Genomic DNA, 70,997 nt, shown 5'->3' with positions numbered 1-70,997 from the left:
GGAACGTGTCCAGAATGTTTGAAAACGTTGGGGTAGCCTATAATCTTGACTTGGTTCTGAAATAGTTCCAGCAGCTTATCTGCTCGGTCCGAAATTACAGATCCGAGTAATGATCGAATTTATATGAAATGAAAGTGCATACATGAAGTCCACAATACTAGGATTAAAATATATATATATTATTTAAAAATTCGGAATGTTACAGTGCTTATAGCGGTCTTGATGCTCTTATTCTTTGAGGACTAAGTTCTAGACTTCGTCTATAATCAGATGTTGAGGCCACAAGACATAAATATGCTATTTACTACCGACCAACGAGAATGAAAAATGGCCTTATAAGTGGAGAACACCAAATCAGGACCAGTATAGCTGAACAGGCCATTTTGGTTCAAAGAGGGCAGCCCACCCCAATTTGAGATCCAGTTTAATTGAAAAAAACGAAAAAATCCAGAGACACAACGATCTTGAAAGTTGAAACTGGCCGGAAACCCCATGCTAACCTTCTTTCACTTTCACTTTCTATTGCGGCAAACATGGACCCCTTGAAATGTTTATTCAATATCCCTCGCTTCTCCTGGAGCTTGCGAAGTCCCATCAAACGCTATCAATAACCAAGCAGTTACATGCTTCGATCACCAGAGCCCACCTCTCACATGACTCGTTTTATGCTACTAAAATTCTAAGATTCTACGGCTTGAACAATGACCTTCGCTCTGCTTGCAACCTGTTCGATAAAACTCCTCAACGCAGCGTATTCCTCTGGAATTCCATGATTCGAGCTTTTGCCCGAGCCCACAAATTTGATGAAGCGCTATCGCTGTATACAAAGATGCTAGGAACCCAAATCAGACCCGATAACTTTACTTATGCGTGTCTTATACGAGCGTGCCATGAAAACTTTGATCTGGATGGTTTGAGACTTGAACATGGAGGAGTAATTGTTTCTGGGTTGGCATTGGATTCTGTTTCCTGTAGTGCACTGGTGACAGCTTATTCAAAGATGGGCCTTGTTAGCGAAGCGAGCAAGGTGTTTTCCGGGGTATCTGAGCCGGATTTAGTTCTGTGGAATTCTATGATTTCTGGCTATAGTTTTTGTGAATTTTGGGCTGAAGGGTTGCGGTTGTTTAATAGGATGCGAGAGAATGGGAAGCAGCAGCCAGATGGTTACACTTTGGTTGGGATCATCTCAGGTTTAATAGATTTTAGTCAGCTGGGAATTGGCCTAGGGATTCATGGGCTGTGCTTGAAAAGTGGTTTTGATTGCAGTGCTTATGTAGGCAGTGCACTTGTAAGCATGTATTCAAGATTCAAATGCATGAATTTAGCATATGGTGTTTTTATCAGCTTATGTCAGCCTGATTTAGTTGCATGGTCTGCTCTGATAACAGGATATTCTTGGTATGGAGATCATAAGAAGGCACTGTTTTTCTATAGGAATCTATCCGTGGAAGGCAAGAAGGCAGATTCCATTTTGATTGCTAGTATATTTGTGGCTGCTGCCCATTTGGCAGATGTAAGGTCTGGTTCTGAGATACATGGTTATGTTCTTCGACATGGATTTGAATCTAACGTCATGGTTTCTTCGGCTCTTATAGATATGTATTTGAAGTGTGGTTTTGTAGGACTTGGGATTCTTGTCTTTGACAATATGTCCAACAGAAATGTTGTGTCCTATAATTCAGTAATTTCAGGTCTTGGTTTGCATGGACTTGCTGTTCAGGCTTTCAAACTATTTGAGGAGATGATAGAGACGGGGATGAAACCTGACGAATCTACATTCTCTTCCCTTCTTTGTGCATGCTGTCATAGTGGCCTTGTCAAAGATGGGCGGGAAGTTTTCAGGAGAATGATGGATGAATTTTGCATCCAACCTAAAACTGAGCATTACGTTCACATTGTAAAACTCCTAGGGATGGTAGGGGAATTGAAAGAGGCATACAATTTTATCTTGCCCTTGAAACAGCCGGTGGATTCTGGAATTTGGGGAGCACTTTTATCATGTTGTCATAGTCATAGGAGTTATGAGTTGGCAGAAATGGTATCCCAGCATCTCTTTGATAACGAGCCCAGAAAAGGTGCCTACAGAGTGATGCTTTCTAATATTTATGCAGGTGATGGGAGGTGGGATGATGTAAAGAAGATGAGAGATGATATGGACAATGTTGGAGTAAGAAAAATTCCTGGTGTCAGTTGGATTGGAGGTAGCTACAGTTAATCAATGAAATGATTGATTGTATCTCAGATTGTCGTCAAATCAGATCATGCACAGGAAGCTTTATCCAGAGGTAATGCCATTGCCCATAAATTCATAATTAATCATCGTATTCTAGGTTCTCTTTCATGCTCTCATATCTTGTTTTACATGCACTGCTCCAGTTAATGATTCGTGACAAAGGCCGCAGATAAATAACATATTCTCTCAGACCAGACTCTAATCGGAGAAAACATGATATTTGTATTTGCAAAGTAGACTCAAAACAAAGATGGTACACCCTTTTCCTTTTCTGCAAGTATGTTCTGTTTAAGTGGGATTACATTTTCCATTGATACATCTCACAGTTGGGAAATATATTTCTAATGTAATTATTTGTCTGAAAAACATAAGCCTGCCACTAGGCCATAACTTTATTGTTCAGATGTCACTTGGGTTTGGCAGCAAGGATGGGAACCTACCATTGAATTCAAAACAGACATGGTGATGAATGATATATTTGGAATGTTTCTGATCTTGTAATTTTCCTCCCCACCATCAGGTTTCAACCTTTCAGCATGTTCATCAAGCAAAGGCAGCAGATCCAACTGCTTCAAGGTAGTGATGTACTGCAAACCTTCAGGGAGCATCCTTAGACGCAAGCAGTTGTGGAAGTGGAGGTACTGTAAGCTTGGCAATGCTCCCTCTTCAAGTTCTGTCCATGCCTCAAGAACATGAGAAGCAATGCTGAGAACCTCAAGCTTTGGAAATCCACCTGCTTTGCAGAATTCTTTCCCCAACTGCTGTGCATCAAAAGCATGCCACAAGGTTAAATTTTCCAAATTGGGTAGAAGCTGTAGAACTGATGTTGGGTTCTCGGATAAATGAGAGAAACCTAGTCTTAGCTTTGTAAGATTTTCCAGTGAGCCAAGCCAGCTAGGTATCTTATCTAGGAAACCTTCAAGGCGAAGTTTCCTAAGAAGAGGTGGAGGCAAGAATGACTCCGAGAGCACAAGGTGGTTCTTGTTGTAAGTATGTTTTGCTTCTAAAGACAGGCAGAGAAGACCTTGCATCTTCATTATGGAGGTGTGTAGCTCACCAGCATTCTCTTCAGCAACGTCCATCACTCCCAGTTTTCTGAGCTGAGTGAGCTTGTCTAATTCCCCTGCGATGCTACCCCCAGCATGCACACCGGTTAGTGTCAAGAGGTTTCTTAATCTACCTATTCCCTCTGGTAGCTTCATCCCACTAACATTTATGTTCTTGAACATTTTGAGATGCCTTAATTTTACGAGACTTAAGACGTTCGGTGATAGTGTTGATAAATTCCCACACCATCTGATATCTAAAGTCTGCAGTGCTCGTAATTTACCAAGTCTTGCTGGAAGGTCATTTATGTTGCTGTGTTTCAAGCCAAGATATGTCAGGTGAATTAGGTCTCCCACTTCATCTGGTAAACTCTGGATTTTGGTGTCTTCTAGATCTAGCACCCGCAAAAACTTTGCCCATGTCAAATCCAGCCAAGTTCCTTCCAAATGATCTTGATTCCCAAACAAGAATAAAGAACGAGGTCGGAGATTGTTTAAACTGTGCCCAGTTTTCATCATGTCTGATGTTAAAACATGGCGTGCTGTATGGGGGATAGTCAAATCTGAATTGGCAAGAGTACTTACAAAATTTTCACCTATGAAATTGCGATATGGAGAAGAAACAGTGAATTTGGTTCCATGCTCCAGGTGTTCATCCTTCACTTTAAGCATTCCCTGTATGACCAGCTCATTTATGTTTTCCTCTGCTATGTCCTCCAACATATGTCCTGTTTTTTCTTGTATCAGACCTTCGGCTACCAACAACCGGATCAATCTCCCCTTGTTTATCCAGTAATTCGCGGGGAATATACAACAATATTTCAAACCAGCTTGAAGGTAGTAAGGTAAATTTCTGTATTTTAAGTTGAATGAAACCAAAGTTGATGTCTGACCTTCTTTCTGCCCGGGAACTTGTTCCCCTTCACCTTCATTCTCTTCCTTCCATCCTTCAATGGTAGTTGAACTGAATTGCATCTGACTTTCTTCCTTTCCATAAGATTGTTCCGTGTTATCTTTTTGCTCTCCAGTATCTTCTTCTGCTATGGCTGATTCTGCCATTCTGCGGATGATTTCAGCAAGTTGAGATTCTATCTTCTGTAGTTCATTACTGAAGCATTGTGTCAATGCCAACCTATCGGATCCGATTTGCTTATCCATCTGAATGATGAACTCATCAACTTGGTCGTCCATGTCATGAACCAAATCTTGAAGTTGGTTGACCCAAGTCGAAAAAGCATCATCATTTCCTCCGCTGCCCCTATCTCCCAAAAATTCCCCAATCTCCCCGAGTGAGCCTTCTATATGTTCGATTTGATCATTAAGGGCAGCGAAGGTCTGAGTCTCTTGAAGCAACAGAGATTCCAATCTCTGTAGGAAGAACTTAACCAGAGCCTCTGCCATTTCTGCTAATTTTAAAGAACAACTGGTTTTCTCAAAGGATAGAAGATAGCGGAGTATTGTGTAAAGGTTTTATACTGAAATGATTTATGGTGATTGGTCAAGGTCTTCCATTGTTCTTTGTGTTCCTTTCTGCGTGAAGTTAAAGCAGTTTCTTAGTTTATGGAGAAGACATCAATGAGCGCTATCGTTGACTTTATGATGGAAACCCCAAAGCATAATGAAACAGTGCCCTGAAGGGTCCACCACTAGGTGCATACTAGAACAAGAATTAGAGTTGCTAGTTTTGACGTAACCAAAAATGAAAAATTATTAGTTTTGAAATAGCATAGCCGAGGCAAGGGTTTTTAGTAATATTTTTAGTAATTTACTCAGACAAAAATGAGGGTTTTTTTTTTTTTTTAATTGCTTGTTATGCGGCATGATGATTGAAGTGTATAACAGATAATTCTGCGTAATTTCTTACACCGCAAGAGCCTATTTGCAGTCCAAAATTATTTTCCAATAGGAGTTTGCTAAGTGGAAAAACACAATTGTTTAAGTTTTTTTTTTTAATGCAATTGATAAAAATTAAATTAGAAACTTCACGATTTTGTAAATAACTCATGTTTACAGAGGATTGTGAAACCCTTGATGACCAATTGAAAAGTTTTGAGCAAAGTTGGTCAATCAATGGCCATACATAGCATACATGTTGGCGTCACATTTGCTCCATAATATATCTCTCATATTCATTCGATAATATATATATATATATATAATAAAATTATTGGATAAATTTTAATAATTGTCAATAAACTTATTATAACACTATAATCTTTTACCTTAAAAATGTAACAAAAAATCTCTTATAACTTTTAAATATAAAATCTCTCTAATATCTAATCATTAGTTTTTCAGCTAATCTGAATAGTTTCAGCGTGGCGTTTAGTTAGCATTTCTCTTTCTTCTCTAAAGTAATGTGTAAATTGAATATTTATCTTCTCTGTAGAGAGAATAATTTTTCACATGTAAAAGGTATAATTTTGCATTTTGCAAGAGAGAGAAAGAGAAATGCTGACTAAGTGTCACGCTAGAGCTGTTTACATAAGCATCTATCTGGAAAATTAAAAATTGAAAGCCAAAGATTTTATTGTGTAAAAATTAAAAGTTGAAGGAGTTTTATTTTACATTTTTAAGTTAAAAAATTATAGTTATAATTATATAAATTTAAGGACAATCATTAAAATTTATCCTAAAATTATTAGATATATTTAGGGTTTATTTGATTGAGTAACTTAGCTAAGAAAGTTTAAGTTTAAAATAATAGCTTTATTTAATTGTCATGATTGTTTAATTTCTCTATAAGTTAGATGGGTTGTACTTTCGTGTAGGGGAATAAATTTCCTTGCCTAACCTGAGAAAAAAAAAATCTCTAGCATCCTTTTGCTTTTAGCTTTACTCCTTTTAATTTTCTCTTTCATGATATTATTTTGTATTCAATATGTATTTATATAAATAAAAAAATTAATTAAATCTAAGAATTTTTATTTTATTTTTTTATAAAAAATTTTATTATATTTTGTTCATTATCATGCCTTAAAAAAATTATATATTGATTAGTATATAAGTAAAGTGTTTAGATAGTATATAATATGCTATATTAAATTAAATATTTTAAATATTATAGTAAGAATATTTATGTTATTTTATTAATAAATTTTTATTAATAAATTTTTATTTATCGAGAATTTAGTATACCAATTAAATAACTTTTTTGAAAATATATTTCTTGAGAAGTAAATTATTTTGAATCAAATAAGATTTTAAAATAATATTTATTCATTATTCACATAAATTTAATATTTATTCATATAACTTAAACAATTTGTATTCCACCCTAATTTGAAATCTTGCTCCATCAATAACAATAGTGAAAAATAAGTTTAAATTCCTTTGCTTCACCTATAATTTATTACTTCACATTTTTCCTTATTTTTCATGCGATATAAAAGTAATCGAGTGTAATATGTATGAATATATTCTTTAAAAAATTTATAAAAATAATAAATAAATAAATATAGCTCATGGCCATTCCTATATTTCGGTGCTAGACTGCTGGCAGCAGTAGTGTAATACTACTTTTCACCGAGGCCAAGCCCCCAAACACAGAGAGATAAACGAGAACACCATGCGGAAGTGACAAGCCGGGAGAGGAGAAGGAAACGAGACTCAAATGGCGGGAAGCGAGCAGCCTCAAAACCCAAACGAAGCAGCTCCTGAACCCATGAATAAAGACCTGTGGCAGATTCACTACTCTTGCTTCTTCAGCTTTCCTTTTTTCCCCTCAACTTGTCACATCCTTAAGCCTCTTACTTCCAGTTGCATCAAGAGAAACCCTTTTGGCAGATGGGTCTCTTATTCATCAATGGCCTTTCTGCATCTCATAAGTGATTACCGCGTTCTTGGGGTCGTCCTTATTGTCTCATTTCACGGGATAGTCTATGTGGGTATTTCTTATTTTGGCGGGCCTCTGTCATTTCATTGCATTTTCTTTTTAGATGTTGAAAATGCTAATTTGAAAATTGCAATTCTGATTACGACTAGTTTCGTGAGTGATGTTTCAAGGTTGGTGGAATTTGTGAACTATGCGTGTGCCATTATTGTGAAAAGAAAATCAAGGCAGGGTATAGTTTGCTTTCTATAAGGGATACCTTGATATTCCTTCTTTCTTCCTTTCTTTCTTTTCAATCTGCTTCTGGGAATGCTACTCAAAACTTTTCCTGATTACATTTCCAGGTTTTCCCAATCTTAATTGTTTCTAAAGGGACAAGAAAGCTAATTAGTCAATGAGATTTTGTGTGTTCCTTTGGTTTATTTTATGTTCATGTTTGAGGCCTTTGGTATTTGCTCTTAGTTTCTATTGCTTCACACTCTGAATAATTGAGAAACTTATGGCATCGTTGTGTCTCTTTTCTCCATTTTTGCCCGTGGATTGATTTTACACTATGAAATTCATGTTTTTTAAAAGATATCCCATGCTCCTCATTGGTATTTGTTAAGTTAGCGCTTTAAATATTTGCACATAATCATTTGAATTAGTTAGTTTTCATAATCTCCTATTAGTTTAGGTGTGAAAGCATTCCATCTTTGATAAATGACTCGGTTTAAGATTGAAGTTGAAATGTGCAACATGGCTCAATCTAAAGTGGTCATTCCAGGTTATGAATTTGGGGAAGTAGGCTGAAATGAAATATATATTTTTTTTTAATTATTTGTTTTATTTTCTGTGTCAGATGTGTTCGCTGGGCAAGTATTGCTGGTATGGGAGTCAGGCCATTTAATTTCTAGCCATGAGCTTGCTGTCTTTATAATTATTTGGATTAGAAGGCCTAAGAGCCAATTGCTAATTGGGAGTATGGTCTTTTCTGTAAGATCTTAAAAAGTTTCTGAGGTTATGACGAATCCTTAGATATGACAAAGAAATCCTTCACTTTGTTACTATAATGGCAATTTTTGGCACAAAGCTTGATTTACTTTATCTTGATTGTGGTGGAGAAGTTATTGGAAATCTACTGATCAGCTTGGTTGTTTTATGAATGTCTGACAGGAAGAACACCAGATTTCCAATCTGGTTTTCTCTTGGCCTCAGGTTTCATGTCTGGAGGAACGCCCAGTTAGAGGTAGCAGAGTTGTATTTTCAAGTTACAGAGATAGCTTAGGGCAGGCAAGCTTCTGAACTGCAATTCAGATTACTTGTGAAGCTAGTTTGATGCATCACTGAAATCTTGGTTTTAAGACTAAACTTTCCACTTTTCCCTAAGTTTATATAGAACACTTCCATATGCACACTAGTATTCACATGTATATATTCAAAGAACAATGAATAGATAATCCTCTGTTCTCTAGTTTTTTGCCATAAGGTGCTCTAACTGACCCCATGAACTGCATCATCCATTAGTGCAACTGGATAAGAAAAGATACTTAAGTTGTAGTTTTTATTTTGCATTTATGTTGAGCATTTATTTTTACTTTGCAGGTTCAAAAGTTTGCCATGCACTTTTCATCATCTTCTGACTCACAAACATTCATAAACTCTTTAAAGGTGTGAGTACATTTACTCATGTTCTACCTAAGTTTCTTAGGGACTGTAATATCTCTGATTTAACTGCATGAATCCTCATAGATTTAGTTGATGATCTTATATATGGAGAATAGGGAAATAAAGGAGGAGTTATCCTCTGTGCTTGTAAATATATTCTTTAAGATGATGAAGTGTTTATTCCATACAAGTACTTAGTAAAATGGGAGGCAATTGCTCTTGCACTCCCATAGTAGGGTTAGGAATGAAAAATCTTGTACTTTTGGGTAAAGCTTTTAGGACGTTGTTATGGAAATTCTTCATACCAATATAGTTTAGTTTTCCATAATGGTATTACAAAGTCGTGGCAGTTTGTATCTAAAGATATCCATGCATGAAATTTTTGCTTGCTTTGTGATGTCTTTTTTTTTGTTTCCACCCCAGGAAGGCTTGAAGGATGTCAGAAATATTGGACTTACAAATAGCAAATTTGGATTAGAAATGACATATTATTCTTCATCTGAGCATATCTTTATGAAGGCCACTCATGAGGGGTGATGAATTATTCATGTCTTTATGCATGATCATTTATTCTTTTACTGTGTCTATAAGATGATCTAAAATCACAAAAGATAACACATTGGAAGATTGTAACTGATGCTTGAAAAAAAAAAGAACTTTGCAGACCTGTTGAGATATTGAGCAATGTGAATCCTAATGGGAATTATGAACCTATAGCACAGCTCATATCAGGTCATGAAAGCATAAAACATATATGTTCCAAGGAGCCAATGCTTGCTCATGGCTTGGATGCCACTTGTGCTTCCTTACCTCCAAGCTTCATAGCTCTTCTCTTTGACTCTTGCACCCAGGCAGAAGAAGGTATGCTGATTATGTGGTTGTGAACATGACAACTCTTGGTTCGCCATATAATACATATACTATTTATAGATTCTTGCCTCAATATTGGCAACCTATATTTGTCTTATTGAATGTGTAAACGTGAAAATGCTGCAGAACCAATTAAACAACCTGATTCATTTTATCTGAACACCCAGTAAGTGCTATTTTCTCCTCTCTGTAATATGTTTGCACTGATGGTTAACCTGTTGGTATGAATCCATTTTATTACTGTCATTTGGAAATCTCTCGAAGGGGATACTTCTAGAATGGCTTTCCTTTAAACTGTTAACATTATTTTTTAGCATCTTTCTGCTAATTATGTCATTTTAGTTTTCCACCAAATATTTGCTGTTGTTTGTGTCTTTTATGTTTCTTTGGTCATATGACAGATTCTTCTTTCAACGGTTAGTTAACTTCTTCTGGTTTCTGATTTTAAACTTAAGCTCATACTTTTTTACATTATTTTTTATTTAATTTCTGAGTAGTTCTTTAATTACAAATTTGATACCTGTTTATGGTTTTGGGAATCTTGTAACATGCAATGGTTAGGAATCAATTCCTGCTATCCTTTTTGTTAGTAAATGATATGCAGTGATCTCATTCTTCGCTTGGGTGGACTGATATTTATGGGCTTTCTAATTTGTGGTCCATTATAAGAGAACTCATTCTCATTTGGAGCAAGTGTACAGAAATGCCATAGTTAATTTTCACTGACCTTGTTTATGGTGAAAATTACTCATGTAAACCAATCCAATACTCCGTCACTAGAAGCCAATGAAGTGTGGGTTAGATGTCTATCTCTAACCTTGCAATTCTGAATTCTGTTCCTGCATTTCTTGTTATCACCAGATATGTTGAGGAAACTAGAGATGGTCATTGGTGAACTGGGAGGAGACTTGGCACTGTGATGACCAATGGTTTTGCAGCAACAGCGGAAGTTAAAACTCTTATCATCTCTCATCCTTGAGCCTGCCACTTAATGTATGAACACCAGTTTTTCCTTAGGTATGGTATATGACTTGCCTTGCTGAAACACTAAACAACAGTGTTACAGCAATTTGAATGGAATACAATTTCTGATTTCGATTTGATCAAAAAATGCAATGTTACAGGTACAGCAATCTTAATAAAATACAGTTTCTCATTTCTATTTGATCATACAATGCAATTCTTGGACGTTAATTTAATTCATAATCAGTATCTGACTTTGTTATTCTTAGATGTAAAGAAATCATCTGATGGATTGATTTTTTTTTTTTTTTTTTTTGGAGAATAATCTGATGGATTTTCATGGCCTAGAGAATTAGAACTCTAGGCGTTTTAATTGGGCAGCTTTTAGGGCCGACTTCTCATGTACAATCCAATTAGTAAAATCATCCCTACTTTCAGAATCAAGGCCAAAATGGTGATGTGGTTCATGAAATATTGCTTATTCTTCTTTTTCATCATAGCTCTAAATCATGAAAAGGCCCTACGCTGTTGCTAATGCTTAATATAGTGGTGGAGCTCCTTTTTCAATAAGAATCAGAATCTTGTTAGTAGAAACACCTAATATTGAGAGCCTAAATTTGTACCTCGTCAACATTATTAGAAATCTGTGGCTGCCAATTGGCGCGGTGGGAGCGCTTTTGAACCTCTGAATTAAGAGATCAAATTGCAAGGTTGAAGTTGAAAAGCCCAAAAAAACTAACCAAAGCATGCTTTAGCCCAGTCTCATGTGATGCCAGTGAAGAGTGAACTTACTCAAGCTCATCCAAACTAGGGACCAGCTGAATCAATTTGTTGATTTCCCCCTTTTTTTGTGCATGATGGATTTGAGGATATCCAATGAGTGCTCCACCATATAATCTAATCTATCAAGATGCAATGATGATGATATAATTATTGGGCTATCAGTAAAATTATGTTCAGAGAAGTGGCTACAAAAATCATTTTATTTTCTTGTCTTGCTGCAAAATTTTGTTTATAGAATAATTGCTAGCTGCAAAATCATGAGGGAATTGTATTTTTTTTTTTCAAAAATAATCGTATGGTTTGTGACTATAATTAATAATATGGTCATATATATATATATATATATATATATATATATATATATATATATATATATATATATATATATATATATATATATGCATGCACTTACAGCACATGGCTTGTGGATTTTTGAGTTTGGTGAAGAGAGATCTAAATCTAATGATTAGGGGCATTGTACTAATTCCGCAAGTATACGTCGTCTCAAGTAATAAAGTGATGAATCAAGTATCGTTCCCACGAGGATTTGCTGTTTGATTACTAAACTATGAATGAAGCGGTTATTTGGGCTAATGATTAATGAATAAATGGTAAATGTAAATAAACAAGGTAAATTGATTAATCTAATTGAAATTAGTAAAGAACAAACAAATAAATTCTAATTCTAGTTCGCAATTAAACTAAAATTAATAATGGGTAATTTAAACGAAAGTCTAATTATGGTAAAAGTGATTCCAGAGTTGGGGGTTTATGCATAAATTAATTGGGATTTGTCTTGGGCATTCCAATTTTTAGGGAAAAATAGAGTTTGAAGGAAATTGATTCTAAATCCCTTTGATATCTTTTTCAAGCAAATCAAAGTGTATTCTAAAATAACCAAACCTACTTTCGTATGTATTTGATTACTTTAAAACTCATTAAGTTTTGTAACCAATAATTAATTCCTCTTAAAGTCCTAGTTTATTTCTAAATCTAGGTGATTTTAAGTTTCAATCCATGATTACCCATCAATGACTTTCACTTTTCGGTCCTTCAATCAAACATTAACACAATACCCAATGGGTACCAACATTAGGCAAGTAAATCAAGCACACAAGGAATAAATCAAAACTCATATTCATATAAAATAAGGAAATACCCAGTCCAAATCCACAAATTAATCTAAGACATATTTCCCAACTCTGAAATCTAAAGAAATTACTCACTCATGATGGTATTTACAAGAAATATAGATGGAAGAATAAAGAAAAACGTGATAAAAGGACTGAAATAGGAAAACCCAGGTGGAAGAACCAAGGTCTCTGGTTTCTAGAGCTCCAAACTCATGCAGCAGCTCCTCTTCCAAGAGAGAATGGCGCCTCCTCTCTCTCTTTCTATTAAATTTTCTTTCCTTTTTTTTTGGTTTTTCCTCCCCTTTCTCTTATGGCAAAAATAAGGAAATGATGAATTTATATGGTCCCTAAAAGTTGCCCTAAAAGTAAATAAAAAACAAGGAGTGGATAGGAAATGAGGTGTAAAATTATCCAAGTCAGCAGCACTATTCACGTTCTGGGCATTCTGCTTAGGGTTCGGCTTAACCCTAAGCAGCTTCTTAGCAAATTTTAGCCTCTGGTAGCACTGTCTGCTTAAGGTTAAGCAGACCTTCAGCAAATCTCGGCAGACTTAGAGTAAAATGGACTTTTCTGCTCATGCTTGACTTGTGCTGCACCTTAAGTACTGCCGCTTTACCCTAAGCATGACCTTAAGCAAAGTCTCAAGCGAATTTCGGCTAGTTTGCTCTTTCAAGGCTTGATTTCTTCAACTTTCCTCCATGCTTAAAGAACTTCAAATCTCTTCAAATTATTTCCTATTGCACTCATTGATCTTCGATTTGCCACAAAATCCTATCAAAAACAACAAAATTACGAAAATCAAATATAAAGTATCTAAAATTAACAAATAAGATAAAATAAAGCTAAAAACATAAAATATACTAAAATATGAGGGCAAAATGGATGCAAAACTACCCTAAAATGCCTATATGAATTGAGTATAATAAATTCCTCCAAACTCAAACCTTTGCTTGTCCTCAAGCAAATTTAAAAACAATTAATGCAATTTTGGGGTACCTTACCTTAAATTTATGAAAATTACTTATCCAAACTCTCAAGCTTACCTTTAGCCACCAACACACCATATACCCACTTTCAAGATGCAAAGAATTCAATCCTTACCAAAGTTATCACCGCTTAGCCTTGGGTCAATTATCCATATCATTAAACCCAAACCAATCAATCACAAAGAATAATCATGCCTAAATAGACTATAGGGTAATCCATAAACTAAAGTGTCTCAAATAATGATGGAAGTAAATGAATGGATTAATAATATCACAACCCATAGGCAATTCTCCTATTCCAATCTCCACTAATGTAGCAAAACACCATCAAAAGATCAAAAGGACTTTCAAGGGTTATAATGGGGCTAAGGGGGTGATAATGTGGCTAACAAAGAAATGATAAAGGTAACAAAATATGAGAATAATCAAATTATTAAAAGATCAAGACACACAATTTTTTTCTTTTTTTTTTCAAATGGGGGAAGGAGCTTTGCAACTATTCACCAATGCTAGCATATAATTTTGAAGCTTTTAGAGGGACTACATAAATAACATTGACTTTGAATTATAATTGTCCCTTTCAATTCACCCCCAAACTCATTTCTTTGTGTACTTGGGTGGTGAATTACTTTACATACCATAATTGAATTTGCTAGCTTTTTTTTTTTTTTGCTTTTTTTTTTTTAAACTTTGAATCACTTCTCCCAACTAATTATTATTATTATTATTATTTTTAAGTGTATCTATCACTCAAAGAATTATTCTCATGGAGGGTAGGTAAGTGTTTGGGTTTATGGCTAGGCATTAATGTGGGTTTCAAAGAAATAAGAGGGATAAATGTAGGCTCAAATTGGTTTCAAAGGAAATTTTAAAGTGAGGTTGGCTAAGGCTAAAATATGGGTTTAAAATTCAAAGAATGCCTAGATCATTTCTTTTTCAAGTGCATGCTATGATTTCGCCTTGAAAGGTTTAGAAAGATTGTTCTAGGATTGGTGAGACATCAATTAGCTACTTCTCACCCTAGAGTTTTCTCTAGGCACTCAAAGTCAACGCAATTGATTGGGTGGCCCTTGGCTAAGAAGATATAAACTAAAGCAAGAATCTAATAACTTTGCACCTATCTAGAACTTTCAATCCATCAAACCCTTCTAAAAGTAAGCTCAATTGCTCTTCAAAGCAATTCTCAATCCTCTAAGGACAAGGTAAAAAATTATTTTTATGATATGCATGATCCTAAAATGAATGCATAAATCAAATTAAAACTAAGTGTAATCTATATGAAAACTATATGCAAATGTATGTGTATGAGTATAGACATGTGTGTGGTATGTAAAAGTGTATGGATTATCTATATATGGATGAATGAAATGCAATAAATGAATGAAAGAAAATTTTAAAGAAAATTTTGCCCTCACCCCCAAACTCAAATGAAACATTGTCCTCAATGTCTAAAATGAATGCAAAGATGGGCAAAATTGTGTAAACTAATCAATTAATGAAATTTATACAATTGGGGATTAAATCAATATAAGGTCAAGAATTCCAAAATTAGCTCAAAGTGATATTAACAATGAAGCTTTAGAGAGAAAAAATGTGAAAAGGTATCCCAAATGTATGAATTGACACTGCTTAAGATGTTGCTTAACCTGCTGCGTAGGGTAAAGCGGAAGCATAAGCATTGGTAACATACCATAAGCTTAAATGGTGTAAGGGAAACTGTTACCTGCAACTGATGTGGAACAGGTGTGGCTCAAAGAAAATTTGTGCAACTCATCAATGTTAGCAAAATTAGGATTGAAGAAAAGATAAAGTGCAAAAATAATGTGCAAGAAAATGGAAAAGTGTAAAGAAATAAAATCTAATAGTTAAATCAAAAATTAAACCAAAAAGCATTCACAGAGTATCTATGTCCATAGCAGAAAATAAAATAAAGTAAACTAAAGGAAATAAGTGCAAGTATAATCATAAAAACTAATTACCAAAGTATTACAACTAGTACCAAAGTTCGAAAACTAAAATAAACAGATTACAAAATAAACTTAAAACAGAAATTAAAGCTGCATCGATCAAGCTCTGCTATCAAGTCTTTGTTGTCGCATCGAGATCCGCTTGTGTTCTGCAAAGAGGTTCATTGTGATCCAAGCTTGAAGGTTTCAAATTTTCTGTGAGGTCTTTCATTTCTTGAAACATGGCTTGGCCCCAATGATATAAGTTGTTGTAGGATTGGGCCAGTTTGTTGTAAAGCTCCAACATTTGAATTTGATGTTGCTTCTGTTTCTTTTTAAGAGATAAAAATCTCTTTTTAAGTTTCTTTTCTAGCTTCTTCTTTTGGTTAACCTGCTGCTGACCCATGGTTTCAATTTTGATTTCTAAGTTTTTTAAGGTAGCAAGAATTTCTGTGTTGTCAGGTGAGGGAACAGATGGTTGGACAGTGAAACTTGTTAATTTGGATTCCAAGGATCTTAAGAGGGATAAAATGTCTGCTGAAAACTGTGGGGTAGTGGTTGGTTGTGGTTCTGCTGGTGTAAAGGTAGTGGGATCTGTAGTACCAGTGGTATCAGGATCTCTTTGTAACAGAGTATAGGTATGGCCTATTTTCTCACAAACATCCATATGCAAAGAACATTGTCTTGTCTATATATGATTCCCAAACCGCAAAGCAATTTATATAGACTAGCATCAAAGCTAAATGAGTTTGCTATAGTAGTTATATACCCCCCAAAAACTATACTAACTTTAGTATGCTTTGTGACAATTTGGTGCCAATGAGTGGCTATGAAATGGGCTGTGCTTACTTGTTTTCTCTCCTTCATGCACCACAAGAGAAACAAGTCACCAAAGACTCACACAATCTGCATCGTGTCCCTCCCTAAAACAGTCTAAGAAATGAACATAAGGAGGTATTTCAATACAAGGTAAACTATCCTTGAGGCATTTTCAGTCCTCTGTCTATAATAACCCCCAACAGGAGCAATAACCTTCCAGAATTAAACAGGGTCATAAACAGCTTGTTTGCCACTCAATGTTTTTATACCCAAATCAAAACCAAAAATTGCATTCATAGCGACCATGTCTAACTCCCTATCAATTCCAAAGACATCGAAAATATATCATATCTTTATGTTCAGCATCGTTGGTTTGAAACTCGCCTTAGGGAACTCAAAAATTCTGTGGTTAAATCCTTGTACTCTGGTTCCTAATTTTAGCAAAATCATCCAAATAACAAAGATTCAAATAGGCAAATACAGAGTCATAAATGCCTAATTCTTTCAAAATCTGCTCATCCATATACTTGTTTGCCAAAATAGTTTTAGAAACTAATTTCTCGTAGGCCTTTTTCATATCCATATCCCTAAAAGCCCAAGGTAATGGAGAAATTACCTCCTCGATATTATCTGCAGATGATGCAGGTGCTGGAGAGTGTAAGGGAGACTGAGTTACTGGTGTTTGGACCGCTGGTGCTGGGGTTTGCGAGGAAGACCTGGTTCTTTTGCTGACTGGTTCAGAGGACGGCTGAGGTGGAGAGTTTAGGTCGAAAGGAACAGAGGGTACTAAGCAAGCAAGTTTCCTTGGGTCTACCTGTGGCCCTTTTTGTTTTGCCTTTTGTTTTTGTTTGAGTAGGCGCAGGTTCTGGGGAATGGGTGTCGAGAATTGGTGTTTTATTTTACGGCTCGGATTGCGGCGAGAGGGGAGTCGGCGGAATGAGAGGTGGTATTTGGCTTGGGGGTAGTGGCGATGACTGAGGTGGTGGCGATTGTGGTAATGGCGGCGTTTGTGGTGGCGGTGACTGAGGGAGTGGCGGACTGGGGCTGGGGTTAGGGTTTGTGGGCAATGAGGATGGAGTACCCATTTTAGATTTGACAGAATGTCGAAATCTACTGAGTTTGGGTTTGTGGGAAGACCACATTTTAGTTCTTACCATTTTAATGAAAGGAAAGAAACCTTTCGGCTTCCTGTAAAGATTGCCGGAAGAAATGGCGTGGGAAAGGGGTCGACAAGGTTTATCGGGAGTGTGGGCGAGGCTTTTGGAAAATTTGGCGGACATCTTAGGCTATTTTAAATTGTGGGGCAGACTTGTTGTAAGATGGGCCATGCTTGGGGTTAAGCATAAGGTTCAGCAGAATTTGCTTAAGACTCTGCTTGACAAGCAATGTCATCAGCAAGTTTCGGCAGGTTTTGGGAAAAATTGTGGTTTTGCTTGCCAAAAACAGTCCACAAGCTATGGAATTCTATCATGACCCTCAGCAATTTCCAAATACATACAAACACCATAAAATTGAGGGATTTAAGTTCATCATCTCTTAGCACTCATCAAACACAATATATTCATTTAGCTTATGCAAGCATTTTTCAATTTAGGCACCAATTGTGACTACCTTTTTGCACATTCAATGAAATGGTCTCATTTCTAAACTTATACCAAAAGCATATTTTCAGCAGCATTTGAGACAAGTTCCAAACATTCAAAAATTGCAGAAAAGAGATAGAAATTGACCTTTTTAGCAGCATGAACAGTAGCAAAAATCTACAGATTGCAAAAAAAACTAGCAGCAATTTAAACAAAAACATGTAAATTCCTAACAGACTATAAAATTATATATACACTAAAAGGTAAAACTTAACAAACACTATTTTTGCACTTCAATAAAGCTCTCATCAGTCTTAAATATCAAAATTGATCCTCATTCAAGTTGCATTTCACAGAATTTACACAAAACACAAAATCAAGCATGTGCTATCAAGTAGATTGCAATATCAGTAATTTAGCACAAGTTTAAAGGTGTTACTGTTCACAAGCATTGGATAAAGTGCAGAATGTTGCTTATACTTGCTTCCCTTCAATTCTTTGTTTTTGCCACAAGCGTAAACTTGCCCAATCTTCATGAATGGCCTACAAAAGATAAACAAATGTCACTTTTGAGATTAATGAGGGTGAAAACTGAAAGTGAAATGAAATGGAAAATTAATGAACTATAAAAGGATACGCTTGGGTTGCCTCCCAAGAAGCGCTTGTTTAGAGTCTTAAGCTTGACCTTCCACTCCAATTCTAAGCATCCCTGATTGGGGAACTAAGCCATGAAACCTCTATGACCCTTTGCGTGGGTTCTCCAATAATATAATGCTTTAATCTCCGCCCATTAACTTTGAAAGTCCCTGAGGTTTCATTGCCTATCTCAACAGCTCCATAGGGGTATACCTTTATAACAGTATAGGGTCCTGACCATCTTGACTTTAATTTTCCTGGAAATAACCTTAGCCTAGAGTTGTATAGAAGAACAACATCACCTTCCTGAAATTCTTTCCTCCTAATATGCTTATCATGCCATCTCTTAGTCATTTCCTTGTAAAGCTTGGCATTTTCATAAGCATCCAGTCTAAGTTCCTCAAGTTCATTTAGTTGCAGCATTCTTTTTTCTCCTGCAGTTTTTAAGTCAAAGTTCAGTGTTCTTATGGCCCAATATGCTCTATGTTCCAACTCCAAAGGTAAATGACAAGCTTTCCCATAAACCAATCTAAATGGGGTAGTTCCAATAGGGGTTTTAAAAGCTGTTCTATAGGCCCAAAGAGCATCATCTAACTTTAGTGACCAATCTTTCCTTGAAGTATTCACTGTTTTTTCAAGAATTCTTTTCAGCTCTCTATTGGAGATCTCCACTTGACCACTAGTTTGTGGATGGTAGGGTGTTGCAATCTTATGCTTCACTCCATATTTTTGCAATAATCTTTCAAATTGATGGTTGCAAAAATGAGAACCTCCATCACTTATAATGGCACGAGGAGTTCCAAATCTTGTAAAAATGAACTTTTTAAGGAATTTAATCACAACTCTTACATCATTAGTTGGAGATGGTATAGCTTCAACCCATTTGCTCACATAATCTACTCCAACTAAAATGTATTTGTGTCCCAAGGACGATGGAAAAGGTCCCATGAAATCAATGCCCCACACATCAAATAATTCCACTTCCAGTATATTTTGGAGGGGCATTTCATCTCTCTTAGAGATATTACCCATCCTTTGACACCTATCACATGCATTTACAAACTTCCTCACATCCTTAAACATGTGTGGCCAAAAGAACCCTGCTTGAAGAACTTTTTCTGCAGTCTTTGTCGCACTCATGTGACCCCCATAAAGTGAAGAATGGCAATCTTTGATAACATTCCCTATCTCCTCATCAGCTAAACATCTTCTAATCAGCCCATCTCCACATCTCTTGAACAAAAATGGCTCCTCCCAATCATAATCCTTCACATCAAAAAGAAATTTCTTCTTTTGCTGCCATTTTAGATCAGGTGGAAGGATTCCACACACTAGATAGTTCACAAAATCTGCATACCAAGGGGTTTTTGCATTCATGATTACTAACAGTTGCTCATCAGGAAAATAATCATCTATTGGGGGCTCTTTTCCCAGATTGTCTCCTTGTTCTTGCCTCAATCTAGATAGATGATCCGCTACCACATTTTCTACTCCTTTCTTATCTTTAATTTCCAAGTCAAACTCTTGAAGGAGTAATACCCACCTTATCAATCTAGGTTTAGCCTCTTTTTTCTGAAGGAGATACTTGATAGCTGCATGATCCGTGTATACTATGACCTTAGACCCCACAAGATAAGACCTGAATTTGTCTACTGCAAATACTATTGCCAAAAACTTTTTCTCTGTAGTAGAGTAATTTATTTGAGCATCATCTAAGGTCCTACTTGCATAGTATATTGCATACACCTTCTTATCTTTCCTTTGTCCCAAAACAGCCCCAATGGCATAATCACTAGCATCGCACATTAACTCAAAAGGTAATGACCAATCGGGTGGCTGCATAATAGGAGCAGATATTAAAGCTTCCTTTATCCTGCAAAAAGCATTCATACAATTAGTATCAAAATTAAATTCCACATCTTTACTCAATAAATTGGTAAGAGGTTTAGAAATCTTAGAGAAATCCTTGATGAATCTCCTATAAAATCCAAAGATGCCCCAAGAAACTCCTCACTCCCTTCACAGATGTTGGGGGTGGCATTTTCTCAATAATTTCTACCTTTGATTTATCCACCTCAATACCCCTATTTGACACAGGATGTCCCAAAACAATTCCTTCTTGTACCATAAAATGGCACTTTTCCCAATTCAAAACTAAATTGAACTCTTCACATCTCTGCAAAACCTTAGACAAGTTAGATAAGCATTCATCAAAAGATTTACATTACACATAAAATTCATCCATTAACACTTCCATAATACCCTCAATCATGTCGAGAAAATATGGACATCATACATCGTTGAAATGTAGCAGGGCATTACATAGTCCAAATGGCATCCTTCGTATGCAAAGGTACCATAAGGACATGTGAAGGTAGTTTTATCCTCGATCATCTGGGTGAATAGGGATATGAAAGAACCACGAATAGCCATCCAAATAGCAAAAATAAGAATGATGAGCTAGTCTCTCAAGCATTTGATCTATAAATGGTAATGGAAAATGGTCCTTTCTAGTTGCCTTATTCAATTTCCTATAGTCTATACACATTCTCCATCCAGTTACAGTTCTTGTAGGTATTAGTTCATCATTTTCATTTTTCACCACTGTGATGCCCCCTTTCTTAGGTACAACATGAACTGGACTAACCCAATTCTTTGTCAGAAACAGGGTAAATAATACCTGCATCAAGCAATTTCAAGATCTCCTTTTTCACAACCTCTTTCATATTTGGATTCAATCTCCTTTGTGATTCTCGAGAGGCTTTGTGGTCATTTTCTAACAAAATTCTATGCATGCACACAGAAGGATGTATTCCTTTAATATCATCAATGGTATAACCAATTATCCTTCTATGCTTCCTAAGAACTCTCAATAATTTTTCAACCTCACAATCAGTCAATTTAGCACTAACAATCACAGGATATGTAGAATTTTGCCCTAGAAAAGCATACCTGAGATTTGTTGGAAGAGGTTTCAACTCTACCTTAGGTGCTTCACCTTTTTCAAACTTTGATGATGAAGTCGTTTCTTGCTTCAAGTTCCCAATCTTTTCAATATCAGCCATAGGCAATGGTGGATTTCCTTCCAAAATTGTAGCATATTCTGCAGCTTCTTCAATCTCATCCCCTTTTTTGATGTTATGAACCAAACAAGCTTCTAAGGGATCTTTAGGATGTTGCTTTTTAAGCACTTCTCTAACCTCTTCATCTATCACATCAACTCTCAAACATGAGTTTGAATCATCTTTCTTTTTCATTGCTTGAAACAAATTAAATTCAACTTTCTCTTCCCCAACTTCTAATGTAAGCCTCCCATTTTTTACATCAATCACAGCTCCAGCAGTAGCAAGGAAAGGTCTACCAAGAATAATAGGAATGTGTATATCCTCCTCCATCTCCAATACCACAAAATCCACTGGTATGACTTTCAGAGGAACATTCTCAACTACCCCAATTGGAAATTTAATAGACCTATCTGCTAACTGTAGTGATATGGTAGTAGGCTTCATTTCTCCAATCTTCATTTTCTCATAGATAGATAATGGCATCAGACTAACACTGGCTCCAAGATCGCATAAAGCCTCATCTATACTGATATCCCCAATGTGACATGGTATGGAGAAACTTCCAGGATCTTTCAGTTTGGGTGGAAGCTTATTTTGCAAAATAGCACTGCTTTCTTCCGTGAGAGCTACAGTCTCAAATTCCTCCAATTTCTTCTTGTTAGATAAAATCTCCTTCAAAAATTTGGCATATGAAGGCATTTGTGCTAAGGCATCAGTGAAAGGAATAGTCACATGCAAAGACTTCAATACCTCCAAAAACTTCCCAAATTGTTTATCCAATTTTGCTTTCTGAAACCTTTGTGGGAATGGTAAAGGTGGCATATAGGCTTTAGGTGCAACGTATTTGGGCTCTTCTTCTTTGCTCTCCCCCTCCTTAGTTTCTTTTTCTTCCACTGAATTTTCTTTCTCAGCTTCAATTCTAACTTCAGCTTCAGTTTGTTCATCTCCTTCTCTGCTTTTCTTTTCTTCAACTTTCTCTTCAATCTTTTTATCTCCATCTTTCAATATTTTTCCACTTCTCAATGTAATAGCCTTGCAATGCTCCCTTGAATTTTCTGGTTGGCTAGGAAGCTTCCCAAATGCTTTATTACTTGAAGAGCTAGCTTGTTGAGCTATCTGATTCTCTAACATCTTGTTGTGTGTTGCCATTTGATCCACTTTAGATGCTAATTGAGAAATCATTTCTTGTTGACTTTGATGGCTCACAAGTAGAGTTTCAATCATAGATTCCAATCTAGTTGTCTTGTCTAGTTGTGCTTGTTGTGGTAGAGGTGGAGTAGGTGCATTTTGAGGTTTAGAAATTCCAGAAGGGTGACCTCTATTCTGCTGAAAATTCTGATTTTGCTGATATCCAGAAGGTTGCTGAAAATTCTGATTTTGCCCTTGTCTACCTCCCCAAGACAAATTGGGGTGGTTTCTCCATGCTAGATCATAAGTTGCAGAAAATGAGTTACCACCTGGTCTTTGATTGTAGTTCCCCACATAATCCACTTGCTCACTTGAAAAATCTTGATTAAGTGCAGAAAAATCTGCTGCACAATTGACATTTGCAGCTCCAACTTCTACTGTATTACTAGAACCTCCAGTTGAAGAATCTACTTTCATGCTCAGCTTGTCCATCTTCCTTGTCAAAGCATCAAATTTAGCATTAATCATATTCATGGCATTAAGCTCAAACATACCAGCTGGTTTCTTGATCTCATTCCTCTCACAACTCCATTGGTAGTTGTTATAAGCAATTTTATCAAGAGCGGAAAAAGCTTCATCTTCAGATTTCTCCATAAGGTCACCTCCAGAAGATGCATCAATCGTACTTCTAATAGCTGGTGAAACTCCATTGTAAAAGTGTTGAACAAGCATCCACTTAGGAATCCCATGATGTGGACATCTCCTTTGCAAATCCTTGTACCTTTCCCATGCTTCATACAAGCTCTCATCATCTCTAGGTTTGAAAGAAGTCAGCTCATTTCTTAGCTTAGCTGTCTTGCTTGGTGGAAAATATTGAGCTAAAAATGCTTGAGAAAGTTCATCCCATGTTGTGATAGAACCCGGTGGCAAAGAATGTAACCACTCTCTAGCTCGGTCCTTCAGAGAAAAAGGAAATAATCTGAGTCGAATTGCATCATCAGAAACTCCATTTATCTTCAACATATCGCTGATCTCAAGAAAGTGTGCTAGATGCACATGTGGACTTTCACTTGGATTTCCTCCAAATTGTGCTTGTTGTACCATTTGACAGAGTGCAGGCTTCAGTTTAAAATTATTAGCTTCTACTCTTGGTCTTGTGATACTTGGCATGAAATCTCCAATGTTAGGATAGGCATGATCCTTCACAGAGCGGTTGTTATTGTTGTTGTTGTTGGCCATTTCTTCTTGTAATTCCTCTTGCTCTTGTGCTCTTTCTTGTTGTTGTTGAGCCTTAATTTCAGCTTTTCTCCTCTTAGATTCTGCTCTTAAAGCTTTTGCTGTCTTCTCTATTTCTGGGTCAAAGAATAAATTGATTTCTTCACTTTTTGTCCTTCTCATAAAATAAATCACCTGAAAAACAAAAATAAACAAATTCTCAAAGTAAAATGGTAAAAAAAAAAAGAAATAAAATAAAATGCCCAAATTAACCAAACAAACAATTGTTCAATATCAAACAAAAATCAAATCCCCGGCAACGGCGCCAAAAACTTGGTGTGACTAATTCCGCAAGTATACGGGTCGTCTCAAGTAATAAAGTGATGAATCAAATATCGTTCCCACGAGGATTTGCTGTTTGATTACTAAACTATGAATGAAGCGATTATTTGGGCTAATGATTAATGAATAAATGGTAAATGTAAATAAGCAAGGTAAATTGATTAATCTAATTGAAATGGGTAAAGAGCAAACAAATAAATTCTAATTCTAGTTCACAATTAAACTAAAATTAACAATGGGTAATTTAAACGAAAGTCTAATTATGGTAAAAGTGATTCCAGAGTTGGGGGTTTATGCATAAATTAATTGGGATTTGTCTTGGGCATTCTAATTTTTAGGAAAAAATAGAGTTTGAAGGAAATTGATTCTAAATCCCTTTGATATCTTTTTCAAGCAAATCAAAGTGTATTCTAAAATAACCAAACCTACTTTCGTATGTATTTGATTACTTTAAAACCCATTAAGTTTTGTAACCAATAATTAATTCCTCTTAAAGTCCTAGTTTATTTCTAAATCTAGGTGATTTTAAGTTCCAATCCATGATTACCCATCAATGACTTTCACCTTTCGGTCCTTCAATCAAAGATTAACACAATACCCAATGGGTACCAACATTAGGCAAGTAAATCAAGCACACAAGGAAGGAATCAAAACTCATATTCATATAAAATAAGGAAATACCCAGTCCAAATCCACAAATTAATCTAAGACATATTTTCCAACTCTGAAATCTAAAGAAATTACTCACTCATGATGGTATTTACAAGAAATATAGATGGAAGAATAAAAAAAAACATGATAAAAGGACTGAAATAGGAAAACCCAGGTGGAAGAACCAAGCTCTCTGGTTTCTGGAGCTCCAAACTCGTGCAGCAGCTCCTCTTCCAAGAGAGAATGGCGCCTCCTCTCTCTCTTTCTATTAAATTTTCTTTCCTTTTTTTTTTTGTTTTTCCTCCCCTTTCTCTTATGGCAAAAATAAGGAAATGATATATTTATATGGTCCCTAAAAGTTGCCCTAAAAGTAAATAAAAGACAAGGAGTGGATAGGAAATGAGGTGTAAAATTATCCAAGTCAGCAGCACTATTCACGTTCTGGGCATTCTGCTTAGGGTTCGGCTTAACCCTAAGCAGCTTCTTAGCAAATTTTAGCCTCTGGTCGCACTGTCTGCTTAAGGTTAAGCAGACCTTCAGCAAATCTCGGCAGACTTAGAGTAAAATGGACTTTTCTGCTCATGCTTGACTTGTGCTGCACCTTAAGTACTACCGCTTTACCCTAAGCATGACCTTAAGCAAAGTCTCAAGCGAATTTCGGCTAGTTTGCTCTTTCAAGGCTTGATTTCTTCAACTTTCCTCCATGCTTAAAGAACTTCAAATCTCTTCAAATTATTTCCTATTGCACTCATTGATCTTCGATTTGCCACAAAATCCTATCAAAACAACAAAAATTACGAAAATTAAATATAAAGTATCTAAAATTAACAAATAAGATAAAATAAAGCTAAAAACATAAAATATACTAAAATATGAGGGCAAAATGGATGCAAAACTACCCTAAAATGCCTATATGAATTGAGTATAACAAAGACTTACTACAATTTCAATGAAAAAACTCATATTAGATTCTTTAAAAAAATATTATTAGAAGGAACAACTATAAACCCCAAAATGGTTAGTAAAATGGGTATAAAAGATACTTGATGAACTCAAAAAAAAAAGTACCATACTAGCCAATACACTGATGCTTACATCATTAATTCTAAAGCTAATTAATTAACAACCTGTTGCATGTTCAGTACTGTTTTGCTGAGACAAGAATTCAGGATATATATAATTATTAGGATCGATGAACAATCATTGAATCGGATCAGTAGATTTGCTATAATTATTAAGATAAATTGCTGGAACTTTGGTTATCTGAAGTGCTACAATTACTGAATGGTTTCAGTACCATTTCCAGGCACATTAGAATAAGTTTAATATCTTTTGTGTCATTACTAAGGTCCTTAGATCAGCTCTTATCCATCTTATGTAACTAGTTATGTAGAGCTTTATCCAAGTGTCAAGTGTACCTTACACCACTTATCAATATTGCAAAATGAACTGGGTCTCTTCTCTTATAGGACAAATGTATTTGTATTCCCTGACAACCCAGTTAATACAACTTTATCGTTTCTCACTTCTTCTCTGGAATAGAAATATCTAGACTTCTTCTGTCACGATCCAACCTATGGGCCGGACCGGCACTAGGACCTGGACCAGCATAAAGCCTTCGAAGCCGTAGTAAGCCTTACTGTTCTCAAACCCATGACTAGGCCCACAATTTAGGCCCAATATGCATATAGAATAATTTAAATTAAACTGTTATAATTGTATTTTGGGCTAACTTAATCCAGTAATTATCAGCAACTAAAATTAGGGGAGTCCAGCTCAACCCTGTTACACCATTTACAAACTATTTAAAACTCATAAAAATTTTTCATTTGTTAATACAAAAACTTAAATTCATGCAATCCCTGACAGGATTAATGCTACTACTAGTACATGCGGAGTCTTAAATTATGAATTTGGAGAATAACAATACAATTAAGTAATCTTTTCATAACCTGCGAGGAAAGGGACAGGTTATTCTGAAAAATGTCTCCTCCTGTAGCATGGAAAAATAGGGTGAACAGGAGTGAGCGTTCGACTCAGAGAGTAAAATATCAATTTTAACCATAATCTCTATAACTATCTAAAACTAATGCACCCTGTAGAGTGAAATGCAACATCAGCAATAATTTCACATCATAACAGCAAAAAGGTAATTTGGAACACTCACACACCCAGTAATATCAATCATAATATATGGGAGCTGATCCTCTATATAGCTCTCTTAAATCCAACCTGTGCCAGCGAAGAACTCAGCTCGGACTTCCACTTAATAACCAAATCGGGGTCCCAGCGAAGAACTCAAGCCGTGTCTACCCCGAAGGACCGGGTCCCAGCGAAGATCTCAAGCCGTGTCTACCCGTCCTATCCATAGCCAACACCACATCACACGCACGCCAACGCACGCACACTGCTCCAAATTATCACAATAACATCCATGCCACTTTAACAGTTATGAATGCAATATAAATCGTGCCTAGAGTTTAACTACATAGATATATGCATATAAGTGATGCATGGGCATGCTTGAACATATAATAATATCGAAATTACAATTAAAATTAATATTTTACTCACAGTACACCGATGACTATTGTGGCTGCTGGATGCAGAAAAATAGCTGATCTCGATCACCTAATAATTAAATTATAAATTTATTAGTACTAAGTTAGAATAAAACTCTAAAGAGGCAATAGACAGCCTAATTTATGCCGGAAATCCGGCAGAGTTTTCTCTATACCTGGGACCTACCCAACCTGCAAAAAGGCTCAAATAACACTTCTAAATTCAATTCATATCTCATCATCATTATATGGCCCCTCCTGGACCCTCCAAACCAAGCAATACTCAAAACCTTAAAAATTACGTTTTAGTCCTTATAATTGATATTTTGTAAAAATCTACTCAAACATGCTCTAAAAATTCTAAAATTTTGTCCCGCGGTCCTTAATAATATTATAAGGCTATTGCAAAATGAATTGTAATTTTCTAATCACCCATGAATATTTTATTCAAGAATTTTACTCGATTCCATAAGTTTTCAACAGCTAACATATTCTTAATTCAACCCAATTCAATATTCACATATTTAAACCTCCATCCTCAAGCTTCAACCAATTATATAAAATTTAAATATCTTAATTTCAAATAATCCTATATGCCCATATGCTAAAAATCTAACTAAAATCTATCTATATTTTTCAAAAATATTCTACAATCACTCAAAAATTCAACAAACACCATAGAATATCTCCAAATAATTTTACTTTCATCATATATTTTTCTTAGAATTTTTCTCCAATTTTTTCTGTTTAAGAAACACTGTATTTATGCTCCACAGACAGAGAAATAATAAAAAGAGTCTTATCCAAAGTTTATCTGTGTCTCAAAAATTTCAAAAATTTATGAGAAAGCCTCTGGAAGTTGAATCATCTCCATAGCCCACCGGAGCCACCGCCGGAACCACTGCGCATGGTGGCCGACCGCCTGTTACCGGAGACATTTGCCGGATCTGATCATACCATCATGTTCCTCCCCTCTTCCTCAGTCCATAGGTGGTCTCGGATCGTCGATCCAACGATTGAAAGGCAATGTCCTCATCATGAAATACCCAAATGGATGATTGTTCAGAATTTCTACACCAGAGTTACTCCAGCCATAAGAAACACAATTGATTCACAAGCAGGAGGAGATTTCATGAGAATGACAAGTGAAGAATGCTATGATCTATTAGAGAAGATTGCTCATAATACCCACTTATGGGGAAATCCTAGAGCACTTGAGCCAAAGAAGGCTGGGATTTATGAACTTGACTCAGTTAGCTACATGAATGCAAGATTTGATCAGTTGACTCAACTTCTTAGTGATTTTTGCACAAAGGCAACAACCTCAACTCCTACAACTATGCAACAAGTTGCCTTCACAGATGGAACTCAAAGTTGTGGAGTTGATTACTCTTCTTATGGTGATGATTATTTGCAAGAACAAGCTGCTTATGCAGGAGGTTATCAACAGAAACCTATGGGAAATTCTTACTCTAATGTGAACAACTCAACATGGAGACCACAAGCAACTTTTGCTCAACAAGGTCAAAGCTCAAATTATGCTCATAACCAGCAGTATATGCAGCAGAATAGGCCTCAATTTCAGCCCACAAGGCAGCCACAACCTGGATATCAAGCAAGAGCACAACAATCCCTTCCACCTCATGAACCGAAGCCAACCTTGGAAAGCATGATGGAGAAATTTTTTGCTGAACAAAGTAAGATGAATAGCAAATTGGAGGAAGAAATGCAACACATGAGACAAACCATGGATCAATTACAAGTCCACAACCGCATGTTGGAGACTCAATTGGCTCAACAAGCAAGCTCATCAGGAAGCAAATCCTTTGGGAAATTACCTAGCCAACCACAAAACCCTCATGAACAATGTAAGGTTGTAACCTTGAGAAGTGGTAAGAAAGTTGGTCAAGAGAGTGAAAACAAGAGAGAAGAAAAAGAGAGCACAAAAGAAGAAAATTCAGTTGAGAGCAAGAAAAATGAAAAAGAAGAAAAAAGCAAAAGTGAGCAAGATGAGGGAGAAAAACCATACATCCCACCTGAACCTTACAAGCCCACCCTTCCCTACCCTCAAAGATTCATCAAGCATAAGCTAGACAAACAATTTGACAAATTCCTTGAAGTGCTAAAGAAGTTGTATATCAATGTGCCATTCACTGAGGCACTATCCCAAATGCCAAGTTATGCCAAGTTTTTGAAGGAGATTCTTTCCAAAAAGAGAAGATTAGAAGATTATGACACCATCAACTTGGGAGAGCAATGCAGTGCTATAATTCAGAAGAAGTTACCTCCCAAACTCAAAGATCCGGGTGTGTTTTCCATTCCTTGTCATATTGGTGATAATTGTGTGGCAAATGCCTTATGTGACCTTGGAGCTAGTGTCAGCCTAATGCCTCTTTCAATATATGAGAAGTTGAATATGGGAGAGTTGAAGCCCACAAATATGTATCTTTCATTGGCTGACCGTTCAATTAAGTATCCAGAAGGCATTCTAGAAAATGTGCCTATCAAGGTTGGGAAATTCTACATTCCGGTGGACTTTGTCATTCTAGATATGGAAGAAGACACAAAAGTTCCTATCTTATTGGGAAGACCCTTTTTGGCAACAGCTGGTGCATTAATTGATGTGAAGGGTGAAAAATTGACACTTAGAGTGGGAGATGATCAAATGATATTCAACATCAATCCTGCCATGAAAAGGAAACATGAAGAAGTTGAGTCTTGTTTGCGGGTAGACATTATCGATGAGATTGTTCAAGAGCATTTCAGAAAAAGCTATCCATAAGACCCACTTGAAAATTGCTTAGTCCATGGTGGGAGCATTGATGATGACAATCACAACATAGCTGCTTTTGCACAACACTTGGGGAGCTCTCCACCACATCCTGAAGCCACAATTTTTCAACTTGAAGAAGTGTAAAATTTGGAAATCAAACAACCATCATTAAAGGTAGAGGATGCCCCAAAGGTAGATCTTAAACCTCTTCCTTCCAACCTCAGGTATGCTTTTCTTGGACCCAATGGAACATATCCTGTTATAATTAATGCATCTTTGACTGATATTGAGAATGAAAAATTGTTGAGAGTTTTGAGAGAATATAGAAGAGTTTTGGGTTATGCAATTGATGATATAAAGGGAATTAGTCCAACAGTTTGTATGCATAGGATTTTCCTAGAGCCAAATAATAAACCTTCCATTGAACACCAAAAAAGATTGAATCCTACAATGAAGGATGTTGTGAAAAAGGAAATCCTAAAATTACTAGCCGCTGGAATTATTTACCCCATTTATGACAGTGAGTGGGTAAGTCCTGTGCATGTTGTACCAAAAAAAGGTGGGGTGACAGTTGTTAAAAATGAGAATAATGAGTTGATACCCACTAGAACTGTTACAGGTTGGAAAATGTGCATAGACTATAGGAAGTTGAATAATACTACAAGAAAAGACCATTTTCCCCTTCCTTTTATGGATCAAATGTTAGAAAGATTAGCCAAGCATTCATTCTTTTGTTACTTAGATGGATATTCTGGTTTCTTTCAAATTCCAATCCATCCTAATGACCAAGAAAAAACTATCTTTACCTGTCCCTATGGCACCTTTGCCTATCGAAGGATGCCATTCGGATTGTGTAATGCGCCTGGAACATTTCAAAGGTGCATGATGGCCATTTTTCCTGATTTTATTGAAGAAATTATGGAGGTCTTCATGGATGACTTTTCAGTATATGGCACTAATTTTGATTCATGCTTGACTAATTTGTCTAAAATCTTACAGAGATGTGCTGATAATGATTTGGTGTTGAATTGGGAGAAATGCCACTTTATGGTCCAAGAGGGAATCGTTTTAGGGCATTTAATCTCAAATAGGGGAATTGAAGTGGATAGAGCTAAAATAGAAATTATTGAAAAAATGCCCTCCAACCATCACAAAGGAGTGCGGAGTTTTCTTGGACATGCCGGGTTTTACCGGCGATTTATTCAGGATTTTTCTAAACTTGCTAAACCCTTAACAAATCTTTTGAATCATGATGTTAAATTTGATTTTAATCAAGATTGTATGGTTGCTTTTTGCAGGTTGAAGACGGCATTGACAACGGCTCCTATCATGCAACCCCCGGATTGGACTTTGCCATTCGAAATCATGTATGATGCAAGCGAGTTTGCTGTTGGAGCTGTCCTTGGCCAGCGAAAAGATAGAAAACCTAATACAATCAAGAAAAGACCAAATACGTCCTAAGTCGTGCCGAAAATCCGGCAGAGTCTCCCCTATACCTAGGACATACCCAACCTGCAAAATGGCTCAAAACACACTTCTATATTCACAATCCATATATCCACAACTCAATCACATCACACAGCCCCTCCTGGGCCCATCAAATCAGTCATCCATCACAATATGTAAAATTTCAATTTAGTCCTTATAATTGATCAATTTTGCAAAACTACCCAAACAAGCTCTAAAAATTCTAAGACTTTGCCCCGCTGTCCTTAGCAATATTACTAGGCTATTGCAAAAAGAATCATAATTTTCTGAGCTACCACGAATATTTTATGAATTTTTAATCCTATTTAAGCACTAGAAAATTACGAAATAGCACGGTTTGGGTTTACCTTTGCCGATTCCGACTTCGGGAAAGCGCTCGGGACGTCTGACAATGGGGGGTAGCCAAAACCTCGGTCCAATTCGGAGACTTTTTCCGAACGGGTGCATGCCGGAAATTCACGCACCGCAACTGTCGAATTTCCGCGAATTGAAGATACCTACACGAAGCCCACGACACGGGGGTTAGTACATAAAATTTTTAGAATTTTCTAAGCTCATTTAATGCTCGAAAAGACACTGCGAAGTTCCGTGGGACCCACCGAAAAACGGTGTCAGAAAAATTCGAAATTTATGTCGCCGCGAAGCTCTCGACGAGTGGAGCGCTTTGGTACTCTCGGTTTTCTCGTGGGATTCACGGTTTGCGAGAAATCTAGCCCGAAAATCAAAATGGGCTAAAACTTCCCAGGCAAAAATTGGACAAATCGCTCGATGGATTTCGGTGTTCTTGGTGTCTATGGAAAGCTCTCGACGAGTAGATGAGTTTAGACACAAGACCCGGTCCTATTAGTGGCCGGATCGACCGGATTTTGGCCGGGAAGGTGAACGATAAGCGCGTCATCGCGCGTCGCTCGAGTTATTTTCGGCGTTCCAGCGCGGCCGTGGGGAGGGAGGCGGCCGCGAGGTGGGGAGGTGGCGTCGCGGCAAGGGGAGGAAGGAGGAGAGAGAAAAGAGAGAGAGAAGGGGAGGAGGCCGGACGCGCGCGGGAGGAAGAAAGAAGAAAAAGAAAAGGCCGATCCGATTCGACCGGTCCGATTCGGGCCAGTTCGATACGGCCGGTTCGATTCAGGATACAAAATTTTTGAATTTTTTACTCTGCCTCGAGACCGAAAACGAGGTTCAAAAATTCCGAAAAAATTTCAGAAAACTCAAAAAAATTCATAAATTCCAAATATATTTTTAGTTTTTCCACGTGGTCTTTAAATTAAAATTTAAAAATCATCAAAGTTTATATTTTCTGAAAATCGAATCCGATTTTTAAAATCCGAAAAAAAATATCAAATAATTTCTTAAAATTTAAATAAAATTAAAACATTTTACCCAAAAATAATATATTTAAAAATTAGGGGTGTTACACATCAATAACAATAGTGAAAAATAAGTTTAAATTCCTTTGCTTCACCTATAATTTATTACTTCACATTTTTCCTCATTTTTCATGCAATATAAGAAGTAATCGAGTGTAATTTGTATGAATATATTCTTTAAAAAATTTATAAAAATAATAAATAAATAAATATAGCTCATGGCCATTCCTATATTTCAGTGCTAGACTGCTGGCAGCAGTAGTGTAGTACTACTTTTCACCGAGGCCAAGCCCCCAAACACAGAGAGATAAACGAGAACACCATGCGGAAGTGACAAGCCGGGAGAGGAGAAGGAAACGAGACTCAAATGGCGGGAAGTGAGCAGCCTCAAAACCCAAACGAAGCAGCTCCTGAACCCATGAATAAAGGCCTGTGGCAGATTCACTACTCTTGCTTCTTCAGCTTTCCTTTTTTCCCCTCAACTTGTCACATCCTTAAGCCTCTTACTTCCAGTTGCATCAACAGAAACCCTTGTGGCAGATGGGTCTCTTATTCTTCAATGGCCTTTCTGCATCTCATAAGTGATTACCGCGTTCGTGGGGTCGTCCTTATTGTCTCATTTCACGGGATAGTCTATGTGGGTATTTCTTATTTTGGCGGGCCTCTGTTATTTCATTGCATTTTCTTTTTAGATGTTGAAAATGCTAATTTGAAAATTGCAATTCTGATTACGACTAGTTTCGTGAGTGATGTTTCAAGGTTGGTGGAATTTGTGAACTATGCGTGTGCCATTATTGTGAAAAGAAAATCAAGGCATGGTATAGTTTGCTTTCTATAAGGGATACCTTGATATTCCTTCTTTCTTCCTTTCTTTCTTTTCAATCTGCTTCTGGGAATGCTACTCAAAACTTTTCCTGATTACATTTCCAGGTTTTCCCAATCTTAATTGTTTCTAAAGGGACAAGAAAGCTAATTAGTCAATGAGATTTTGTGTGTTCCTTTGGTTTATTTTATGTTCATGTTTGAGTGCTTTGGTATTTGCTCTTGGTTTCTATTGCTTCACACTCTGAATAATTGAGAAACTTATGGCATCGTTGTGTCTCTTTTCCCCATTTTTGCTCGTGGATTGATTTTACACTATGAAATTCATGTTTTTTAGAAGATATCCCATGCTCCTCATTGGTATTTTTTACGTTAGCGCTTTAAATATTTGCACATAATCATTTGAATTAGTTAGTTTTCATAATCTCCTATTAGTTTAGGTGTGAAAGCATTCCATCTTTGATAAATGACTTGGTTTAAGATTGAAGTTGAAATGTGCAACATGGCTCAATCTAAAGTGGTCATTCCAGGTTATGAATTTGGGGAAGTAGGCTGAAATGAAATATATATATTTTTTAATTATTTGTTTTATTTTCTGCGTCAGATGTGTTCGTTGGGCAAGTATTGCTGGTATGGGAGTCAGGCCATTTAATTGCTAGCCATGAGCTTGCTGTCTTTATAATTATTTGGATTAGAAGGCCTAAGAGCCAATTGCTAATTGGGAGTATGGTCCTTTCTGTAAGATCTTAAAAAGTTTCTGAGGTTATGACGAATCCTTAGATATGACAAAGAAATCCTTCACTTTGTTACTATAATGGCAATTTTTGGCACAAAGCTTGATTTACTTTATCTTGATTGTGGTGGAGAAGTTATTGGAAATCTACTGATCAGCTTGGTTGTTTTATGAATGTCTGACAGGAAGAACACCAGATTTCCAATCTGGTTTTCTCTTGGCCTCAGGTTTCATGTCTGGAGGAACGCCCAGTTAGAGGTAGCATAGTTGTATTTTCAAGTTACAGAGATAGCTTAGGGCAGGCAAGCTTCTCAACTGCAATTCAGATTACTTGTGAAGCTAGTTTGATGCATCACTGAATTCTTGGTTTTAAGACTAAACTTTCCACTTTTCCATAAGTTTATATAGAACACTTCCATATGCACACTATTATTCCCATGTATACATTCAAAGAACAATGAATAGATAATCGTCTGTTCTCTAGTTTTTTGCCATAAGGTGCTCTAACTGCATGAACTGCATCATCCATTAGTGCAACTGGATAAGAAAAGATACTTAAGTTGTAGTTTTTATTTTGCATTTATGTTGAGCATTTATTTTTATTTTGCAGGTTCAAAAGTTTGCCATGTACTTTTCATCATCTTCTGACTCACAAACATTCATAAACTCTTTAAAGGTGTGAGTACATTTACTCATGTTCTACCTAAGTTTCTTAGGGACTGTAATATCTCTGATTTAACTGCATCAATCCACATAGATTTAGTTGATGATCTTATATATGGAGAATAGGGATATAAAGGAGGAGTTATCCTCTGTGCTTGTAAATATTTTCTTTAAGATGATGAAGTGTTTATTCCATACAAGTACTTAGTAAAATGGGAGGCTATTGCTCTTGCACTCCCATAGTAGGGTTAGGAATTAAAAATCTTGTACTTTTGGGTAAAGCTTTTAGGACGTTGTTATGGAAATTCTTCATACCAATATAGTTTAGTTTTCCATAATGGTATTACAAAGTCGTGGCAATTTGTATCTAAAGATATCCATGCATGAAATTTTTGCATGCTTTGTGATGTCTTTTATTTGTTTCCACCCCAGGAAGGCTTGAAGGATGTCAGAAATATTGGACTTACAAATAGCAAATTTGGATTAGAAATGACATATTATTCTTCATCTGAGCATATCTTTATGAAGGCCACTCATGAGGGGTGATGAATTATTCATGTCTTTTATGCATGATCATTTATTCTTTTACTATGTCTATAAGATGATCTAAAATCACAAAAGATAACACATTGGAAGATTGTAACTGATGCTTGAAAAAAAAATGAACTTTGCAGACCTGTTGAGATATTGAGCAATGTGAATCCTAATGGGAATTATGAACCTATAGCACAGCTCATATCAGGTCATGAAAGCATAAAACATATATGTTCCAAGGAACCAATGCTTGCTCATGGCTTGGATGCCACTTGTGCTTCCTTACCTCCAAGCTTCATAGCTCTTCTCTTTGACTCTTGCCCCCAGGCAGAAGAAGGTATGCTGATTATGTGGTTGTGAACATGACAACTCTTGGTTCGCCATATAATACATATACCATTTATAGATTCTTGCCTCAATATTGGCAACCTATATTTGTCTTATTGAATGTGTAAATGTGAAAATGCTGCAGAACCACTAAAACAACCTGATTCATTTTATCTGAACACCCAGTAAGTGCTATTTTCTCCTCTCTGTAATATGTTTGCACTGATGGTTAACCTGTTGTTATGTATCCATTTTATTACTGTCATTTGGAAATCTCTCGAAGGGGATACTTCTAGAATGGCTTTCCTTTAAACTGCTAACATTATTTTTTAGCATCTTTCTGCTAATTATGTCATTTTAGTTTTCCAACAAATATTTGCTGTTGTTTGTGTCTTTTATGTTTCTTTGGTCGTATGACAGATTCTTCTTTCAACGGTTAGTGAACTTCTTCTGGTTTCTGATTTTAAACTTAAGCTCATACTTTTTTGCATCATTTTTTATTTAATTTCTGAGTAGTTCTTTAATTACAAATTTGATACCTGTTTATGGTTTTGGGAATCTTGTAACATGCAATGGTTAGGAATCAATTCCTGCTATCCTTTTTGTTAGTAAATGATATGCAGTGATCTCATTCTTCGCTTGGGTGGACTGATATTTATGGGCTTTCTAATTTGTGGTCCATTATAAGAGAACTCATTCTCATTTGGAGCAAGTGTACAGAAATGCCACAGTTAATTTTCAATGACCTTGTTTATGGTGAAAATTACTCGTGTAAACCAATCCAAAACTCCGTCACTAGAAGCCAATGAAGTGTGGGTTAGATGTCAATCTCTTACCTTGCAATTCTGAATTCTGTTCCTGCATTTCTTGTTATCACCAGATATGTTGAGGAAACTAGAGATGGTCATTGGTGAACTGGGAGGAGACTTGGCACTGTGATGACCAATGGTTTTGCAGCAACAGCGGAAGTTAAACTCTTATCATCTCTCATCCTTGAGCCTGCCACTTAATGTATGAACACCAGTTTTTCCTTAGGTATGGTATGTGACTTGCCTTGCTGAAACACTAAACAACAGTGTTACAGCAATATGAATGGAATACAATTTCTGATTTCCATTTTATCAAAAAATGCAATGTTACAGGTGCAGCAATCTTAATAAAATACAGTTTCTCATTTCTATTTGATCGTGCAATGCAATTCTTGGATGTTAATTTAATTCATAATCAGTATCTGACTTTGTTATTCTTAGATGTAAAGAAATCATCTGATGGATTGATTTTTTTTTTTTTTTTGGAGAATAATCTGATGGATTTTCATGGCCTAGAGAATTAGAACTCTAGGCGTTTTAAGTGGGCAGCTTTTAGGGCTGACTTCTCATGTACAATCCAATTAGTAAAATCATCCCTACTTTCAGAATCAAAGCCAAAATGGTGATGTGGTTCATGAAATATTGCTTATTCTTCTTTTTCATCACAGCTCTAAATCATGAAAAGGCCCTACGCTGTTGCTAATGCTTAATATAGTGGTGGAGCTCCTTTTTCAATAAGAATCAGAATCTTGTTAGTAGAAACACCGAATATTGAGAGCCTAAATTTGTACCTCATCAACGTTATTAGAAATCTGTGGCTGCCAATTGGCGCGGTGGGAGCGCTTTTGAACCTCTCAATTAAGAGACCAAATTGCAAGGTTGAAGTTGAAAGCCCCAAAAAAACTAACCAAAACATGCTTTAGCCCAGTGAAGAGTGAACTTACTCAAGCTCATCCAAACTAGGGACCGGTTGAATCAATTTGTTGATTTCCCCCTTTTTTTTGTGCATGATGGATTTGATGATATCCAATGAGTGCTCCACCATATAATCTAATCTATCAAGATGCAATGATGATGATATAATTATTGGGCTATCAGTAAAATTATGTTCAGAGAAGTGGCTACAAAAATCATTTTATTTTCTTGTCTTGCTGCAAAATTTTGTTTATAGAATAATTGCTAGCTGCAAAATCATGAGGGAATTGTATTTTTTTTTTAAAAAAAAAAATCATATGGTTTGTGACTATAATTAATAATATGGTCATCTATTAACAAATACCAAAGCATGATATATATATATATGCATGCACTTACAGCACATGGCTTGTCGTTTTTTGAGTTTTGGTGAAGAGAGATCTAAATCTAATGATTAGGGGCATTGTAACCTACAATTATCTTTTTTAGTACATAATCATTTAAATTATCATCTTACTGTTTTGTTGATCAGAACCTCTCATATGCTGCAATCTGACCCACATGGAACAATTGTAGAGGAAGCCTGCAGGCGTGCAAAAATATCAGCCTCACAAGCAAAAGAAGATGAATATGCAGAAGAGAAGAGGAAGTAGATGAGATGTACACAATTGTAAAATAACAAAAAAAAAGAAAAAGGTGCTCGTTAAGAGATATTTTAGTAAATGGCTGAATGAAACCAGAGACTGCAGTGCAGAGTGTAGAGGCAGTAGGACATGCCCATAGCTGCTTTTCTTGGTCTAAATCCCAAACCAGAATAAGACAATATTATACTGAAAGAAGGGGGATTGCTGTTTACATGTTAAACTGTCTTCTTGCAAAATTAAATAAATTTTAATCATTAGTTTGCTAGATCATAATCTCCCAAGGAGATGCATCCATTAATTCCTCTCCCCAGTTTAAATCTAGCTTTGTAAGTTTATCATATGCATATTTTCCATTTTTTACACTTATCATATCATTTTGAATGTGTACCAATCTAATCTTGCACGTGCAACTGGAGTTTCCTTATGTAATTTTCTTTTATATTTAACTAAAACCAAAAAAAAAATGAATTTTTTTAATTATATATGAAAGAAATGATTAATTAAATGAGAAAATATATAGTTTTCCCAATGGAATTAATTATTATATATAATAGTAAATTAACATAATGTGTGCACTTGCATAATGTGATTTTTCTTTTCCTTTCTCATGATTTGGCCTACACAAACACAAACACACGGACACATGGACGTGGGGACTGAAACTACTTATCTTGGGGGAAGGAGAGGTAGGGGTATAGAGAGGACAGGGACCAGCAAAACAATGGTCGGGGAACTGAGTCTGAAAGGGACCAACAACTACATACATCTATCCTTCTCATTACCCCACTTACTGGGACTCTTTCCTATTATATATTCTTTCCACCTATGCTTTAGCTGCCCTTTCTTTGTTCTATTCTATATTGTTATTAATTATTATGTACCAATGCATAATTCCTCACTAATTGTATGATTAATAATTTTGTTAATTTATTTCCTGTCATAATTCTCTGTACTTAAACTTTCTTAATTATCCATATCCCCAAACGCAACACTATTAAACGAGAATCTGTTTTCTTTACTTGATTAGTTTTTTCCTCACTTCACTGCTAGTTTCTTGAGCGTCTTCTTTTCTATAGCCTAAGAATCTTGGTTTACAAAAAAAATTAGCATAATAATTGGATTAAATATGATAATTTCCTTGTTAGGCACGATAAATGCTTCATCTAAGTCAGCAAGCATTAATGTTTCTTCTTCTAGCAAGGCATTAACGATAATTAGCATTAAATATAATTAATGTTCCTTCTCATCAAAAACAACTTATAAAAGGAGGAAAAATTGCTACTTTTCTACTTATTTTATATCATCTTTATGTTTATTTAACTTTACTGATCAATAAATTTTTAATGCAAAAAAAGCTCTAATAATAAATAAATATGACTTACAATTCAATTCTAAATATGAAAATTGTTAAAAAAAAAATCAATTAAACTAAAATTTTGTAAACTTTTAGTTTCTTAACAGGTATTTGTCACAATTATTTAATTGGAAAAGTTATATTTTTATTGAACTTCAAATTGCAAATATATAGAGTTACAGCAGAACTGAAAATAGCTAAAAATACTGCTATCATAGCCAAAAAAATCGTGACCTCTACTGCCACTTATTTGCTTAACAGAAATATAAAATATCTTGCTGAAAAACAGCTAAAGACTAGGACAAACTAAAGACCGGGACCACTGCAGAACAGGTCATGATCCACTTGTCAACATTCTCCTCCTGGATCAGGAACTGCATACTCCCAGCTTCTTCCTGAGAAATTCAAATCTGCTAACATGAAGTGACTTTGTAAATATGTCTGCGATCTGATTTTCTGTTTTGCAGTACACTAACATCACTTCACCATTCTTCTGGACTTCTCTTAAGTAATAAAACTTAATATTGAAATGCTTAGTCCTTCCATGGAACACTGGATTTTGAGATATAGCTATGGCAGCTTGATTATCAACAAATATCACAGTGCTGTCATCTTGTTTCAGCTGTAAATCCACCATAATCTTCCTGAGCCATAGTGTTTGATTAGCAGCAGCTGTTGCTGCTACAAATTCTGCTTCAGCTGTTGACTGTGCCACTATTTCTTGTTTCTTTGAGCACCATGAAAAACACCCTGATCCAAAAGTAAAACAATAACCAGAAGTGCTTTTCATATCATCAAAGGACTCGCCAATCACCGCCGAATATCCATGAAGCTTGAAATTCTGACTTTTGCTGAACTTGATGCCATAGGTTTGAGCTCCTTTGAGATATCTAACAACACGTTTGGCTGCCATCATGTGCAATTTGCTAGCACAATTTAGAAACTTGGATAAGACACTTACAAGATACAAGATGTTAGGTCTTGTTGCTGTAAGATACATTAAGTATCCAATTAGGCTTCTATACACTCCTTCATCAACTCGTTCAGCTCCATCTTCTTTCTGCAACTTCTTCTTTTGATTCATCGGAGTGCTCACACTCTTGCATTCATCCATTTTGAATCTTTTCAGAATTTCCTTCAAGTACTTCTTTTGGCATATAAAAACTTCATTCTGAGCTTGCTTGATCTCCATACCAAGAAAGTAATTCATTTCTTCAAGATCTGTCATGTCAAAGACCTTCATCATCTCCTTCTTGAATTCTTCAATCTTTACAACATTATTTCCTGTGACGAGTAAATCATCTACATAAAGAGAGATAATCACAATGTTAGAGCCAGCTTTATTGACATACAGAGTTGATTCACTTAAGCTTTTTTCAAAGCCTAGCTTCAGCAAATGATCATCTATCCTGCTGTACCAAGCTCTTGGAGCTTGTTTTAGCCCACAAAGAGCTTTCTTTAATAAGCAAACCTTCTCTTCATGTCCTGGCACACTGAAACCTTCTGGCTGCTCAACAAAAATTTCTTCCTGCAATGAACCATTCAAGAAGGCCGATTTCACATCCAGCTGAAAAATCTTCCATCCTTGTTGTGCTGCCAATGCCAACAACATTCTAATTATGTCCAACCTTGCTACTGGAGCAAAGGTTTCGGAGAAATCCACTCCCCACACTTGTGCGTAGCCTTTCACTACTAACCTCGCTTTGTGTTTGTTCACTGAGCCGTCAGGATTGAGCTTTGTCCTGAAAACCCATTTCACTCCAATTATTTTTCTGTCTTGAGGTCTTTCTACTAGCTCCCATGTCTGATTCTTTTCAATCATGGCCAGCTCTTTCTTCATTGCCTCTATCCAATTTTGGTCTGTTTTCGCTTCCTCATATCCAGCTGGTTCAAAAACAGCAACATTGCATCTTTGATAAATATCTGAGAGTGTCCTCGTTCCCCTGACAAGTTGATCATCTACAGATTCATCAGGAACAAGAGACACAATCTGCTTTTTGGTATGAGACTCCTCATTTCAGTCCCACTGTTCATGTTCAAGAAATTGAACATCTCTGCTGGTTATAATCTTCCCTGTCTGAGGTTGAAAAATTCTGTAGGCTTTCGAAACTGAACTATAACCAACAAAAATTCCTTGCTCATCCTTCTCATCAAGTTTGTCTCTCTTCACCTGTGGAACATGTGAAAAACATAAACAACCAAAAATTTTAAGATTGTTTAGGTTAGGTTTGACACCATGCCAAGCTTCAAATGGAGTCTTCTTTCCCACTGCTCTTGTAGGCAGCCTATTCAACAAGAAAACGGCAGTATTTGCTGCTTCTGCCCAAAACCTTTTTTGAAGATTCTTCTCATGTAACAAGCACCTAGTCATCTCCATAATGGTTCTGTTCTTCCTCTCACTAACCCCATTTTGCTGTGGAGAGTAAGGGACAGTGAGCTGGTGCTCAATTCCAGCCTCTTCGCAAAATAAATTAAATCTTTCTGATGTATATTCAGTGCCATTATCCGATTTAATGACCTGAATCCTGCAGCCACTTTGGTTTTCAATCTAGTTTTTGAACTTCATGAAAATTCCAGCAACTTCCGATTTAAACTTCATAAAGTATATCCAGCACATTCTTGTTAAATCATCAATAAAAACTATATAATACCTGCTGCCATTTAGTGAAGGAGTTGACTGCGGACCACATAGATCAGTATGGATTAGCTGCAATTTCTCTGTAGCTCTCCATGTAGACGTTCTGAATGGAAGTCTAATTTGCTTCCCAAGCATACAAGCCTTGCAGCTTGTGAGATGCTCCTCCAGGTTTGGTAGACCTCTTACAAGATTATTTCTTTGCATGAACAGCAAAGCTTGATGATGAAAATGCCCCATCCGTTTGTGCCAAGTGTCTGTGGAAGTGAGTTGACATGAAAATGCCACTTGCTCCTCCTCCAAAGGATTCAGAGAAAAACTTCTTTGCCGCATCTTAATTCTGAATAATTCTTAACCGCTTGGATCAAAGATCAAACACATTTTATCTTCAAACAAAAGTTTGAATCCTTTCTCCAGTAACTGTCCCACACTCAGCAAATTCTGATCAATTTCAGGAACATACAAAACTTCAGAGATTATTTTTATACCTGAAAGACTTTCAATGGCTACCGTCCCCTCTCCTTCTACTGTGATGTATTCTCCATTTCCAATTCTGACCCTTGAACTTGCAGATTTGTCGAGCTCTCTGAATAGCTCCTCATTATTGGTCATATGGTTTGTACAACCACTATCAACAAGCCAGTTTTTGCTTGATATCTTTGACGTGAAACATGAAGCAACAAAGAGTTGTTCTGGCTCTTGTTGAGTTGCAACTTGAGCCTCACCCTGCTGCTGTGTCTCCTTCTCTTTGCAAATTATCTCTGCATGCCCAAGTTTCTTGCATTTTCTACATCTCATGTCAGGTTTTCTCCAACACTTGTAGTGAGGATGATTCTTTCTGCCACAATATTGACAAGGAGAATATTTTCCTCCTTCGCTGCTAGTGTTGGAGTTGCTTTGAGAGTGCATTTTCCAGGCCGCCGCTCCTTTCTTTCCTTTCCACTTCTTGTTTTTGTCTCCAGAATTTTGCTGCCATTTGGCTTGCAAGGCTCCCTCAGTAGTTCCTTCTTGCCTCATTATTCTTCTTTGTTCCTGTGCTTGCAGTGCACTTACTAATTCTGCCAAACTGATCTTTGACAGATCTTTAGTGTTTTCCAAAGAAGCAATGGTTGCCTCATATCTTTCAGGCAAGGATACAAGTATTTTTTGAACAATTCTATTGTCAAGAAGTTCACTCCAAGTATCCTTACCTTATTTGCAATGCGATAGTCTTTCTACATACACCTTGAGTTTTCGATTCCTTCATATGTCGCATTTCAAATTCTCTAACCGATTCCGCACCTTCATTCCTCTAATTCTTTCATCTCCTTTATACTCATTCTTGAGAAAATCCCAGATAGCTTTGGCTGAGCCAAGCGACATGATCTTGCTGAAGATGGTAGGAGAAACTGCAGCAAAGAGACAATTCTTTGCTTTGGATTTTTTGGTCTTTTTCTCCTTGTGTGTTTTGATCTGAGCCATTGTTGGATTTCCTGGTAAAGGAGGTACCTCATAATCTTCCTCTACAGCTTCCCACAAATCACACGCATCCAAAAAAGCTTCCATTCTCACTTCCCACACTTGGTAGTCTTCTCCATCAAACACTGGTGGAGCCACTACTGAAAAAGAACTCTCACCTTCCATTTTCAAAGGTGTTTTACAGAAGCAGGATTGGTTAATGTTTTGGGTAAACACTCAGTCAAAAAACTCACAAGTCTCTCACAGGTCCCTTAAGAAAATAGGGCTCTGATACCAATGTTACAATTATTTAATTGGAAAAGTTATATTTTTATTGAACTTCAAATTGCAAATATATAGAGTTACAGTAGAATTGAAAATAGCTAAAAATACTGCTATCATAGCCAAAAAAATCGTGACATCTACTGCCACTTATTTGCTTAACAGAAATATAAAATATCTTGCTAAAAAACAGCTAAAGACTAGGACAAACTAAAGACCAGGACTACTGCAGAACAGGTCATGATCCACTTGTCAACAGTATTATTAGAATGTCAATTGCATCAAACAAGATAAGAAAATCTTTACAAATTAAATAGCTGAATAAATAACAATATAAAATCAAACACGTATATACCTTAAACAAAATAGTTTGATAAAGCACTTTGATATGCTGCTTTACCAAATTAATTACCACTATACTAAGAAACATGATAACCTAGTCCAGCAACAGCAGTGATAGATGGCATTATGGAGGAGGGGGACCTTAACCTTTGAATTTCTTCAAAATTATTCTCAATGGCATCATCCATGCATGTCACAATCATGTGGTCATGTCCATGGCTCTACAACTCTATATAGGGCCACTGTATTTAACCTGTTCATCTACACTTGGGAGAAGCATATATGTATATATATGTTTCATGAAGCACAGTTTTTTTTTTTTGCAGTGGTCTCTTTCCCAAGACATTCTACCTTGATGAGGGTCCTGCTGCTTATAGAATTATATACGCTTGAAATGATTGACATCAAAAAATTTTTTTTCTTAGTTGAAAGAATTTTAGTGACAATTCAGAATTCATTGGGTCGTAAATTTATTTTCCATAATTTTTTGGAGAATGAACTGTTTTATTTTTAAAAGGTGTCGATTTAATTCAATTAAGTAGGAGTAATATAAAGATTTTGAATAAATATTAATTAATTTACATGTTTTAACTATAGTATTACTTTCCTTTTGTAATTTAATTTTTTTTATTCATTCATATGGATTTGATTGAAATTCAAGCTCAAAATTTCACAATTTTAAAAATAACTTTAATACTATTAAATTTAAACTCATGGGTAACTCATGGGTATGCTCCGAAATAATCATATCTATGGCTTCATATATACAAGCTCAGAAGCTGCATAATTTTTACAATTAGAGACCTTGGCCGATGATTGGCAAAGGTTTGTACTCATAAGACATTAAAGATGTGGAGATGTTTCATCTCAAGAGGCAAATGGATGCTATATTGATAAGTTAATATAAAAAGTCAAAAAAAAAAAAATCAGTATGAAATACTTTGATAAATGCCAATCAATAGATCTCCCCAGAAATCAACTTGGAGTATTGTTACATATTAATTAATTTATTTATTTTTTCAGCATTAAATATCACATTAATCAATAAGTATTAGATATAGTGGCAAGACTTACTACAATTTCAATGAAAAAACTCATATTAGATTCTTTAAAAAAATATTATTAGAAGTAACAACTATAAACCCCAAAATGGTTAGTAAAATGGATATAAAAGATATTTGATGAACTCAAAAAAAAAAAAAAGTACCATACTAACCAATAGACTGATGCTTACATCATTAATTCTAAAGCTAATTAATTAATAACCTGTTGCATGTTCAGTACTGTTTTGCTGAGACAAGAATTCAGGATATATATAATTATTAGGATCGATGAACAATCACTGAATCAGATCAGTAGATTTGCTATAATTATTAAGATAAATTGCTGGAACTTTGGTTAACTGCAAGTGCTACAATTACTGAATGGTTTCAGTACCATTTCCAGGCACATTAGAATAAGTTTACACACGTATCTTCCTAATCAATTAGTCTCCTGATAATTGTAAATAGCTAAATAAAATATTATGAATATGGAGCTAATTAATCAAGAATACTTGTACGTTATTTAAGTAGGAAATTTTAGTTAAGGAAAAGAAAAAGGGGAGATAGCCCAATTAATTTTCATTTTCACCCAGGATACAGGATAAGAGATTAGGGCTATCCAAAATGACGTATAAATATATCATACATAAATATACTATTATTTATGGATGTGATATAGGGGGTGAAAAAAAAACAAGATTCTTTTACTTCAGGGTTATTAAAATCTAAAGTCAGCAATTTTATGATTATTCGTTTGATGAAATATTCAACATTGTGGTATTATTTTTTTATTTATTTAGCTTTCCTTTTCTCTCATTACTATATTCATAAAATCTTATGTATGTTTGCATTTTCTCAAGGTGGAATTGAGATTGTCTTATGTTAGCGATAATAACATGATAGTTCATGTCCACATAATTTGAACTGTTAAATTCAAATTAAAATTCACAATTTAAATTTTATGTTAGTATGGTTATAAATAAACTATCCCTCATAGTGTGAATTAAAATATAAATAAATTTTCAGTGAAATTGCAATAATTAACTTGGATCTTAATGTCAAATTGGCATGATGTATGATGTTATCATATATATAAAATGTGAAGGAATCCAAATTTGCCAGTTTTTTTTCCCCTCATCTTAGGAAAATAATAAGAATTTCCATATGGTGCATGAGAAGCAGAGATATGATGGAATGAAGAATGGGAGACATCCCCACATCCCTGATATTATTATTAGATGCATGGTCATAGTCATTCTTTATAGTGTACCTCCTATTTATTGCCTTTGTCTTTTGCCTCCATTTCTTCTCCATCCACTAAATGCTCTTTGCCTTCCTCCTCCCCTAGTGCCTTTTGTTACTGAATTGCAAGTCTCTTTCTCTCATTCTCTTTCTTCTCCAATTAGGGTTTCCTCTTTGAGGGTTCACCTGTCATAAATCTGTGAAGCTCTCCCTTTCATTGCCTAAGGCTACGTTATCTTGGGAAGGAACAAAGAACATCTAGCTCTTGAAAGAGAGCTCTTCAGGAAAAAAAAGAAAAGGCGCTTCTCTTTTTATTCATCTGATCAAAGAAACCTAGATCACAAACAGGTAAATATATGTAGCTTCTTTATTCCTTTACTATGCTAATAATTCTTTTCTGTTTTGTTGTTTTTGGGTAAGCTAAAGGCTAAGGACACTAGAGTACTCTGGGTTAAAGCCTCTGATTTAGGGCTTTGCTTTGTTCGTGTACAACAAAAAAAGATATCAATAAATATACACACACAATTATATGGTGAATTGCACTATTCAGATCCCATGTTCAATGACTAATTTCAGAAGGATATTTATCCCTTTTTAATCCCTCATGCAGCTTAATTCTTCTAATTTATGTGCATAATATGCGTGGAAAAAATATAAATTTATGTGAGAGTTGATGGATTATAGAAAAGACAAATCCTGAAACTAAATTAAAGAGAGACATGCAAAAGGCAGTGCTGGGTTGTGAGGGTAGAGTGTGAGAAATAAATTGTGTTTCAGAACTTAAATATAGGGAGGTAAAAAAAAAAAAGGAAGGGAAGAAAGAAAGATAAAGAAAGCAAGACAGAGAAAGAACAATTTAGGGTAGTTAACCTAGCGGCGAAAAACAAGAAAATGACAATTAATTCCTAGATTTCAGTAGGTATATGCATGTGTGTGTGTCTTAAATATTTGTATGTCTGTGTGCGTATATGCGAGAGAGAGAGAGAGAGAGAGAGAGAGAGAATTTAAGAGGGGATCGATGAAGTAGAGATCTTTCTCAAATTGGTACTCGAATTTTGAAAGCTTATGATGAAAAGCTTTTAGAAATCATGTAGGAATACTAAGCAGAATCATATTTTAGGAGTCTTGAAGGGTACTTAATACTGTAAGTGAGGGGTGGGAAAGAAACTGAATTGAGCAAGAAAAGAAACTAAAGGATCCGCACAAATATTCTTTAACACAGGCTAAGCATATAATAACATTCTTACTAAAAATCTGAAAATTGAGGTCAAGCAAGAAAAAACAAAAAAGGAAGAACTAGTCAAATAGTTTAAATTTGAGGAGAGCTCACAAAAAGATTGATGGGGTTCCTGCACAATACTCTCCTTGTTCAGAGAAAAATGGCATCATCCAGCTCTTACAATTCTCCCTGTGCTGCCTGCAAGTTCTTAAGGAGGAAATGCATGCCTGGTTGCATTTTTGCACCTTACTTCCCACCAGAGGAGCCTCAAAAATTTGCCAATGTCCACAAGATCTTTGGAGCTAGTAATGTGACCAAACTCCTGAATGAGCTTCTCCCACACCAGAGAGAGGATGCAGTGAACTCCCTTGCCTATGAAGCGGAGGCACGTGTAAGGGACCCAGTTTATGGGTGTGTTGGTTCTATCTCATTCCTCCAGAGGCAGGTTCAAAGGCTCCAGAAGGAACTTGATGCGGCCAATGCTGATCTGATCCGCTATGCCTGCAGTGAAATCCCAACCGCATTGCCTGCACCGCCAGGGACAAGTTCAATTCAGCAGATGGCTCCTCGGCACAGGCCTGGTGATCAGTTTAATAGAAGAATGGGTAATGAAGGAGGTTTCTATCAACCTTCTGGTATGCCTCTTTCTTATAATTTTCCTTGGAATGATAACCCATCTGGGGATATCAATGAAGGAGGAGGAGAAGGCAACATGTGAATCTAGAGAGAAACCCCTTGTAGGGTTTCTAGCTACCCCCAGCGCATGACCTGCTGGAACTCTCTCTTGGTATGGTATTATAAGGTTTCTAGCTTTGTAGCCTCACATGGACTCTTTAGCTAGAACACTTAATTATAATTTCATTGCGTGGTAGTTTTATTTTGGTCGGTTTGGTAATTATACAGATCCAACTAAAAACCCAACAGGTTTTAAGTATTTTTAGCATGGCATTTGGGACCTAAATAAGGCTGTATGGCTTGATTAATTAGTGTGTGACTGCTGAACCTTTAGTTGTCATTAGAGCAACACTAGGCATGTGCATGCGGAGAGTTGCTAATTCTGTGTCATTGTTTATGCTTCAGAATAAACATTATTTTAAGTTTTAAAGAGGATTCTCTAGCCTAAGTCTACATCTATTGTATAGTCCTCCTTTATACTATATTTATTCTTAATCTTACCTTTCTTTCTGCAATTTGTTCTTGAGGACCACTTTTTTCCATTCTCAAAATTTTTATTCAAGTACTTTTTTCGCCATACAATAATATTTCAAATTCAACTCCAAGTTACACCTAACTCTTCAAAGTTTTTCTTATAATTTTCATAGATCTCTATTTAATAGTTTTTCTACATATAAGATTTTCAAACACTTCATGAGCCTAAGTCAGGTTTATTTTTTTGAAACAATAGAGAAATGAAGCATCATCTCTCTCTCTCTCTCTCTCTCTCTCTCTCTCTCTTTATAATTTAATTTTAACTTAAGCGAGCTGGAGCTCTTTAGTTTTCAGATAATTAAAGAAAAGGGTATATGAATCTGTTGGCTTAAATTTGTACAGGCCCTTTTAAGCTTGTGATGAAAAACCAGCCTCTCACCTCTCATTTCTATAGTTGCAAAAAATATCCAAAACAGTAAGTCACAGTTTATTGCCCCTCATTGGATCCGATTCATAAAAAGTAGCTGTTCTTCCATGTAAGAGGTTTTCAGCTTTTGTTTCACCAAGCCCCTTCACCCATTTAATCATCCACAATATATGCTAGACAATACGGTGCCTTCTGCGCTCTCTCACTCATATTTTGTCCTCGAGCTTTAAGTTGCAACTTTTCTTTTTCTAGCTTGATCATTTTCCTCCATTATTTTTATATATGAAATATGAAGATACTTTCCATAAAATCAAGAAAAAAAAGCTATATATTATGTTGTTGTGACAATTATTCCTTTTTCTAAAAAAAATAAAAAATGGGGGAAAGAAAATTAACCCAGAAAATTTTAGGGTTAGGGTTTGAAATTGCACTTAAAAACAGTCATCCAGGGTCAGCAATCATGATATACTGCATATTCTTAGTTGCTCTTTTATGTGTGGTCTGAGTGACAGATGACATTTGAATTTCCTTATTTTCTTCGAGTGTCTAATTCTTTTCAATCCTTTTTCTTTCTTTCTTACTTTCTTTCTTCTTTCCTTTCTTTCTCATACATATAGCTAACATTCATTCATGTGTCATTTTAATGTAGCAGTACAAATCTCTCATCACTAAACCCGACCATCTCTTTTGTTTCTACTCCACTTTTTGTCAGACACCCTTAGACCCCACAATGAACTGATAAGCACTGTTTATCCATATCTTCTTTCGCTGTGGCGCATATATATAGACACTGTAAGTGTAACACTCTTACAGATCAAGAAAAGTTAAACTGTCCTCTCTCTCTCTCCCTATCAATCGTCTCAGGATTTGGGGTTAGCAGTTTCAGTGATGTAAAAAAAGGCACGTCTGTTGTCCTCCAATTCATCGCCTCCTCATCCGGCACCACTTTCTCGAGATCTCCAAACCCTTACCTTTTTCTTACTTGCGATTCTTGGGGCAACAAATCTAATCTCTATCTCTGAACTCCAGATTTCTCCACCATATAATTATATTAATTTGGAATGTGTTCATATATATGGAAAGAGGGTTTAAGCGGTGGGTGTGATGTATGTACTGCAGGATCAGAAGGGCAAGTCAGAGTGGAGAGAAGTATAAGGCTTTTCTGGAGTAATTGCCGAGCTTTTTAAGACTAAAGAATGCAACAGTTACCGATTCAGAATCCATCAAACCTATCAATCTCTCTGATCTGCAAAACTGCAAAGACGTGAGTAAGAAGCAAAGAGCAGGTGAAAATGGTTCGATAGGACAACCTATTCTTACAGGATGTGCGGGTCCTATTATGTCCTACCACAACAAAAACAAAAAATAGTTCGCCTTTTTTGCTTATAAAAAAAAAAGGAAAATTACTAAAAAAACCTAAACTTTTAAAAAATTTGCAATTTCATTAGAACTAAAAAAAATTGTTAATTAAATAATGAATTATTGAGGGTTATGCAATTCCACTTTGAACTAAAAAAAAATGTCAATTTAAAATCAAATCTCAATTTTTAACCCCCAAATTTAAAAATTGACAGCTTTCTTTCTCTCTTTTGTTCTTTTTCTATTGTTGCGCATCGATTGCTTCTCTAACAAACATTCTTCTTCCATTCTTTAATTCAAAGCTTATAAAAAATGTCTTCCATGTATGTGAATAATATTTCCCCTGTCCAAAGCTATGAAGTGACATCTAAAACAATTGTTCTTTGTAGACATGGGGTTTTGATAGTTCATATGATTAAGTTTTAATAGCTTAATCTTCAATAGTATAGGGATTCACCGGAAATATTTTTGTTTAGGGTGAAATTGCACAATCCTTCATTATTTGGGGTTTAATTGTAATACTTTTAGTTAAGGGTGGAATTGCAAAAATTTTTAAAGTTCAGTTTTTTTTTATTTCCCTAAAAAAATTCTCCTTTATTTTATTTTTTTTTTTACATTTTATTTAGAAGAAAGTTTTTAAGATAATGTATGTATCTTTAAAATAATAAGTATATGAATCATTTATTAAGGAGTAAATTTTTTTTGAAGAAAATTAAAATAAAATCCTCACTTTTTTAATTCTCTAAATTAATGAATTTTCTAAGTTTTTGTTTTATTCATTCATCTCTAATTGAAACTTGAATTAAGACCTTAGGGGGTCATTGGTCTGGATTTTTGAAGATCCATATTATCTTCAATAAATTTAAAAAACTTCATGCTTATCATTATTTAAATATTAAAATGTATCTTTTATATATTGAAGATATTTAAAATATAATACTATATTTAATCTTATCTTCTCATACTTTTCAGTCAAATAATATAATTTTATTAAACCATTATTTACTATGCCCTCCTCTCCTCTTAAGCAAAATGAAGTTAATTTTTATATTTTATTTTTCATTATTTTACTTTATTTTTCAAAAAATTTATTTTATTTTTTTACACTCTTGAGATAAAAAGTAAAATTATTGTGCTTGTGTGCTTCCTCCTCGCGGGATTTTGGAGATCGCATCATTTGGGTCTTTTATATGTGTAATTAATGCAAAAACTTTTTTATGTGTAATAATATGGTCTTTGATGTGTTATTTGTGTCCCATTTTTACACACAAAAGTTTGGAGCAGAATGACTTCAATTCCAGTGATTGGTGATCAGTCAATTAGTACCAAATTAATGAGGGAACTATGACCATCCATTAAAAAATTGATGCAAAATTATATAGGAGAAATATATATATATTTTTTTTCCATGTGGGGTAAAATTCAAGAGGGTTAGTCTTAAGATATCCATCAAAATAAAAATAACATCACACTATTACTAATTATCCATCAACGCAGGGCAAAAAAAATAATTGAAAAAAAAATCTCTTTGATATGTCATCTTCTTACTCAAATTATATGAATGTCGGAAAGTGAATATCTTTCTCAACTTTGACATATACATATATATATATATATATATATATATATATATATATATATGAAGCACAAAACCATTAATATTAGACCTTTTTCTTCTTTTTGCTTAGAGATAATGAAAATGAACAATAATAAATTGGATATCAATCAGATAAAAGAAATGCAAAAAAAGAGGAGAGAAATATATGCAGTATTAAACAAATGCTAGACTAATCATGTTACCCATCTTCGGATACAGCCTTTATCCAACTTTAGCCTCGAAAGTGCATCACGATCCAAATCTAATGGGTATGCTATTTAGCCTCTTGATTTTTTTTTTTTTTTTTTTTTTTTGTCGAAGCAAGCTTCTTGAATTTATTAACTCCAAATTTAAAAAGGTGCATATATATACACATGCACTGCAAGTTCAATGCAAAAATTCAAAGACAGCCATAAGCATATCAAACTATTAATAAAATATGCAGTGCTTTTTTTTATTATTATTATTAATGGCTTGAAAAAGGTATTTTAAAGAAGGGTATAACAGTTATAAATTCGAATTTATATAAAAATGATAAGTTAAATATTATAAAATTTATTTATAAATTAATTAATATATATAATTAAAATAATAAATATATTGAGTACGCATAAATATTATAATAAATATTTAATTTAAAAGCTATTGAAATCGTCTAACTCATAAAACAGTACTCTTAAAACAAACCATATACATGGGTTCTAGAAAAAGGGTTATTAATGTGGCTAATTAATAATATTATTAATATTACCTTTATAGAAAGTGTTTATGTTGTTCAGATCACCAAATGATGATGGGCATGATAGTTGCCATAGGCGTGGGTATAAATTAGTATAGGATAATGGGTTAAAAAATTGCACTTTCTTGATTCATATATTCTGTCTTTAGGGATTGGATTTGCAAAGCAGATCACTGGCCATATCATTTATATATATATATATATATATATATATAATGGGAAGATATGGAGAGCAGTCCAAATCTAATATATATGGAGAGAATAAGAATATGTAATTGTTCAAAGAATTGTAAACTTTGAACAATAAGGGAAAAGAATACCAGCTCTAATCATATGCGCAGAAAGTGTTCATTTGGAATATGGCCAGGTTTTGACTTGATGAAAATGGCTCTCACAAATGAGTTAGCATATCACCTTTACTAATTATTTTTTAATTTTTATATATGTATGATATCTTTCTTTAGCATATATTTGTTCATTATTATTATTATTATTATTATCCTAAAATAAAATTTAAAAAGCACACACACACTCGAATCAAACTTACCTCATAAATGTTTCAACTATAGGGCTGTTAATACATACGTAGCTATTTGGCTAATGCTCTTAGACGTAAATGTGTTCTTTTTTCTTGGTCTTTCATGTTCATAATTCTAATCCATTGGAATTTCGAGCATGGAGATGTATGTGGGGATTCTAATTTTTGAATAAGTACGGTTATTATACGCTTAATTTAATATGAAAATGAATATAATAAATATTAAATATTTGTATATTTTATTTTAATTAATTGTATATAAATATTTAATCTAATATAACTATTTAATTTATTCTTATATTTTAATACCCATTTCACAAATGAGATTTTTTTTTTGTTTTTTTAAACTTTTAGTTTATGCATGTTAATTTGATTTGTTCATTGACATAAAGGCGGAGTTAAGAAATTGATTAAGTGGGATAAGAAATTATTTTACTTAATTTAAATAAAAATATTGAAAATTATAATTCATATAAATTTTTTTATATATAATAACAATAAAATAAAAATTAAAGAAAAATAATTACATAACATTCTTATTATAATCTTAAATATGTAACTAAAGAATTATTAAATAATTGCTCTATATTCGATTTGATAGTCAAATTTTTATAATTTTCATTTTAAAAAAAACATACTTTCAATATTATAGACAACATTAGAGAAAACAGTTAAACCTTCGTTAAAATATAATAATTATAAGATTATTTTTTAATTTCAATTGACTTAAATTCCATACAAAGATATGGAAAAAAAATTTTTTAATTTATCTTTTTTATTTGAACGTACTTCAATTTTTATATAACCATTTTTTAAAAGTGAAAAATTAGATGAATAATTATTTTTTATTATCAACTCTTAATTATGAGTCCCACTTCTTTTCATCTAAATCCGCTCTTCACTGAGGCAGTGGCCAACACATTTGGAAACCAACCCAAAAAAAAAAAAAAAAAAAATTTCTTATTCAATCAATTTTCACAAATTAAATATCCAAATTATGTTTTTATTTAATCAGAAATAAATTATGAGTTATTTGTAATATGTAATAAGATTTTAAGTTGAGCACTGAAATTTGTCCTTGAGTCCTTGAATGGCACTAGTCAGCGAGAGTGGGTACTAACAGATAGTATCAATAACTTTGTCAAAGAGTGCTAATATGGCATTAGCTTATAGATATACTTTATAGCATTCAAAACAAAATGCCCTGCAGCTGCAGCAGCCCAGGGCAAAAGAAAAGCCCAGCAGAAGTCATCGATAGATAGGCCGTGCGGGCAGGTGGATAGGAGCATGGCCAATTCTCTAGTACAAGTACCATCACAATCACATGCCCTCATTATATTTTATAGCAGCAGCCAGTAAAGCTGCGCATTATTCTTGGAGAACTAAATTAAATTAAAAATTATTTTTAATTAAATTTATTTTAATATTTTAATTTAATATTAATTTTTTATTAAAAAATTAAATTAAAATTATATTAAAATTTAATTTAAATTGTATATTTTTTTATATTTTTTAAATATATTATATATTCTTAATAGTATTATATATATATATATTTATTTATGTATATATAATTATGAATTAAATATAATTTAATATTATATTTTATTTTTTTATATTTTTTTAATAATTTTAATTATAAATATATTAAATTATTTTATTATTTTTAATTATAAATATATTATTATATTATATATATATATTAATTCTTAATTATATTTTTATTTTATAGTTAAATATTATATGATTAATAAATAATTAAAATATTTATTATATGATATATTTATATTATTATATTATATAATATATTTAATCATAAATTATATAGTCATCTTATAATTAAATATTTAAATATTAATAATTCAATTTAAAATATAAATATTAATTTAAAAATAATTTTTTAAAAAAATAATTACATAAAATTATTTTAAAAATAAAAAATTACAATGCAATCGAATCAAAAATGAAAAATAAAAAATTATACCAAACTGAAACTAAAATATAAAGAATCAAATCAAAATTATACTAAAATTTTAATTTAATTTCAATTTTTAATTAAATTTTAAATTAAATCAAACCGAACACTCCCAACAACTAGCAGGGGAGTGAAAACGAAGGCTAAGGCTACCCATTTTCCACCAAGCCTTATATTATATTTTCATCTCTATATTTTATTTTATATTATATTTTAATTTTTAAATTTTTAAAAATTAATTATTTAATTATATTATATTACATTTTAATTTATATAATTTTAATATATAAAATAATTTAATTTTTTTATGAACGATTGAAATTTACCTTAAAATTATAAAGATTAAATAATTTATTTTTTAAAATTTAAAATTTAAAAATTAAAATATGATATGAGGCAAAACTCAAAAATCAAATTAGAATTTTCCCGTAAATTTTTTACTATGCAATACACTAACTGGTTCAAAAAGTTCACTGCCTATTGCTAGACCCAGCAACGATTTGGACCGTTTCAGTAATTTGAATTGTTAATGCACCGCATAAGATTGGTTTAAAGATTGTTTTGATATGAAAATGGTTTAGTTTTAATTCGATTTAAGTTTCTAATAATTTTTTGGCTATTTAAAAAAAAAAAAAACTCCAATCAAAATAAATTGTTAGTTTAATTTAAATTTTATTCAGACACGTCCTCTTTTAAAATAATTTAAATTCATGAATTATTAATTAATTTCAATTTTAAATTAAATTTAATTAATTCCAATTGATTTTCGAGCTGAATTCTGCCATTGCCTTTTTGCTTATTCAATACTGAAAATACGGACAATTAAATACTCAGATTCAGATGACGCTAGGAAAAAAAAATTTGTCTCATATGCTCAGAGTACATAGAAAGAATCACTGCCATAATTATAAATTGAAGACCCCAAAATATATATATATATATATATTTTATGCAAACGGAAAATAGAAATTCATTTTTTTTTTCTGGCAGAATATTTTGATTAAATCAGGTAAAAGCAAATTCACCCCTCTAACCCTCATCGGCTTCAAAATAAATTTTGAACTTTATCGATGGAGAAAATCTTGACTGATAAAGATTTATGTAATGTTTAAATTTCATTAATGCATACAAGAATTGGTCCATTGCTCAACCAAAAGTGGGTTAATTACTTTAATTTGATTTAATTTTACTCCTGTCCCCAGCAGCAACCATAAAAATGAACAATCTGGAGGCAAGAAATGTTCTCAAACACGTACTATAAGGACAAACTCATCATGCAACTCTCCACACCCCATCTACACAACACGTGCCTTCTGGTTCAACGTGTCAACATGTCCTTCTCCTTAAATTCAAACCCCACCCCTTTCTCCTTCTGCACCATTTCTCTCTGCAATTCTCCAACCTACTTTTCTTCTTTCTATACTTTCCCAGAAAGCTTACAATAGCTTTAATTAACTAAGCTTCCATGGCTGACCCTAAACACCAACAGCAAAGGCCTGGCATGGAAGGCTTAAACGGCGTTTTCCCTGAAAAGGGTGGCGGCCCTTCAACTTCGCAGATTATAGCGGTGGTCACCCTGTTGCCTCTCAGTGGCACCCTCCTCTTCCTTGCAGGTATTACTCTCACTGGGACACTCATTGGGCTGGCGATTACGACCCCAGTTTTCGTGGTTTGCAGCCCGGTTCTGGTCCCTGCAGCCTTGGTCATTGGCTTAGCGGTGGTGGGGTTCTTGGCATCTGGAGCTTTTGGGATCACTGCACTTTCTTCCTTGTCGTGGATGGCAAACTATATTCGGGAGATGAGGGGAAAACTGCCGCAGCAGATGGAACAGGCAAAGAGGCGCTTGCAGGAGACGACGGGCCAGAAGGCTAGAGAGTTGGGCCAGACTGTAAGGGGCCAAGATGTCACAAGAGGTCAAGAGGGTGGCAGGACATAATTTATTCACGGCAATGGATGTCATATTATGTGTTCAGTGTTGCGTTGTTGTATGGTAAATATTTGCTAGTTTGTTGGATATCACACATATTATATGTAATAAGACAGTCTCTGCACAGAGACTAGGACAAATTTTAGGTTTTGTGTATAATCTTTTTGTTGCTGAGTTTGGGTATCTTACTTTGTTGATCAAATAAATTTTATTTTGAGTTCATCGTAATTTAACAATGTTTTTCCATCTCCAATAATTATCTTAAATTTTATAAGATTACAGTTTGAATACTTGAATTGGTTTGATTAAAACTTTATTTTGGACTTATGGTGTAATAAAAATATAAGTTTATAAATTACAAATAATCTAGTAAGTCAATTTGACAATGATGGGAAATTAAATAAATAAAAATCAAGGTAAAATATGTTACATTTAAGGATTAAAAATATACTGAGAAAATATTATTAAAGTGAAATATTATTTATAAATTTAGAAAATTAATGGGTAAAACATGAAATATCTAAAGAAGAAATGAAGAGTATTAAATGGAATAAGATTATTGAGAGTAAATTTAATAAAATTAATTTTAAAACTTTAATGAAATAAAATATTATTAAATTAATATATTTATAATATATAAAAATAGAAAAGGAAGAATAATAGGTTGGAAAAAATGTCATGCAACATAAATTTTTAAAAATATATTTATTATAATAAATAAGTGGAGCTGGTGGTAGCCACTCGCCAATGATAAAAACTATCAATTGAGATGGATTTATTTTATCATGGATGAGAATTTGGGCGATAATATTCAGCGCCTAGAGGGAAAATCAAGTCAAAAGGCTGAAGCCCAAAATATTATAAGATAAGGCCCGGCATAAGGGCTCACTTCCTCTTCATTGACCTCTGGCTCTGCCCACAAAAAGGAAAGCCCAATATTGAAACCGTATCCTACAAGAACATAGACTAATAAATTTACACTAACAAATGCTCAAAAACTAACCGAAGAAATAATCCCTATGCTACCAGAAAAACACAAGATCTAGAGCCGCTGCACTCTGCAATATTCTGCCGCGTCCTGGCAAGTGTTTTTCATGATCAAGCATTCTCTAATTTGGTACAGGGACAGCTTAATGGTTGCAAAGCCATCTGACCCCTGCAACCCTCCTCTCTTCAGGATGCTGGATGTACCAAACAAAAAAATAAAAGAAAATGAAGTTGATGCTTCAATATGCGCCTCAGATATATGTGCATTCACAGAGTCTGTTTTCATTTCAGTTACCATAAAAGAGTTGGCCCATCCCATATAATCACTTGCTTGCTACTGGTAAGACTGTGGATTGTTATGCAGCACCAATGCCTAGAGCTGAGCAGAATTCGGTTCAAATTGAAAAATTGAATCGAATCGAGTTAATTTTGTTCAATCGGTTCGGTTTTAAAATTCAATCGGTTCGGTTCGGTTTTAAATTATAAAAATTTCAGTTATTTCGGTTTGGTTCGGTTTTGAAGAGAAAAAATCAGTTAAATCGAACCGAACCGAATAGTGATTTATATAGTCAAATCAAACTAAATCGAACCGAATCGATTTTTGAATTGATTTATTTTTATGAAAAATTTATGAATTATATTTAATTTTATATATATTAATTGATTAATTTCATTGATTAATGGTTATTAGGTTTAAATCAAAGTTAAAATTAGACCAAATAACTTGAAAATCAAGTCTAAATTAAAAAATTAATAAAAAATCAAACCGATCGGTTTAAACCGAACCGAACTGAAATAGAGCGATTCGATTCGATTAGATTTTTCACCCATTTTGATTCGGTTCGGTTTCTAAAATTTACGGTTCGATTTTTATAATTTAATTCGGTTCAGTTTGATTCGGTTTGAACCGAATGCTCACCTCTACCAATGCCTGAGCTCTAAACTTGGGTACCTGAAGCAATAAGTTTGCTGCTCTGACTTTTTTTTTTTTTTTTCCAGTTCTGCATGGTTATACAGAAAAGAATGAAATTAGTGTATTTGAAAAGGAAAAGATATTAAACTGTTCACCCGATGTGAATATGTCATGCTTCTATGAGACCATTCTCATAACTTGCCAAACCAAATAATCAGCCTGAGAAAACTGCCTCTATTGCTGAAAGCTAAAAGCTTCTAGCTTCATCCTTACAAAATGTGTAATAATGCTAGTCTATTTGACATTTACCAAGAACATTTATTTCTTCCATTTCCGTCCAAATAGATCAGTACAAAAATGCTTACACCGCAGGCAGATGAAAAAACAAAAAATGTACTAATCAATATTTATTAATTATTGAAAGAAGGATAGGTTATACATGCACTCCATTAATGAAGTTCCAAGTACATTGAGACACTGTTTTGCAAATTGAGGGTAAGGACAAAGCAGATAGAATGAAGAGTGCAATTTCTGCTCATATAATAGAAGAAATGAACGAATTAATGACATGGGTGAAAGAGTATGCGTGAGCAATAATGGCATCTCTGTTTGTAATGTAATGTTCGAAAATTGATCCCTTTGTTTATCAATCATGACAATAAGATTCTGCTGCCAACTCTTGGACTCAGCACCCTCCCAACTTAATAAAATATTAGCATATTAAATAGCTTACCATCATCTAATTTGTGTGAGCTTAGAAGTGAATATGCATACGTTTCTTTTCCAGACGTCAGAACACACTTGGACTCTTTGATAGCATTTAAAGCATCAAGTATAAGAAAAGGTCAACATGCTACCTCATTAACAGAGTTTTCAAGTTTGCAAATAATAAAACATCAAACTTTGGGGGAAAAAGCAAAAAAGGTTGAACTTCAATCTAGAACTATACCGTTATGCAGCAAAAAATCCAAATTAATTGGCATTTGATAATGGAAAATATTGCAATGAAGAAAATGACAAATCAGTATCTATCATTTTATGCTCATTTGATATCCTCAGGAAGATGCTTAAAGGGTCAAAACACAAAAAGTTTAGTTCTTCATCCCATCTCTTTGATTTTCTGTCATGAAGATGGCTTCCCAAAATCACCACCTCCTTCTCTTCCTCCTTCTCTTAGCTGCAGTCTTTACTAATGTTCTCTCCTTCGATGTTGTGACCAAGACAAGCCTCGTGTACCCTTTTAGTTGCTCTGACCAAATTCAGACATGCAATTCCTACCTATATCACATCTCTGAAGGACTTACCATTGATCAAATAGCCTCTTTCTACTCAGTGAACACATCCAACATTAAACCCATCACCCATGGCCTCAAACAGGACTATCTTGTGTCTGTTCCTTGCACTTGCAAAGATGTAAATGGCACCCAAGGGTACTTCTATGACACCCCTTATAGAGTACAATCAGGTGATACATTCATGAATATCACAAGGATGCTCTATAGCGGCCAAGCTTGGAAAGTTGAGAATGAAGAGGAGTTATTTGTTGCTGGAGATATGATCACTATACACCTTTTATGTGGATGCATTCAAGCAGAGTCTCAAGAGATAGTGACATATACAGTTCAAGAGAATGATACACTGTCAGGGATTGCGGAACTTCTAACAGCAAAACTAAGTGGAATCCAGGGTTTAAATGAAAGATTGACTCAAAATCCTGGTTACATCGACGTAGGATGGGTGTTATTCATTCCCAAGGAGAAGAATGGAATTCGAGCTCAAAAGCAAGGTTCGTCAAATGTTCTTAGTTACATAATAAAATTAATCATAAAATGATTAGTAATTAATTTTAGTAGTTGCTAATTTTTTTTAAATGAAGTGAATTAAATTTTTGCTCAGTATCTAAATAGAATGTAGATAATCTGTGTTTTTCCAAGCAGTTTGGTTCAATTGTATCAAGGATGCAATATCTTTTCATTCTGAAAACGACAGAAATGCTTGGAAAAGTGTATCTAGCATAATTCAACACTTTCCCTGCTTTTGCAAGTGTAGTGTTTCTAATTCAGTGTGTTTTGTTGCGCTTAAGTTTTGAACCTAAGGCCTTATTTCTCTTGAGACAGAATCCTATCTGACTGAGAACCCTTTAAATTGTTATTCTGCAGGCAGCATTTATATTGAATTTGCATTTACCTGATGATGAACGTTTTTCTATAGCACAAGCAAACTAAACTCTTAATTTTCGTTGTCAAGCCAGGAAAAAGAAACCATCTGACGATTATCCTTGCGATATTGTCTGCGGCCACATTATGTTCACTATGCACTTTAATCCTATTCCTGATCAAGGGAATTAGAAACCACAAAAATAGAGAAGAAAATCTAAAATCAGTCAACAAATGCCGAAGTCCCTCAAGAATTTCCTCACAGAGCCAGTTTCGGAAAACTGATATTGAAGGTAAAACATTATGATCTGTCTTATATGAGTACCTCTTCAAAGTTAAGTTTACATATTATCCAAGCTGGATTCTATAACAATCTTGAATTTTCTGAAATCAATTTGCCATCTTTTGTATAGATAACAGCATACCAATTACGAATAGGTTTAGGATTTGACCAAACATTTCAGCACCCCAAACAATCCCCTAAAATGGGGAAAAAAACACTCATGACTTGTTTGCCATAAATTCAAGACAACTACATTCATGAGTTGTAGCTCACATGAAGCAAAAATTGCTTGGTGCAGGTGTCACCTTTGAATCTGAAAGGCCAGTTGTATATAGTGTGGATGAGATTGATAAGGCCACAAGTAACTTCGACATAAGCATGAAAATTGGACAGGGTGGATATGGGAGCGTGTATCTTGGTTTTTTGAAAGAACTGGTACGATATCTTGTCATTTTCAGTACATGAAAATTATTTAACCAAACTGCCTATATTCAGTTGAAATCAAATACAAAAAATCAGATGCTAAATCTGTAACAGGAAGTTGCAGTAAAAAAAATGAAATCTAGCAGATCGAAGGAATTCTATGCGGAGCTCAAAGTACTGTGTAAGATACATCACATAAATGTGGTAAGAAATAATATCTAAAGGTAGATGCAGGCTCTGAAAATAAATGAATGCATAAATGTATAACAATTTCTGATGATAAAAACCTTATGCCTTAGGTGGAGCTGCTGGGATATGCAAGTGGGGATAATCACCTTTACCTAGTCTATGAGTATATTCAGAATGGGTCACTCAGTGATCATCTCCATGACCCTCTGCTAAAAGGTGATCATGTGATGGATGTTTTTTTCTTTGTTTTCAAGATTTCACGAAGGCAATATTTCTCAATAAGGAAAAGAACTGTTTAAGACACATTATAAGCAGTATTAAGGAGGCTTGATTCTGCTTTATCTTAAAATTTTTTTCACGTGATTAACATGAAACTGCAGACATTTTATTAGGAATGTGAAATTCGTAAGAAAGGCTTTCCAGGATGAGTTAGAGAAAATTTTTTGGTAGAGGAATCCACTGCACACATTACATCTATATCATGTTGTAGCCCATTATTTCTACATGTTTCTGAAATTAGCAGCGATCAGGTCACACCCCTCTTTCATGGACTGCAAGAGCACAAATAGCAGTCGATGCTGCAAGAGGAATTGAATATATTCATGATCACACGAAGGCACAGTATGTACACCGGGACATAAAAACAAGCAACATTCTGCTTGATCAGGGACTCAGGGCAAAGGTATTTGACTATTTATGATATAGTTTAATGCTCAGAGATTCAGCATTTGCACATGTTATCGTCATTTTTTTTTCAGCTTGCTTCTTGTTATTGCTAATTTCTGGTGTTGCATAAACTATTCCTAGCATCATGTACTAGTTAAATTCTGTTCTAGGTGTCAGATTTTGGGCTGGCAAAGTTACTAGAACGATCAAGTGAAGAAGAGTTCATGGCAACACGCCTGGTTGGAACACCAGGTTACATTGCTCCTGAGTGAGTCTTGGGCTTATAAAGTTGACTAATAACCTTGAATCAATATTTTACAATATTTTACGTAGTCAGTTGGTAGAGTTATCATCTGGTGCTGTGTTACTAGATCTGTGCGGGAGCTACAAATGAATTCTAAAACCGATGTCTTTGCATTCGGAGTGGTTCTAGCAGAGCTCATAACTGGTCAGCGCGCTCTTGTACGTGATAACCGGGAACCAAACAAGATGAAGGCACTGGTGACACTTGTAAGTCAATAATTGAGCTTCTGTTCTCCACAAGACCACTTTTTATATGTTACATGAGAAATTGCTAGCCTAATAATCAATTAGTACTCTTTCTCCAAAATTAATGTCAATTTTTTTCTTTTTTTCGGTTTGAAATGTGATCAGATGTTGACAATATTCATGAATGAAGACATAGAGACTGTTTTGGAAGCTAATGTAGATGCTAACCTCCGAGGAAGCTATCCCATGGAAGAAGTGTGTGAGGTTAGAAATCCTCTTCCAGGCCATTTTATATGTATACAAACACATAAACGTCTATGTTAATTCTTATGCAACAAGTATTGCATCCCACCATTGCAGATGGCAGAAATATCTAGGAGGTGTTTGAGTGAAGATCCATTAAATCGACCAGAGATGCGAGAAATTGTGCAGGCACTCTCCCAGATCTTGACCGCCTCAATAGAGTGGGAAGCATCACTTGGGGGAAGCAGCCTAGACCTTACTGGGGTGTTTGTTGGAAGATGACCAAGTTTTGTTTGCCTCAATCACAGCAGGATTTTTATGGTGGTCAAGAGTGAAGAGCCTTCTAATATAATAAGATTCCTTGTTCCTAAAAGGAAGATGATGTCCAAAGATTCTGCGTTTGGTATAAAATGTAATGGTATTGCTATATACTAACTTTAAGAAGCTACAAACATGATCAAAACAAAGGAAACAAACAACAATCGTAAAGGAGAATAAATATAAATCACAAAGGTTAGTGGTAAAACGTGAAACTGGCATGCCGTGACCATGAGCAAATGCATTTTCAGGATGATTTCTGTTCGAGGAGTGTCAGGAGGTTTTTTTTTTTTTTTTTAAATAATGAAGTTGCCTTCTTTTTAAGAGCAAGTTTTATTAAGTAACGAGAGATTTTTTAAGGTTTAAAATCTTTATATGTAAATTATAAAATAGATAGCGTAGACATGTATGAGCACTTTATGGTGTTGATCATAATTCATTTCTGAATATAAAGAACTTGTGTTTAATAAAATTAGAATGAGAAAGATAAATTTAGTAATTTACAAACTAGACTAGTCTTAAAAACATAAGAAATCTTAGATCCAAGCAGCTCCAAAAGTTTAAATGATTATATATATATATATATATATATATATATATATATATATATATATATATATATATATATATATATATTAGTTCACATCCTCCTAAAAGGAAAAAAAACTATAAATTTATTTTTTTATTGAGAAATGATTGAATTAATGCATTACAAAATAATATTTTTATTTTATCCATAAATATATGAGATTACTGATTAGAATTTCACATAAATATAGAAACATGTATATTTTTTTAATGCATATGTATTAAATAATTTATAAAAAAAATCAGAAATATTAAAATAAGTTTTGATGGAATTCTGATGAGGATCGAACGACCTAATTTGGAGGGTTAAAACTTATCATGTGCCAAAATTTTCGGGTTTATGAGAACCAAAAGAATCCATAAAAATTGTGAGGGTTGGTTCATCATGCTATAGAATTAGTTTGTTTGATGGAGACGATATCATTAATTTCTTTTTGTGGAGATTTAAAGCAATTTCACATAAAAATGTTTTCTTTTTATTTTACATAAATTATTTTTTCTAAGTGCCCTTTAAACATTCACGTAAATTATTTATCTCATATTTTTTATTTCAATCTTTTTATAAAGATTTAAAACAACTTCACACTAAGATATATTTTTTTTAACCTTTGTATAAATAAAGATTTTTTTTAATTATCTTTTAAAAATTCTTATAAATAATTTTTCCCGTGTTTCAAAAATAATTTAATATTTTTGTAGATATTCAAAACAATCACACAATAAATGTTTTCTTTTAACTTTGTGCAAACAAATACTTTTTTTTCTTTTCAATTGTCTTCTGAAAATTCATGTGAATGATTTCTATTGTATCTCAAAATATTTCAATATTTTTATAAAGATTTAAAACAACTTCACACAAAAATATTTTCTTTTAACTTTGCACAAATAAGTTGTTTTTTTAACTACTGTTTGAAAATTTATGTGAATAATTATCTTAGAACGTTTTAATATTTTTATAGAGATTTAAAAAGCTTTATGTAAAAATATTTTCTATTATCTTTGTCAAAATAAAGATGTTTCTTTCTTTTTAATTGTCTTTTGAAAATTTACATGAATGATTGTTGTCGTCAAATATTGAAATTTAAGGAAAAGTTTTTGATAACTTTATTATTTGAATAAGTGTACAATATATTACATATAAGTTTACATACATAATGTAAATAAAAGACTATACATACAATCTATTTGAATTTATAAGGATCAAGGATAAAGACATCTTTATTATCCTACCAGTCATATCTCAAAATATTTTAATATTTATGTAAAAATACAAAAAATTTCATGTGAAAATGTTTATTTTTAGCTTGGCACATATAAAAATGTTTTTTTCTTTTTAATTGCCTTATTCACATGAATATTTCATGTCGTGTCTTAAAATGTTTCAACTTTTTCATTAAGATTCAAAATAACTTGGTGTTTGCCTTTTTAGTTTCACGTGATTAATTTCTGTTCGTGTCTCAAAGCATTCAATATATTTTTAGAGATCCAAAACAATTTTATTTAAAAATGTTTTCTTTTAATTTTGCTCAAATGAAGATATTTCCTTTTTTTTTTTTTTAACTGTCTTGCGCAAATTTAAATGAATGAATTATTTCAAGTCTTAAAAAATTTCAATATTGGATATATTTATATGAATGAATTATCTTTTAATTTTACATAAATGAAGATATTTATTTCTTTTTAACTGCTTTCTAAAAATTAAGGTAAATAATTTTGTCTTCTCTCAAAACATTTAATTCCATCTGCATAGATTTAAAACAACTTTATGTGAAGATATTTACATTTAGCTTTGCACACATAAAGATGTTTACTTCTTTTTAATTATCTTCAAAAAATTATGAATAATTTTTATTGTATCTCAAATTATTTAAAATTTTTTGCTGAGATTCAAAACAACTTTACGTGACGGTGCGTTATTTTGACATTGCACACATAAAGATGTTTCCTTTTTTTTTTTCTAAATTCTTGTTAATATTTTTTTTTATTGATTTTGGAAATATTTTAATATTTTAATTGAGATTCAAAATAATTTCACTTTTTTAACCTTTACGCACATAAAAATATTTTTTATTGCCTGTAAATAATTTAATTTTGTCATGTTTTAAAACACTTTAAACCTTTTGTCGAGATTAAAAATAACTTCACATAACAGTGTTGTCTTTTGACTTTGTATACATAAATATAATTCTTTTAAATTATATTCAGAAATTTTATGTGAATAATTTTTATTGTGTATTAAAATATTTCATTGTTTTAATAAAAATTCAAAGGAAATTCAAGCATGGAACCACCTTCTTTTTGTTTGTATATATATACTTTTTATTTAATAATTTAATTATTGCATATTTTAACCTGTAGTAGGTGAGACTGCATTAAACATGTGTCATATTAATATATGATTTTTTTTTTTGATTTGTTGTTGATATGCTTGCTTATCATTTAAGAAATTTAATTAATTCATAACCCTTTTTAACCGTAATAGTTGAAATTATATTATACTTGTAATACCTCTAATTTTTAAATTTATTATTTTATGGATAAATATTAATATTTTATTTTATTTAAATTTTAGGAAATTATTTAAAATTTTTCAAATTTTAGAAATTGGGTTCGATTTTCCAAAAATATAAAATTTTGATGATTTTTAAAAATTAATTTAAAGACCATGTGGTAAAAGTAAAAATATATTTGGATTCTACGAATTTTTCTGAGTTTTTCAAAATTTTTTTAGGAATTTTTGGGTCTCGTTTTCGGTCCCAAGGCAGAGTAAAAATTTAAAATTTTATATCGTGAATCGGACCAGCCGAATTAAACTGGATCGGATCAGACTGATCGAATCGGACATGGCTTTTTTCTTTTTTTTTCCTTTCTCGCTGCGCGTTCCCGTCCCTCTTTCTCTCTCTTCCGTTTTCTCTCTACTCCCTCCTCCCCACGCTGGCCAGCCGCCACCCAGCCCTCCTCCCCTCACCAGCGCACCACCTCAGCTCCTCTCCCTCGCTGGCCGCCACCTGAAACGCTGAAAAAGGCGCGCGAAAACTACCAAGAGCGGCACGCCGTTTCGGCTTCCCGGCCAAAATCCGACCGATCCGGCCACCGTTTGGGCCAGGTCTTGTGCCAAAACACCTTTACACCTCGAGAGATTTCCATAGACACCAAGAACACTAAAATTCATTGAGCAGTTTACCCAATTTTTGTTCGAGAAGTTTTAGCCCATTTCGACTTTTGGGCTAGATTTCTCGCAAACCATGAACCCACGAGAAAACCGAGAGTACTAGAGCGCTCCATTTGTCGAGAGCTTTGCGGAAATATAAATTTCAAAATTTTTCGACACCGTTTTTCGGTGAATCCCACGAAACTTCGTAGTGTTTTTTTTAGTACTAAATGAGCTTAGAAAATTTTATAAAATTATGTATTAACCCCCGTGTTGTGGGCTTCATGTAGGTACCTTCAATTCGAGGAAATTCAACGGTTGCTCGAGTCTGTAAATTTCGGGCCGGACAGACAGGCTACCGAAAAAGTCTTAGAACTGGGTTGAGATTTTGGCTACCCCACCATTGTCAGATGTCCCGAGCGTGTTCCTGAGGTCAGAATCGGCATAGGTAAACCCGAATCTTACTTTTTCTTAATTATCTAGTGCTTGAATTGGATTAAAAATTTATAAAATATTCATGGTAGCTTAGAAAATTATAATTCCTTTTGCATTAGCTTAGTAATAATGCTAAGCTTAGATCGTGGGGCAAAGTTTTAGAATTTTTAGAGCTCAATTGGTTAGTTTTTGTAAAAGAGTTAATTATAAGGATTAAACTATAATTTTTTGTCACGACCCAACCTATGGGCTGGACCGGCACTAGGACCTGGGCCAGCTTAAAGCCCCCGAGGCCCGTAGTAAGCCTAACTATTCCTCAAATCCATAACCAGGCCCACAATTTAGGCCCAATATGCATATAAAATAATTTAAATCAAACTGTTATAATTTCATTTCGGGCCAACTTAGCCCAGAAATTTTCAGAAACTAAAATCAGGGGAGCCCAGCTCAACCCTGTTACCTCATTTACAAACTGTTTAAATACCATACAAATCTTCATTTATTAATCTTAAAAATTTAAATTAACACAACCTCTACCAAGGCCCACACTATTTCTATCACATGCGGAGTTCTAGATTTTTAAATTTAGAAAAGATAGTAAAACAATTAAATAATTGACGTTAAACCTGCGAGGAAGAAAACAGGTTGCTCTGTAAAATAACTCCTCCTGTGGCCTGGAAAAATATTGAACAGGAGTGAGCGTTCGACTCAGAGAGTAAAATATCAATTTTAACCATAATCTCTATAACTATCTAAAACTAATGCACCCTGTAGAGTGAAATGCAACATCAACAACATTTTCACATCATAACATCAAAAAGGTAATTTGGAGCACTCACGCACCCTGTAACATCAATTATAATATATGGGAGCTGATCCCCTATACAGCTCTCTTAAATCCAACCTGGTGCCAGCGAAGAACTCAGCTCGGACTTCCACTTAATAACCAAATCGAGGGTCCCAGCGAAGAACTCAAGCCGTGACTACCCCTCGAAGGATCGGGTCCCAGCGAAGAACTCAAGCCGTGACTACCTGTCCTATCCATAGTCTACACCACATCACACACACGCCAACACACGCACACTGCTCCAAATTACCACAACAACATCATGGCACTTTAACAGTTATCAATGCATCATAAATCGTGCCTAGAATTTAACTACATAAATATATGCATATAAGTGATGCATGGGCATGCTGAACATATAATAATATCGAAATTACAATTAAAATTAATATTTTACTCACTGTACACCGATGACTATTGTGGCTGCTGGATGCAGAAAAGTAGCTGACCTCGATCACTTAATAATTAAATTATAAATTTATTAGTACTAAGTTAAGATAGAACTCTAAAGATGCAATAGACAACCTAATTCATGCCGGAAATCCGACAGAGTTTCCCCTATACCTGGGACCTACCCAACCTGCAAAGAGGCTCAAATAACACTTCTAAATTCTCAATTTCCACAATCACATCTCATTAATATCACATGGCCCCTCCTGGGCCCTCCAACTCAGACAATACCCAAAATCTTAAAAATTACGTTTTAGTCCCTATAATTGACATTTTTTTTTAAATCCACTCAAACAAGCTCTAAAAATTCTAAAATTTTGCCCCGCGGTCCTTAATAATATTATAAGGCTATTGCAAAAGGAATTAAAATTTTTCGATAATCCACGAATATTTTATGAATTTTATTCTAAATCGATATTAGCCGAAAATGAGCAACTTGGAGTTCGGGTTTACCTATGCCAATTCTGACACCTGAAACGCGTCCAGAACGTCTGAAAATGCTAGGATTGACTGTAATATTGACTACGTTCTGAGACGGGCCGTAGGGCAGTCGGATCTGGCTGAAAATGCGATCCGACCTTGATGAGCTATCCTCGATCCGATCGCACCTAATTTAAGTCCAAATTTTGTTAATAATTATCCTAAAATTATTTTTAAATTTTGGGAATCGAAAAAGTTTGAAAATCTCACCAAGCGATCTGGACCGTCCGATTATCGCCTTTTTCAAACGGTGTCCGATCGGAGCGGGACCAGTCCTATCTCGAAGATCTCGTCGTCTTGAGTCCATCGGTGGCCTCGGATTTCCAATCCGACGGTCGGATCGCCAGAAAAATGGCCGGAAAGCCACTGCCATCATTTTGTCTCTCCTCTTTCTCTCTCTTCGTTTCTTGCCGGAAAACTCCATTAAAACCTGCGAGTCTTGGTCGGACGAGGAACCCAGTGCTGCCAGACGCTTGCTGCCGGCGTCCCGTGCCTTCCCGTCGTCGGAGATGGCCCGAAACGGCCTTGGGTGATCTCGCCGTCGCGCTCTCTCTCTCTTCTATTCTCGTCGCCGCCGCCATCTTCCGTCGCCGTTCCTTGTCC

At 34.5% G+C, this 70,997-nt stretch overlaps 7 protein-coding genes and 1 non-coding gene across 15 annotated transcripts; 7 read left to right on the top strand and 1 right to left on the bottom strand.

Annotated features, from left to right (window-relative positions):
* Window positions 1-276: 276 nt before the first annotated feature.
* LOC110652144 (putative pentatricopeptide repeat-containing protein At1g64310) lies at window positions 277-4,805 on the top strand. 5 transcript variants are annotated; one of them, XM_058132558.1, is made up of 5 exons: window positions 277-2,285; window positions 2,377-2,486; window positions 2,754-3,385; window positions 3,469-4,124; window positions 4,308-4,805. In XM_058132558.1, the coding sequence occupies exon 1, from the start codon at window positions 548-550 to the stop codon at window positions 2,213-2,215; it is 1,668 nt and encodes a 555-aa protein (XP_057988541.1). In that variant the 5' UTR covers window positions 277-547; the 3' UTR covers window positions 2,216-2,285; window positions 2,377-2,486; window positions 2,754-3,385; window positions 3,469-4,124; window positions 4,308-4,805. The 5 variants fall into 5 exon arrangements, with proteins under 5 accessions (XP_057988541.1, XP_057988540.1, XP_057988539.1 ...); XM_058132557.1 differs by having other exon boundaries at window positions 2,754-3,618; window positions 3,712-4,124; XM_058132556.1 differs by having other exon boundaries at window positions 2,754-3,927; window positions 4,027-4,124.
* LOC110652142 (disease resistance protein RPM1-like) lies at window positions 2,433-4,680 on the bottom strand. The gene has a single exon (XM_021807662.2). It carries the CDS (start codon window positions 4,678-4,680, stop codon window positions 2,626-2,628), a length of 2,055 nt encoding a protein of 684 aa, XP_021663354.2. The 3' UTR covers window positions 2,433-2,625.
* A 1,955-nt stretch (window positions 4,806-6,760) lies between the features above and the next one.
* On the top strand, window positions 6,761-10,803 carry LOC131168880 (protein POOR HOMOLOGOUS SYNAPSIS 1-like). Its single transcript, XM_058132559.1, has 6 exons — window positions 6,761-7,106; window positions 8,271-8,383; window positions 8,696-8,761; window positions 9,182-9,291; window positions 9,423-9,619; window positions 10,490-10,803. Exons 1-6 carry the CDS (start codon window positions 6,893-6,895, stop codon window positions 10,546-10,548), a joined length of 759 nt encoding a protein of 252 aa, XP_057988542.1. The 5' UTR covers window positions 6,761-6,892; the 3' UTR covers window positions 10,549-10,803.
* A 12,609-nt stretch (window positions 10,804-23,412) lies between these two features.
* On the top strand, window positions 23,413-23,519 carry LOC131172428 (small nucleolar RNA R71). The gene has a single exon (XR_009142905.1). It is a non-coding gene; the product is annotated as a small nucleolar RNA R71 (small nucleolar RNA).
* A 9,777-nt stretch (window positions 23,520-33,296) lies between these two features.
* LOC110652143 (protein POOR HOMOLOGOUS SYNAPSIS 1) lies at window positions 33,297-38,778 on the top strand. Of its 4 annotated transcripts, XR_009142632.1 has the most exons (7): window positions 33,297-33,701; window positions 34,805-34,921; window positions 35,230-35,297; window positions 35,957-36,153; window positions 36,289-36,328; window positions 37,024-37,178; window positions 38,400-38,778. XR_009142632.1 is itself a non-coding variant. In XM_021807666.2 (6 exons), exons 1-6 carry the CDS (start codon window positions 33,432-33,434, stop codon window positions 37,055-37,057), a joined length of 726 nt encoding a protein of 241 aa, XP_021663358.1. In that variant the 5' UTR covers window positions 33,297-33,431; the 3' UTR covers window positions 37,058-37,323. The 4 variants fall into 4 exon arrangements, 2 of the variants coding, with proteins under 2 accessions (XP_021663358.1, XP_057988536.1); XM_021807666.2 differs by lacking the exon at window positions 38,400-38,778 and having other exon boundaries at window positions 37,024-37,323; XR_009142633.1 differs by lacking the exon at window positions 36,289-36,328 and having other exon boundaries at window positions 33,298-33,701.
* Window positions 38,779-46,889: 8,111 nt separating this feature from the next.
* On the top strand, window positions 46,890-49,255 carry LOC110656096 (protein LATERAL ORGAN BOUNDARIES). Its single transcript, XM_021812670.2, has 2 exons — window positions 46,890-47,194; window positions 48,220-49,255. Exon 2 carries the CDS (start codon window positions 48,226-48,228, stop codon window positions 48,781-48,783), a length of 558 nt encoding a protein of 185 aa, XP_021668362.1. The 5' UTR covers window positions 46,890-47,194; window positions 48,220-48,225; the 3' UTR covers window positions 48,784-49,255.
* A 7,957-nt stretch (window positions 49,256-57,212) lies between these two features.
* On the top strand, window positions 57,213-58,004 carry LOC110656097 (oleosin H2-like). Its single transcript, XM_021812671.2, has one exon. The coding sequence runs from the start codon at window positions 57,315-57,317 to the stop codon at window positions 57,783-57,785; it is 471 nt and encodes a 156-aa protein (XP_021668363.2). The 5' UTR covers window positions 57,213-57,314; the 3' UTR covers window positions 57,786-58,004.
* Window positions 58,005-60,611: 2,607 nt separating this feature from the next.
* LOC110664021 (lysM domain receptor-like kinase 3) lies at window positions 60,612-64,560 on the top strand. Its single transcript, XM_058132552.1, has 10 exons — window positions 60,612-61,462; window positions 61,928-62,125; window positions 62,414-62,550; window positions 62,653-62,742; window positions 62,838-62,943; window positions 63,258-63,409; window positions 63,564-63,661; window positions 63,765-63,903; window positions 64,048-64,146; window positions 64,243-64,560. Exons 1-10 carry the CDS (start codon window positions 60,802-60,804, stop codon window positions 64,405-64,407), a joined length of 1,845 nt encoding a protein of 614 aa, XP_057988535.1. The 5' UTR covers window positions 60,612-60,801; the 3' UTR covers window positions 64,408-64,560.
* The last annotated feature ends 6,437 nt before the right edge of the window (window positions 64,561-70,997 follow it).

This window comes from Hevea brasiliensis, chromosome 13 (assembly GCF_030052815.1).
Source record: "Hevea brasiliensis isolate MT/VB/25A 57/8 chromosome 13, ASM3005281v1, whole genome shotgun sequence".
Classification (NCBI taxonomy): domain Eukaryota; kingdom Viridiplantae; phylum Streptophyta; class Magnoliopsida; order Malpighiales; family Euphorbiaceae; genus Hevea; species Hevea brasiliensis.
The sequence above is the reverse complement of the archived record's forward strand: the minus strand, read 5'-3'. Positions and strand labels throughout refer to the sequence as shown.

What these genes read in the sequence shown, in the direction of transcription:
- LOC110652144 (XM_058132558.1), top strand. Translation starts at nt 548, where the DNA reads ATGTTTATTCAATATCCCTCGCTTCTCCTGGAGCTTGCGAAGTCCCAT.
- LOC110652142 (XM_021807662.2), bottom strand. Translation starts at nt 4,680, where the DNA reads ATGGCAGAGGCTCTGGTTAAGTTCTTCCTACAGAGATTGGAATCTCTG.
- LOC110652143 (XM_021807666.2), top strand. Translation starts at nt 33,432, where the DNA reads ATGGCGGGAAGTGAGCAGCCTCAAAACCCAAACGAAGCAGCTCCTGAA. An exon ending in TTGCCCCCAGGCAGAAGAAG is followed by an intron (nt 36,154 to 36,288) that starts GTATGCTGATTA and finishes AAAATGCTGCAG; the next exon opens with AACCACTAAAACAACCTGAT. An exon ending in TCATTTTATCTGAACACCCA is followed by an intron (nt 36,329 to 37,023) that starts GTAAGTGCTATT and finishes TGTTATCACCAG; the next exon opens with ATATGTTGAGGAAACTAGAG.
- LOC131168880 (XM_058132559.1), top strand. Translation starts at nt 6,893, where the DNA reads ATGGCGGGAAGCGAGCAGCCTCAAAACCCAAACGAAGCAGCTCCTGAA. An exon ending in ACAGAGATAGCTTAGGGCAG is followed by an intron (nt 8,384 to 8,695) that starts GCAAGCTTCTGA and finishes TTTACTTTGCAG; the next exon opens with GTTCAAAAGTTTGCCATGCA. An exon ending in TTGCACCCAGGCAGAAGAAG is followed by an intron (nt 9,620 to 10,489) that starts GTATGCTGATTA and finishes TGTTATCACCAG; the next exon opens with ATATGTTGAGGAAACTAGAG.
- LOC110664021 (XM_058132552.1), top strand. Translation starts at nt 60,802, where the DNA reads ATGAAGATGGCTTCCCAAAATCACCACCTCCTTCTCTTCCTCCTTCTC. An exon ending in CCATGACCCTCTGCTAAAAG is followed by an intron (nt 62,944 to 63,257) that starts GTGATCATGTGA and finishes AGCAGCGATCAG; the next exon opens with GTCACACCCCTCTTTCATGG. An exon ending in CCAGGTTACATTGCTCCTGA is followed by an intron (nt 63,662 to 63,764) that starts GTGAGTCTTGGG and finishes CTGTGTTACTAG; the next exon opens with ATCTGTGCGGGAGCTACAAA.
- LOC110656096 (XM_021812670.2), top strand. Translation starts at nt 48,226, where the DNA reads ATGGCATCATCCAGCTCTTACAATTCTCCCTGTGCTGCCTGCAAGTTC.
- LOC110656097 (XM_021812671.2), top strand. Translation starts at nt 57,315, where the DNA reads ATGGCTGACCCTAAACACCAACAGCAAAGGCCTGGCATGGAAGGCTTA.